The 72,089-nt window shown below is 40.2% G+C and overlaps 1 protein-coding gene across 6 annotated transcripts; it reads right to left on the reverse strand.

Moving 5' to 3' along the window:
* Positions 1 to 11,997: 11,997 nt before the first annotated feature.
* On the reverse strand, positions 11,998 to 30,331 carry NR4A2 (nuclear receptor subfamily 4 group A member 2). Of its 6 annotated transcripts, XM_074336560.1 has the most exons (9): positions 20,058 to 20,448; positions 18,226 to 18,349; positions 16,879 to 17,744; positions 15,936 to 16,065; positions 15,378 to 15,541; positions 14,266 to 14,468; positions 13,871 to 13,887; positions 13,709 to 13,766; positions 13,346 to 13,566 (listed from the first exon to the last, which is right to left on the reverse strand). In XM_074336560.1, the coding sequence occupies exons 3-9, from the start codon at positions 17,740 to 17,742 to the stop codon at positions 13,479 to 13,481; spliced, it is 1,524 nt and encodes a 507-aa protein (XP_074192661.1). In that variant the 5' UTR covers positions 17,743 to 17,744; positions 18,226 to 18,349; positions 20,058 to 20,448; the 3' UTR covers positions 13,346 to 13,478. The 6 variants fall into 6 exon arrangements, 5 of the variants coding, with proteins under 5 accessions (XP_019582731.1, XP_074192646.1, XP_019582732.1 ...); XM_019727172.2 differs by lacking the exon at positions 20,058 to 20,448 and adding an exon at positions 29,885 to 30,331 and having other exon boundaries at positions 11,998 to 13,566; positions 13,709 to 13,887; XM_074336545.1 differs by having other exon boundaries at positions 11,998 to 13,566; positions 13,709 to 13,887; positions 15,453 to 15,541; positions 20,058 to 20,378.
* Positions 30,332 to 72,089: the final 41,758 nt, after the last annotated feature.

Consider the following 72,089-nt stretch of genomic DNA (forward strand, 5'->3'; position numbering starts at 1 on the left):
AAGTGGCCACTTCATTCCATTTGTACTTTTCCTTTCCAAGCTGAGCCAAGTTTCAGAGGGGCATGCCAGAAAAAATACTAATAAAAGACAAATGAGAACACTTCTTACTCCTTTTATCAATTTGATACTGGGCTGAGTTCCATCAATATCTCTTTCATTATGAGAACAATTCCATGAGCAGAATATTTTATTAAATCAAATATATGGTGATGGAAGGAGAACTGACTCTGGGTGGTGAACACACATGATATATAGATGATGTATTACAGAATTGTACACCTGAAACCTATGTAACTTTACTAACCATTGTCACCTCAATAAACTTTAATTTAAAAAAAATTAAGTAGCCAACAACAATAAAAAGAATATTTTATTAAAAGAAAACATTAAAATCCTCTTATTACATTGACCAAGGTAAGATTACCCTACTATAGAATAAATAGTCAAGAGTAGGTCTAGTGTCATCACTATGCTGTACACCTGAAACTTATATAATACTGTACATCAAATGTAATTGAAAAATAAAAGTATTTTTTTAAAAACAAAAGACTAGATTAATGCTCAGAAGACCCATGAAACTAGGAATGGTTCTATTTTTAGAATAGCATCATTTAAGATTCACTTTGACCTTTATTTAAAAGTGTCATATTTAATTTAAACTACATATAAAGTTCTTCACATTCTAAATTGAAGTAAACTATTGGTTTTTCTTCTTTTTCTTCCTTCTCATCTAAAAGTTTTCCTAGTAGTGAATAAGCAGGTCTTTTTGCATTAAAAAGAAATAAAGCAATACAGTTTGCTAATTCTTCAAAATTGCTGCTATTATTTTGCAAATAACATCACTGCACACGATTTTTATGATAATCTACCAAATTCCTCTTTATTTTTCTTCCTCTTAGTTATTGTCACCTGGTACCAATTTAAGCAGTTCATCTCCTACCTTGGTATTTGCATACATGGTTTTCTTGTCTCTCTTCCCCACTCTACTGCTTGTTTGTTTGGGTATGCAATACATAATTGGTTCTTTTAATCTTTCCTCATGAGTCAATTGCTCCAGCCCTTAATCATTTTTGTTGTGCTTCTCTGAAATCTGTCCAATTTGTCAACATCCCTCTGGTGCTGGGAAGTTCAGGACAGAACGCAGGATTCTGGCACTGTCTGGGTAATGCTTTCTACAGGAAAAGATTAGCACAGCACCTCTCATATATTCTGATGGTTAGCAGTCCCTGGGCATGCAGCTTTAAAAGCACATAAGATTTTTTTTGCTCTAATTTTACACAGAATATTTCTAACTAATTTTTTTTATATAGCCTTCACTCTGAGCATTAGCATTTTACAAATATTTCTCTTGTACTCATACTCCGCATTTCAAATTTGTTATGCTGAGACATGTATTGGATATATTTGCTTTCATCTTTCTCAGCTAAGAAGTGCTGTATTTTCTCCATGTATGCCTGACCTCTCTTTGTGCCACCGTATGTCTCGTCTCACCAAGTTCTCCATTCAGTACCATTTGTGAGTGTAATTAATATGATCTTTGCCCATCATAAGGATTGTTAATAATAAGGTTAAATAAAAACCTTATAACAGCACCCCCCCTGAATCACTCCAGGTAAGTCAGCTTATTGCCAGATAACAGTTCATTTTATTTATTGTCTTTCAACCAATTTTCAACACATGTAATAGTGCTCATGTTAATCTGAATTAGATTTCAAATAAGATTGGGTGAAACTGTATCACAGGTTTCATGTTCCTTTTAGTCACCAGTTTTGTAATTTGATCAAAGTGTTGTTAAGTTTGACTGCTGTGTTTCAGTCTTCAAATTTGGAAGCTACCGTTATTAGCAGGAGGGAAAAGAAATGATTAGGCTATTCATAGTACTAGGAGATTGATTTCTCTAAGTGAAAGCCATAGGAACATAGACTTTTAAAAATAATAAGTATTCATTGCAAAATCATATACATTTAATAATATGCCTAGTTTCCATATTTATGGTCCTGTTCCACTAAGTTATCACTAAAATTTATGAATATGTCTACATAATGCAAGTATTTGTATTCTAGTTACAGAAAGGCAAAAAAAATGTTTATTTACAGCTTCCTGTTTATAGGAACTTGCCTTTTCTATATCAGACATTGCTACTTGCAATCTAATGAATGATGCATTTTTCACCCACACTAAGTTTCCTATAATCATCAAATTTCATAACTGCTTCATATTATGCTGTATTGGAAAGCTTATTTTGAATACATGTTAAAGGAAATTAACTCAAGGAAAGACAAGCTCTTGATTTTCTTTTTTTTTTTGCTTTTTTTTTTGCTTTTCAGTTAAGTACACACAAGAAATGTAATGAATGAATCAACAGTACATATTTTGATAAAAGCAATGTTAAGCATACAAAACACTGTACATTCAAGAAGAAAAAAAAAAACCTTGTATCTTTTCCTAACTCATAACATTGGAAATGAGATTCACAGTCTTGTTAGAGTCAGACTATAATCATTCACATTGCTCTACTAATCAAAATCATATTTTTAAAAGAACAGCACTGAACCTTCGATGTTAAAGTTTTCTTTTGTTTTGTGTTTTATAAATGAAATTTTGCTCAGGAAGATCCTCAAAGGATGTGAAAGACCTAAGGCTTTGTTAGTCAAGAAGGTAAACTGGGGAGACACTTGTAGGTACTGTACGCAAGTTGGTCTCTTGATACCATTTGAATTGCAAGATACGACATTAAATACTTACACTAACTGAAAGTAAACTTACGGCATTCTTGTCAAACCCCAGGCAACAATTGCTGTGTGTGTCATGGAGGTGATGTGTTAGTCTCCAGGGAGAAGGTGCAAAGGAAAATGCACATAAAACTTCCACTCCAGAGGAAAAGCAGCCCTGACACCCTAGACAGAGAAACTTGCCCCTTTGTCCTCCCACCTGGAGGTACAGTTCTGTCCTGGCACGTGACAACAGGTGGAGATTAAAAACAGGAGAAATATCTGGGACATAAAAATGTCAAAGCCTTAGAGTCAGTTACAGTCTTAAAGAGAATAACATTTAAAGGGAAGCCACGTGACTAGCAACATCAGCTTTAAAGAGGGAAACAGTCATTAGCAACTTATTAGTTCTGAATTACAAAACTTTCAGCTAAATCTCTCCCTTAGACAAGTGTGAATAGACATTAGAACAGACTTTATGTAGCACTCATGTTTATCCCACAAAAAGTGGAAGCAAGCGCTTTTCAATCAAAGTTGTTGCCTTTTCTAACATTCAAAAAACAAATGGTAGTTCTTTTAGCAATATGATACTCGTAAATTTGAAAACTGACTCACCAAAGATAAGCTAAATCTTTTGATCTCATTTACTGAGTTTTATCTGGAGAACTGACATAGAAGATGGTATAAAGGGAAGATGACCGCAGTATCTAACCTCTATCTTATTCAGAGAACGCTGTTGTAATCTCTGATTCTATATATATTTAGGTATACGTTTTCATACAGTATACTTACCTCAAGGCCGCGTAGATAACTCAGTTCAACTGGCAATTCCCTACTAGGGACCCTTTCACTCCTTTCAAAAATAAACGAAAAGCGGACAATTTTAAAGGCTACTCAACTGATTTTAAAACCTCTATTCATTACGTCAGATTCTGGTACACAAATTCCTCAGCTTCTGAGAGCATAATAATTCCACAGAATTGTTATTCCTTATTTGCCAATCCAGGACTGTAGCAAATTTGAGATATTTGACACATATCAAATGTATTTTATCACATGTTTTTCTTTAAAAACTAAAAATCAAGTTATCTCATTTTTAATACAGCCCTCTTCTTAGGGACATAGCATATATAAAAACAGTAATAGACTAATTCATTATATTCTTTGCATAAATAACAACAAGTCATTCATCCCATAAGCAAACTTATAGACCCCAAATATAAACACCAAAAGGTGCATTTTAGTAAGGAAACATGCACTATTGGGGAAAAAAATGCAAGGCAGACAGAGCAGTACACCATACATAAAATGTCAAACATGTCAAAACACTCATGAATACCAACATCTCCCACCACACCATGGCCAATTTTAAAGGTTATTTAGGGCTAACACATCTGCAAGTGCAGATTTTACAGCAGCAGGCTTTCTTTTTCTCAGATATATTAAAAATAAGTCACTGGTGTGTCTAATGTTTTTGATGGCGTTTCCACACACGTGGCCCATGCACATTCTCCCCAGTGCTGCGTAGAGCAGGACGATTACACAGAACACAGATGCTTAGCATCAAATAGACTTATTATGGAAGCTTGTTTTTAGCTGTATCAATTCAATATGCAGGGAAGATAATTAAGGAAAAGACCAAGAAAGCAAATGTAGCTATCTACATTCCTCAAAAATGAAAACCCCTGTTAGGGTCTCCATAATTCAACTTCCAGAACTTCAATTCAGAAAGGCACTTTCAGAACATTTCACAAGGCTTCCTTGTCCCTAAGTCACTGATTGTGAATTATTTCCGGATAGCTGCAGACAAGTAAGTTTTATAAAACAAGAAGCATAACACATGCAGAACACACTTATCCTATTCCCAGCCCTCAGATAAGAGAAGCTTAAATTAAATGTCAAAGACGAACAAAATCTATTGTATAAGCAAACAGCTGACCTAAATCCACCATATTTTGTTTGTCAAGTGTGTATATTCTAATAAATTTTGTAATATAATAAGACTATTTTTGCAACCCTTTGACCGTGCCAAGTTAGATGCAGATAGTCTTCTGAAGAAATATTACTCTTGGTTTGACACTCCAAGCAAAATCTATTTATGCCATTTGGTAGACTGTGAGAGTAGCTTTTAAGAAAATGTTAATAACAGTTAAACATTGTAGACCACAAATACAAGAGAAGTAGAAAGAAAGAGTAAATGGCTCGTGTACAGCTGGTTTTTACAAAGTGGTCTGCTCGGGGCTGTGACTAAAGTGAACTTACTGATGTGCAATTTGGTTTTCCTGATAGGAAACCTAGAAACTGGCTAAAAATCAAATGATTAATATAAGGTAACTCAAACAGCTTGAGGAGGAAAAGCATTTTTCTTCTTTACTACCTTTAATGTGACTTTCTCAGTGACAAAAAACACATGCAGCAATCACTCCCATTTTTTTCTTGGGCAGTCAGCAAGTGACTCAAAACTCCACGCATTTTACTACAAAAAGTGATCTAAGACAAGTGCTCTTCTCTTTAAAAAGAGAGACGAGCACCATACTATGATCACAACCCCACTACGATTTCATGAGTCTGAACACACCTGAAACAACAACCTCAATTCTCAGCAGAAATCCATAGCCAGTTTCTGCAGAAATGGTGGAGGTACAGTCTGTCTGGGCCAAGTAGCTTAAAAGCAAGGCAGTTGGAATTGCCTGCCCTGGTTCTGAGTTCAAATCCCGTTATCCCATCTACTCACAGGCCAAGACATTTAACAATACCTTTGATCCTCATCTCCTTTATAAAATGGAAGTAAATATTTGAACCTCACAAATTGAAGTTAAGAGGATTACATCAGATGAGATCTAGCCTTGCAACCTATGGTAGGTAGGTAGAGTTATTGCAATGGAGGAACCTCAGAAGCTGTGAAAGTTGGCCTTATATGCCACCTAAACCAAATCTTATGAGCCTACATCCTCCCTGTGTGGAGAATACAGCACTCCTTAGGAAACAAGCCTGCTTTCAAAGCCCGTCAGCTGGAATGGGATGACAAGGCATGCACACTTCCATGCCGATGGTTTTGTTCCTTTTAATTCTTTTATGACATAACTTGAAATTTCTGTGCGGTCCCCATTAGCCCAAAGCTTTCCACACCTAAAGCCATCATCTCCTTACATAATCCTTCTACTACGGTGGCCTCCGCCATTCAACTTTCATCTCATACCTGCCCACCCACCCACTCCCAACATCTTTTATGTGCCCTTTTTATTTGCTCTCGTTTATCTCTTCTTTTTTCTTTAAACCCATCCACATTATTATTGGTGCCCTGGCATCCTGAATGTCTAGGGCATTTTATTCCTCTCTCCTTCCCATGCCCTCAGTTCTAGCACTCTGATTAAATAAATCCTCAAGTTCTCCCTCTTCTTTCATCTTCTCAGTCCCCGATCATCTGATCATTGACAGTATGGCCCATTATCTTTATCCATCCCTATCTCTTCCTATTTCCCTCAAAAGCTTTATGCGTCTTTCCTTGTGTTGGGCAATAGCATATAAATGAGAAGGCCTGGCATGTGGGGAGTAGACAATTGACATTCACTCCCCTCCCTTCTTTTTAGCTTCTCCAATGAATATCATCACTGTTCACTCTCTTTCCAGGTGCTAGGTTGCCAGAGGAAAGGGAAAGGGGGGTGGCTTTAGGAGCTGTCCCCTGGCTGGTACTCAGGCCTAGCAAGGGTCCAACCACATTAACAGGCCTGAGGATAAAGAGATGTAGAACCCAATGGGAGTTGGGAAGGTAGAGGAAGGAGATGGGGGGGAGAAAGAAAACAAACATGGAAAAGAGGGGACTGATCACAAAACCACAATGTTGAAATTCCCTTCCCTTATCATTGTTTCTCAGTACAGGCAGGCCCTCCCTCTCCTTCACTTCAGGCACAGACTGGTCCGTCAGCAGTGGCTCTCAAACTGTTTGACTGAGACCCACTCTCATAAATACATTTTATATTGTGGCCCAAGAAAAGTTTTAGCAAACAATGCTTAGATTTTTATACTTTTGCTACTCTGTGCAAAGCACTCATGATTTCCATTCTGTTATTCGTTCATTTCTTTGACAAATTTCCGATCGCAACCCATTGTATTGATTTTACAAACCACTAATGGGTCAGAACCCTCAGTTTGAAAAACACTGGCCAACTTGCAGCCTACTGATGGAGAGTCTTCCCTCTCACTATCCCGTACCCTTTTCAAAAGTTCAATTTCGCTTGAGAAAGTCAACACAATCCTCTCCTGCAAGCTTCCAGAGGCATAAAATCTTAGTAGACTCAGTCCCTCCGGAAGTCCCTCTAGTACCAGATGGAGGACAGGCACTTCAGCCCCGCAACCAACCTCTACTGCCCCAGAGATGTCTCTAGAAGAAACTCAGGCACTGTATCTATTACGACAGGTGGCGCATATCCTGGAAATCCTAGTTTCTCTAAACATAACTTTCGAGAGAAATAAAGATATAGGAGTGAGAGAGATTAAATGGGGTTAGAAGAAACCCGAGGCAACGCGTGGAAGATGATTTCTCCAAGGAGCCGGGTCCCTGCTCGGCGCTTTGTCCAGTGCGCTGAGCACGACAGACAGAGCTGGGCTAAGCCGAGAAGAGGGCAGCCAGGCGCCTGCAGTTGGCGTCTTCACCCGAGGAAAGAGCGCTCGCGGCGCAGCAGGATTAGAGGACTGGCGGCCCCTTGGCGTCACCCGGTGCAGCACTCATCTGGTCACACGACGAGTAGCTAGCCACATCTGGCGCACGGGACTAGGGCTCCTAACACGTGTGGCAAGGAGACCTGAAAGCGAGGCCGGGATGCGCACCTTCTCTCCTCGGAGCTTCGGAGTAGAGCACGTGGCAGGCATGGGTGTGTGGGCCCCTCTCCCGGCCCTTCCCACTGTGCCGACGTGCCTCCAAATCCCGCCCTAGTGCTTCTACTCCTCCCCTTTGTGTGCCCCCACAGCTAGAAAATGCATTTTCCCCAGTGTGGTGTGGATGGACACTCCCCGCTCACAACTTGGGGAGACCCAAGACTGACCACTGATCGGTGGATGCAGGAGAAGGCAGTGGGGGCGCACGGGCGCACGTGCTAGCGCCCTGAGCGCCTGATGTGACCAAGCGCGAAGGGAACCTGTTGCGGCCTCTGGCCCTGTGAGATATAGAACAGCTGGGAAAGAAACGGAGCAGGTGGGGTGGGCAGGGCAGGAAACGGAGGAAACACAGTTAATCCGGGCGAGTTCGTCCTAGGCTCCCTTGGCAAAGTCTCCGGGTGCAACCTGAAGAGTAAAACTCTAAAGTCTCCAAGACGCAGTGAGCAGAGCACCAGCGCTTGCGTCTCCACATTCGCCGCAGCCGAACCACAAGGAGACACACATCCTCTCCAGCAATCCTGGGGCCTCGAAAATCAGACCCTGCAGAGAGGAGGGCATAGTGCGAAGGCGCGGGAAGAGGAGTAAGCGGCTAGAGCCATGTTCTCCGGAGTTTTCCGCCACAGTCGGTTGGGCCCGCAGCGCACTTCGCGGTCGGTGACTAGAAGTGCGGTTCTCCTTACGCCTCCGGCGCGGGGTGGAACCCTGCGTACCTGCTCCTGGACCGCTCCAGGAGGCGCCCTCGACCGAAGCGGGACTTTCTCTAAGGAAACACAGAATCAAAGTCGGAGGAAAGACCTTTCGGGCCCCAGCGGTCGTTTCCAGTCATGCTCAGGAAACATAATAAGGGAAAATGGCCTTAAATGACAGCCTCGCCATCCTAAATGGTTGTGTGTAATATCCAATTTGGGGTTTCCAGTGAAATTAAAAAGTAAAAATGAAAATCGGATTTTTTGTGTTGATTTTATTAAGAACGAATTACTAAAAAATGATGGCCCTGTTTAGAATTCATATCTTGCTTTACCAGTGAAGTCATCCAGTATCAACTAAACCTAAAAAAAATGTAGCTGTGCGAAACGCGACGGCTCTGGTTGGAGTGCTGTCAGATAGATGCACGGATCTACGCAGACTGTTGCAACCGGGTGCGCTCATTTCTTTAGTCCTGGCTGAGACCTACGTGGAGGAAGGGCTGTCTGGATCCCCAACCCCATCCCTCCTTGTGGGACTCTACAACTGAGTCAAGTGCCGGCTCGCACGGTGTCCGGGTCGCCTAAATCACCGAGCAATTTCCAGGTGCGCCCACAAAGCGACGGTCCCTGTTCCTGAATAGTGGGGTCCGGTGGGAGGCATAAAAGCCTTAAAACCCTTTTGGAGGAGGATGTCTTGGAGATACTCCAAGATCTCTCTTCAGCTGTCAAAATAATACTTGGGGGGGGGGAGTTTTTTTAAATCCGCAGGACTAGATACCCTCCTTTACCCTTCTGCCTTGGTAGAACCTGGTCTCCAATTTTGAGGTGGCTGCAGGCACACACTGCTTGGAGACAGGTGCCTTTCACTGAGAGAGACGAGGCAAGTCTGGGAGACCCCAGCCCTTACTCGCCGCAGCCACCTCCGCTCTGCCGCGCCGCGGATAAAAAAGGAAACGGACGTGTGTGCGGAGCTGGGCAGGATGCTGGCGGCGCGTAGATGCGCAACACGCGCTCTGACTAGAAGTGCCCTGGCGTCGGCACTGTGTACAGGGCCTGGCGGGTTGGAAATGGATCCTGTACTGGACAACTCTATGATCAAAATATGACAATGAAAGAAAACTTTTCCCTCACAGACCTGTTTGTATCTTAGAAGTATTCACCGCCAACGCCTTGGTTTAAGATAGTTAGATAATTGGGTCTACGTATTGACGCACTGACACCCGCAAAGCCAAGAGATTCTCAAGGCAAAGTGAAATTGAACCTTCAACTGACATTCTTAAGTTGACAAGAATGTTTCTCTTCGTCGGGCTCCTTACACGCTGCTAACCCGTGTCGCCGAAGACAGGATCCGTACTTTTAGTGGAGGGAGCACCCAAACTCTTTAGGGATGGAATAAAGCACCAAAAAGAAACACACAAGATAAGGTCATTGGGTGCGGCTGTCGTTTCAGGGTGCTATCAGCTCCCTGATCCACCGTCTTTCTCATTAAAATCAGGACCAGAGATTCAATCTCTCTCTCTCTCTCTCTCTCTCTCTCTCTCTCTCTCTCTCTCTCTGTCTCTCTCTCCCCACTCCCCCTCCTCCCCCAAAAAAGCGGAAGGTCAGAGAGAGGGCCGCCAGGGCACCTAGAGAGACCAGCGGTCACCTGCACATTGGAGAAGCGGAACCCAACAAGTAGCAGGCGATAGCTCAATTCACCAATGCTTTGAATTAAGGGCATCTCTCCATAAAGTCACGGTGTTCTAAACCATTCAAAGTGAGTCCAGACACCGTCAAGGCACCGTTGAAGACTTAAAATTAGACCTCTCAGAGCTGAGAAATGTATGGTCATGTATTCAGAACAATGATCATGTATTTTCAAAGGCTGGAACGATACATATTAACTGAAATTCTCACGAGGACTTGGGGAGAGGACTGAGATATGAAGCCCCCATTATAAAGTTTTAATCTCTTTCTGAAGTTCCATACAACGTCTGGCTTTTGCAATACAGTGTGTCTGTTGCTTTTCCTGGGCTTTGCTCGTAGAAAGACTAGGACAGGAAAAGTCCTCAGCTGCGCGGATCTCGGAAGATCCAGAGAGATGCATGCGAGGTTCTTTTCCTTCACAATCGGGATGAGCTGTTGGGAGTTGGAAAGCGACTCGGTAACTGTGAAGCAGAAAGAGCACTAACCACTTTGCAACTTAGGTATTACAATTTAATGTACGTGAAGGCGGTGCAGTCTGCACATGGGCATCCCTCCCTCCTTTCACCCCAAATTCTCGGGAGGCGCACTCCCGGACACCCCATTGGCCTCGGGTGATGAGCTGCAGCTTCCTTAAGGGAGAACCCGCAACAGAGTTCGTTTCTGGGTTCAACTCTCGGGGATTCTGAGTTGGAATGTAATTGTCTCGGGGCTGCAGACACCTGGGAGACGAGAGCTGACGGCTTTGCAGACTTCCAGCATTTCTAAAGAGCTTTCTCTTTCTCTCTGCTTATTGGTGTGCAGCTTTAGTTGGGCAGAAGTTGTGAAAATAAAAAAGGCAAGCCTCATCTTTTCGAAAAAGCCAGGGCATTGATCATTGCGCTTATTATTTAATCGTTTTTTATAGCCACTCACTTTCACCCCTCAAGGTTACCTGCAGAGAAACGCATCTCGTAAAAATAACCTAGATTACCACCGAGACCTGCCTTCTCTCCTTTTCCCCCGGATTCGCAAAACATGCCTTTTTTTTAAATGAGGGGGAAAGGCAAAGTAAAAAGAACCCCAGAACTCTCATGGCAATTTACTGTTCTAACTCTGCATTTTAAAAACAATAACACTGTAAATTTCAGTGACGGGAGGCGGTCGGTAATTCACCAGGGTCAGCGAAGACACGGTCCCCATATTCCGCTCCCTGTGAATTCATAGCTGTTCTGAGGCGAAATTCACTGGACCTCCACCGCCCAAGCACCAGGGCGCTGCGCGCAGCTCAGACCTTAAGCGGTTTCTACAGCGTTATGTTACTTTCTTGCTAAAAGTTGGTGCTGGGTGGAATCCTAGCAGCTGTAGTATAACTTATTTATACCAGATCCAGGACCTGACAAATGGATATTTTACTGTTTATCTGAGGAACTTTTAAAGCAAAATATTATTCTAAAACTACAAATTGAACCTCATCACTATCCACCAAAGGAAGAAAAAAGTTGTAAGAAATGCGACTGAGTCCTGCTCCATACCAAAGAGCACCAACTCAAGGCCCAAAGGGCCTGAAAAGCTTGGGCCTTTCTTCAAGGCCCTTTACAACAGTATTAAATAGAGGAATTGGAAAATTCTGAGATTAAGTACAACACACTTCACAGTCCTGTTGACTTCCTGAGTCATAAAAAGGTGCTTCCTAAATATTAGGCAAGACAAAAAATTGACAGGACTTTGGACCTTGCAAAAGTTCAGAAGCTTTTAGTCTCCTGAATTTCTCTTCTGAAAGCAGCACATACTAGCAAAGTTAACAGAAAAGTCAAGATATTTTCAAATGATTATGATAAATATAGGTTGCTACACTGGAAAATTCTGGTTAAGAAAAAATATCGTACTGAATTCTCTGTAAATTAGTTCAATTCCCCAGTTCCTTTTGTCAAAATAGATCTAGGCTGTCAGTTTGAAATTCAGACGTTGAATGAGTGACTTTTCCCAAATCCATCTTCATCTCTGTCTATTGCTGTTTGGTCATCATTTTTTCCTGACCCAGAAAGAAGACAAAATTCTGTTTATTTACATAGTTTATTGTTGTAAACATTAAAATTGTCTTTCTCAAAGAAAGAATTTATCAGAAAAAAAAATCAGCGTCTCTAACTGTCATACACCATAGAAAAAAAGGCAGTGACTCATATCATGTGCCATACTGGAAATATACAAAGAAAAATACTACAGAATATGGCAATATTAAAATTCTTACTCAAACATAAAATAATATATTAACTGACAATTATAGACATTAAAAAAATTCAAAGTGCTCAGTAATTTCCAGGGAGTTATGTATATTATAAGCACTCTGGAAACAGTCAAAAGCTGCTGCATGCAAGTTTTGTTTAGCTTTAGACAACAAAATAATCAAGATATAAACTTTCTTTTATCAACATCAACGGTACATACAACACTTACAAACAAGGAATGTTGGACGGTGTTACAAACACTATGTGTCCCTTTTGTCAGGATTTTCTGATGTGTAATACTTGTGCCCACCTATATTACAATTGAGAAAATGTTTAAGCTCAGATAACTACCAATCTTTATAAAATCTAACAGACTACATAGTGTCTGAAATACTATTTATATAATATAGACATTACTGAAGTAGCAAGTGCCTATAACATTTTCAACCTAGAATCAACATGCTGGTCCCTTTATTGTGTAGTTATTATTATTACTTTTTTTTGCAAACACACTTATCTTTTAGAATTTGTAATATTTATTCATAAATAGGCACAAAATAATTTAAAAAGCCAAACTGCATTGGGTAAATTTACAAGCCTTTGCCTTCTTCAACTCATGCCACCCACGCAACATTTAGTTTTACTATATATTACAGCTTTCTTTACAGCAGAAAACTTTGAAGTCTTTTAAAGGGCAATACTTGTGGGTCCCTTACGATGTATGTGCGCGTGTTGTGTGTGTGTGTGTGTGTGTGTGTGTATTACATTTGTCTTAACTGCAACAACCAAACGTGGCCAAACATTTCCCATACATTAGGAATCTTTCTTCTGAATATTAAACTGATTTTTAAACTGATAATAAAAAGTTTATACCACTGTATTGTGTGTAGTCCGTGTTCTAAATCCAGGATCCCCCGAGCCAAAATGCCCTTTCAGGTTCTGCCTGCAGGTTAGGAAATAGCAACAGTTTTTTGTTTTGTTTTGTTTTGTTTTTCTTTAGGGATCAAGGGGCTAGGGGGTTTATCGAAGGGGTGGGGGCCAGCTAGAGCTCAGGCAGCTCAGGGGGATATCTCTGCCCTTGTGACTTGCCCCCTTTGGATAGTTTTAAGTTTCTTTCCAGTTCCTTTGAAGTGCATGGGAGGAGATCTTAGAAAGGTAAAGTGTCCAAAAAAAGTTTGTCAATTATTGCTGGCGGTGGTACCAAGTCTTCCAGTTTCAGGTAGAAAATGCGCTGTAGCCCCTGTGTGCAAAGGGTACGGAGTTCTGGGAGCTTCCCCAACAGTTTGGACAAATAGTTGGGGCGGTTCAACCCCCCATTATTGAAAGTCACGTGGTCTTTGAGACAATTTACAATCTTGTTTTGCAGTTCTTCCACTCTCTTGGGTTCCTTGAGCCCGTGTCTCTCTGCAGAAAACAATCAGAAACAAAAGAGGAATACAGAGGCAGTTAGCTAGCTGACAAGACCAACGAGGATCGATGGCAAGGGAAAACCGGGATAATCTTGCTGGGTAGTTCTGGAGAAGTGCCCTGCACCTGTGGTACTGACCTGTGACCATGGCCAGGGCAGCAATGCAGGAGAAGGCAGATATGTCGATGTTCATATTCTGCAAGTTGGAGGAGAATTCAACAATGGAATCAATCCATTCCCCAAAGCCACGAACGCATTGCAACCTGTGCAAGACCACCCCATTGCAAAAGATGAGTTTACCCTCCACTGGGTTGGACCTGCAATTAATACCAAAGAGAGAGAGGGAGAAAAAGAGAGAGAGAAAGCTAAACAACTAATTACTTGAAGAGCAATAAATGAGGGATTTAAGAGGCACCTAATTACCGAAGAGTTAATAAAATGTAGACCAGTGGACCTTGAATGGGTTTAATTTCATATCAAGAACGCCCCCTACCCCACCTCCATTCCATTCATCCAAGACTTCTGGGCTCACTCCTTCCCTTCTCTTCCTTTGGTCTACTCTCCTTTCCCTCCTTTTAACCTCTTTCATTTCCTATTCTGTTCTCTTCCTCCCCCCCCCTTTGTTTCCTTTTTTCTCTTTCTTTTCTTTTGTTGATTCCTCCTTTCCCAACCTCCCTGATTGCCTCTTCAGTTACCTGTATGCTAATCGCAGCACAAACAGTTCTAAGAAAGCCGATTCAAAAAGAAGGTCCTGGTCGGCTTTGGGCAGATCAGCGAAGCCGGGTATCTTCTCCGCCCAGCCCCTGATGATTTCCATGGAGCCAGTCAGAAGATCATAGAATTGTTGGATATGCTGGGTGTCATCTCCACTCATCTGATAGTCAGGGTTCGCCTGGAACTGGAATTTCATTTTTAAAAGCACTTAATGAGGTTCTCTAAAATATATAACCCGTGAAATTGCTAACCCCAATTCTAGTAGGGGAGCCAGGTTTTTATAACAATTAAATCTCTCTCTGACCAGTACGGAAATTAGATGTTCTGGGGCAATTAATTCAATTAGGGATGGTGCTATGAGGTCGCTGCTTTAAATATGTAAATTACCATTTCCATACAGACTAAATACAGTGTCATCCAGCCCTGGGAAATGTTCATTCTTATCTCCACAAAACAATTGACACGTTAGTATTCATGCCAGTCCCAGAGTGGGTCTCGAGCAGAGACGCCCTTTGCAAATCTTAATAAAATTGCAGTGACTTCTAGGTTTGCCTGACATACTTCCAATTAAAGCCCACACAGTTCTCACAGCTGGGGTAAAAGAGAACTCTACTTGATCCTCCACCCCACTGCCATTCCTCACACCCTCTCTCTTCCCCTTCCCAGACCCCCACGCAAGCCCCCACTCTGACAGTGCCAGACAGGATGAGGATTAAAGCGTCTCAGTGTAAGATTAGGGATAAAATCCAAGGGGGGCCTTTTGCACCACCTCTGGTTTGGGCATCAGAGGCATTAGTGTGTGAGTATGTGTGTGTGTGTGTGCGCAGTGGCAGTGGGAAGGGGGCTAGCAGGGATTTTGACCCCTGTGGCCTAATTTCTTCTCTTCCTTCCTCTGTCCTGTCTTCATGTCCATAACCCCCATCAACAGAGTTTGAGTGTCGGTCTGTCTCCTGTGTCTCTGCCCAGAGCAGTGAAACCACAGCCTTGCTTGTCTCCTTTATCCCTTGAGTCTGGGGGGTTACTGATGGGTGTGGGGAGGGGGTTCCTGCCCATCCGTCGGTTTGTCCACATGATATCCCCGCCAGCTTCTTACCCTGGAATAGTCCAGGCTGGTCATAGCCGGGTTGGAGTCGACATGGGCCCTGACGAGGGCACTGATCAGACTCACCGGGGGCGAGGGGGGAGAGGGCTCCTGTGGGCTCTTCGGTTTCGAGGGTAAACGACCTCTCCGGCCTTTTAAACTGTCCGTGCGAACCACTGCGAAGAAAGAGCCGGGTTAGCACCGCTTTTGCAAGCGGGACCCAGCTGCTACCGCAGCCCCTCCCCGGGGAAGGCCGCAGCCGCGGGGCGCCCGGCCCGGCGGCGCAGGGCCCCACTGCTTGTAAAACCTTTACTGTCGAGAAGCATAAAAAATGCGGGGTTGTTTTATGTCTTCTTTCAGATGGGTCGTATAGTTAAAGAGGAGAAGAGCCTGGCGGCTTTCTCTAGTGCTGGCTGGGCAAGCAGGCAGCTAGCTGCTGGGTCGTGGAGGCCGGACATGGATTGGGGGAACCGGGAAACCTCCGGCTCTGGTAGTGGAAAGTAGGGTTGGAGTAGAAACCGCGGTTTCACAGGGCACAGACTGAGGGGTCGGCTGCTTGCAGGAACCTACCTTCTTTGACCATCCCAACAGCCAGGCACTTCTGAAATCGGCAGTACTGACAGCGATTCCGGCGCCGCTTGTCCACTGGGCAGTTTTTATTTGCTAAACATACATATTTTGCGTTTTTTTGCACTGTGCGCTGCAAAAGGAGACAATAGAGGCCTAAAATTATTTTTCTCGTTAAAATCCAGCAACCCAGGGAATCCAGAGACAATTTCTAAAGGCTGAGGTCTACACTCCCTCCCCACAAACAAACACATACACACAACTCCTTTTATTTTTTTTTCCTTTTCCTCTTCCTTCTCTTTTTCTTTTTCCTCCCCCCCCCCCGCCTCCAACCCCAGGGCATTTTACAGAAGAAAATTGATAGCGTTAACATTTGAGCTAACCTTGCCGCTCCTTGCTGTGTTTTATATGCCAAGAGAAGGAGAAGGAAACGCTCAGTAAATACAAATCCGTGGGCATTCATATTATTTACATTCCTTGGAGACCTTCTCTATTTAAAATGATAAGATTATTCAATCAGGATGGCGAAATAAAGAGATCACTTAATTTGACCATAGGGAATTCTGTTCCACTTGGTTAGCTCAGACACGGTTCTCTGTCCTAACCAATTTCAATCTGAGCAGAGAAGACAGCTCCGAGCACATGCAAATGACCCTTTTCCAACTCCCGCTGCAGCAACTTGGGGCGGAGGCCTGCCGGGTCGGCTACGTGCGGGGGATGCGACCCCGAGTTTCCCAGTCTTCCTACTTCCCTTTATCAGGCACCCGGATGCCCCCGCCTCAGCCCGTGGGTGGCTGCAGGGCAAACTGTGCGGACCCCGGGAGTTGGACACGCGGGAACCAGCTGGGGCTGGACTGTTTGGACCCAGGCAGAGCGCGCTCGCTGAGGCTCCGGACACTAGGGGGCCCCTACCTGTCTCCTCTGCTTCTGTCCTGTCCTTGCTCACCTTAAAGAAACCTTTGCAGCCCTCACAGGTGCGCACGCCGTAGTGCTGGCAGGCCGCGTTGTCGCCGCACACGGCGCATAGCCCCTCGTTAGAGGGAGAGCCCCGCGACGGCGGTGAGGGCACCTGCGTGTCGAGCAGCTGCGACGCGTGGCCGATCTGCAGGCCAGGGAAGCCCATGGACGCGGGCTTTCGGATGGGGTTGGGCACAGCGAAGGTCTGCCCGTCCACCACGTGGTGGCTACCCGCCGGCTCCGGGTTCATGGGAACATGCAGGGGCCCGTCGAAGCGCATCTGGCAGCTAGACACCGGGGTGCCAGGGGGCGACTGCTTAAAGGAGAAGAGGGAGAGGCGGGAGACCGGCGTTTTCCTCTGCTCGATCATGTGCGTAGTGGCCACGTAGTTCTGGTGGAAGTTGTGGAGGGAGCCTGGGTCGTCCCACATGGGGCCGTGCTGCACCTGGAAGCCCGGGGTAGTGGGCGTCGGGGGCGAGGAGGGCTTGTAGTAAACCGACCCGGAGTGCGGCATCATCTCCTCGGACTGGGGGGGCAGGTGGCTGTGTTGCTGGTAGTTGTGCATCTGAATGTCTTCTACCTTAATGGAGGACTGCTGTCCGGACAGGGGCATTTGGTACAAGCAAGGTGGCTTGACGTCGTAGCCTGTGCTGTAGTTGTCCATAAAGGTACTGAAGCTGGGGAGAGAAGTGGTGGCAGTGATTTCAGTGTTGGTGAGGTCCATGCTAAACTTGACAAACTCTGGAGTTAAGAAATCGGAGCTGTATTCTCCCGAAGAGTGGTAACTGTAGTTCTGAGAAGCGGGGCTGGCTCCTTGAGGCGAGGACCCATACTGCGCCTGAACACAAGGCATGGCTGGAAATGAAACAGGGTAATATACACTCAGCCTGGTCAACTGAACACTTTCTCCCGGGCTCGGGCACACCTGGAGCTACACCAGCAGCTTGCGGCGATCAGAGAGCGTGTAGGGGCGCGAGAGGAAGGGTGGCGAGCGAATGCTGCGGAGCAAAACAGTGCAGGGCATCGAAAGGCTGATCAAATAAAGACCCAGAGCTAGAAAACTACTGAGGGTCTCCATTCCCGCATATTTCCAAATGCCTCCCCCTCCCCCCTTTTATGGACAATCCCGCTAAAATGAACCTTTCGTCTGAAGCACGGGTTCAGCAAGCTCATTCTAGAAATGAAGTTGAATTGCCCAACGAGAAAGTTGTTCCAAAAGGCGATGGGTCGGGGAAAACCTTAAGTTACAGGGTTTGCTGAGGAAGATCGTGTAGCCCTGTGTCTTGATACTTAGGGAACTCCCGGGAGGGAAAGAAAGAAATCAAGTTGCACTAACCTTCAGCCGAGTTACTGGCGTTTTCGAGGAAATTAAAGGTGGACAGTGTCGTAATTCAATGAAGGGCAAAGTTTCCAAGATTTTTAGAAAAGCAGTGGGAACTCCAGCCTGTCAGATCTCCTCCCTGAAATACAGACACAGAAAGCTTCAGGGTGATTTTCCGGACAGATTCCGCCAGGCATCTGTGGACTCACCAGGCAGGCCCTTCTATGCCTTCTGTGATTGTTTCATTGGAAATTTGTGTGCAGCCTTCACCAAACTTGGCAGTAGAAATGAATGTGTAAAAGAGGTGGCGGGAAACAACAGAAAATGCCACCCATTGCCCTATGTAAATCTTTCAGAGAGAGAATTCTGAAGGAGCAAAGGTATTCCATGTACTTACTTAATACTTATGATGTAATAAATTAGCCCCTTTGCTAGGGTGTATGGGGGTGGTGGAAGAGGAAGGTCTTTTCCATTTTAGTTTAATTCAGACCCGAATAAGAAGAAACTAGAGTTTAATAAAATATAGCATTGGAACCTTCTCAATTTCTTTTTCTTTGGTGAACTTGGTTTTTCTTTGGGGAGAAGGGAAGAAAGTAGAAGTCAAGAATATAAAATTTCCCCCTCCACACGAGTTCCAAAATGTTAGCAAGGCCTAGGCAGCCCCAAAGGCAATCTGAATGGAAGCGGCTGGCTTTCCTAAGTACTTTTGACAGGACACTAGGATTAGGGATACAGGTGAACTGGCATTCACTTCTCCAGGAAACTTATCTTTCAACATCTTTAATAGCCAAGGGGTGGGAACACAGGACCCTACTTTTCCAGGAGCATCTTAGGTCAATTGCAGAGGGTGGGCAATGCTACTTATCTAGTGTTGGCACCAAAGTTAGAAGCGCTTCCAACCATAGCAAGCTGAACACCTTCCCTGTACAGCCTTCCACAGTCTGCCTACTTGCTGGAACAAGGCATTCTTGTATCCTAGTCATTTTCAGATGTTCGCACTTGGAAGGCATTCTAAAGCATAGACAATCTTACTACTAGTGAAAAAGAAAGCCAAACATCCACTCCTTCTGTTCTCCTTATGCCCCCTCCAGAATCTTTCTTCATGGGGGAGGGAGGTTAACCAGAAAAAGTATTAAGAAAGAAGACTCTTGACCGCGCCCCTCCCCCCCTCCCCCAGCCCTTGAGAGATATGCCTGTGATAGATATTAACCCCCTGGTAACTTCACAGCTTCATAACTGTAGTCTTTACATATTCTCTGTTTCTCTCCGACATATTCACATACACAAGCGCGGCATAAGTCAAAACCAGAAATTTCAGGCAACTTAGTAACAGGACACCCTACGCCCCGCTCCCCCCTTACTCAACAATAGCCAGGAAACGCTGGCACGCTGGCCAGTCGTGGTGACACCGTTCCCAAGCAACACGTAAAGTGAAGAACTTTCTCTCTCCCTCTTACTTTGTGGGCAGCGTTCAGGCCCCTCTTACACACAGGACTTGGAGTCCTTGTATCCAAAGGCCACAATCAATTCCGCACTAAGAGCAAACTTTGCGCACATTTCCGCGGGCAGGTCCGCAGCTCACCGAACTATGCAAGTCTCCTTTCCACGTCCACCAATGAGGAGCGTGGAAGCCTATGTTGGGAGCCAACTCTCCGCTAGAGCCACAGCTGGGATACGGACAAATGCCCTCCGTAGCTGCGAGCACCTACTCCCCATTCTCCGGCCCCACTCGCGCTCCGCGCCCCTGGCGCCCACTTCCAGAGAACGTGTACCACACATATGGAAAGAAGAGACGTGCAAAACAAGGATAAAAAAAGAACGCGAGCTGCACAGGCTGCACTACTCACTTAGGAGTTCACCGCGTCTCTCTTCATTCATTCAACTCCGCCGAAGTGTAGTTCCCTCTGGGAGTCCGGGTGCAGGGTCGGGGAGGGGTGGGCGAGAGGGGCGAAGGGACCCGAGACGCCGAGAGCTGGGAGGGAGCAGGGGAAGGCGGCCAGCTGGGCTGGCGTGCGGGACCGCGGAGCCTTGCGCTAGCCGCCGGGAGGACTGGCCCTGGCCGCCAATGTGCCTTTGTTTATGTGGCTCGCACTGCTGCTGCCAACATGCACCTAAAGTCTCCGCGCGTCAGCGCGCGTCAGCAGCCTGTCGCCCAATCGCCGCGCCGCGGCTCTCCCCAGACTCCTGGCCAGCGCTCGCTTTGGTATATTTCCGACCTGACGTCACGAGCAGGGCCGATTTTAAGGTGGGAACCGCTCTGGGTTCACCTTGGTAGCTAGCTTGGTTTTTCTTTTTCTTTTCTCTCTCTTTTTTTTTTCCGAAAGAGGTGTGACCTCTCCACTCAGGTCCGCGCAGCCCACAGAGGCGCATCATCTCACCCACCTCCCGAAACCCGTGCGCCACCTTTGCCGCCCCGCCGCTCACACGTGGGGGAGGGTGCAACAAAAGCCGGGCGGAAGGGAAGCCTGGCGTGAGCCAGGTAACCAGCACCTGGAATCGCATGGGATGGGGTACGCCTGGCAGCGCCCTAACCTCACCCACCCACAATCGTCACCACCATTAGTGGAATCGCGTACACATGTCCGATGACACGAGACACTCAGAGGGCTCAGGCAATTGGGGTGGGATTTCCCTAGCCCGGTGCATCTCCCTCTTCTCCCTTTTCCTGTCCCTGGCCGCCTTCTCATCTGGTCTCTCTCTCTCTCTCTCTCTCTCTCTCTCTCTCTCTCTCTCTCTCTCTCTCACACACACACACACACAAGGTGGAAGGGACTAGGTAGGGGCTATTTCTGTTCCTTTCTTTCCTTTCATTGCCCACGTGAGAATGAGGACAAGTGCGTGGGAAAAAGAGTAGAGGGGAAGGGAGGCGGTAGGCAGTGATCCAGCACTTCAAGGACCCCAAAAGTCAGAGTGAGGCGTCGTCCACTTTCAATTTTGCACACAATGCAGCTGAGCAGCGGGCAACAGGTGCGCCTTCTGCAGAAAGATGCTCCAATCTCACCTTTTGCCAACTCTAATACTTTAGACACTCCTCGGTGCCCTCCAACTCCAACCCTTCCACAAGTTTAAGGTAAATAAATCGACCCTCCTCTAAAGCACCAGGGCTCTCACGGTTTCCACCTGAGAGCCAAAAGGGAAAGACAAAACATGGGAAGAGAGGGTAGAGTAGCTCCGCTAAGCCCTCCCAGTAGAGGGTCCTTGGCAGGCTGTGGGAGCGTGTCGCACCCCCACAGCCCTCCGAGTCGCCGCCAACTCCGTTTAGCAAGTCAATCCACCCGCCACGCTGAGGGCGCAAGACGCTCTCTAGCAAAGAAAACGACGCTTCTCCCAGGAGCGAACCCCCTTGCGGGTCCCTCGGCCGTAGCTGGGCGGGCCTTTGAGGGCTTCTCCCGCGGGGCTGAAAGAGGCAGGGATGAGGGGAGGGAGGGTTCGGGGGCGTCTTCCCTCTCTGCAGGCACGGTTCCAGCCGCCCCGCCTCCCTCGTCGGGGCTCGTTTCCAAGCTGCTGGGGCGCTTTTGTAACTCCCCTCCCCCATCCTGGTATTCCTGGTATGGGCCGAAAGCGCCATGGAACTATCCGCGCTGCTGAGCTGCTCAGCTCTAATCTGCACCTCCGCCTTTGCGGGTTCTCCGCCGCCTCCTGTTCCCCTGAGGCTGGAGAAGCTTAGCCATTAGGTGCCCTGCGACCGCCCTGGGAAGCCGCAAGCTCTTCTGCACAGCAATTTCGGGAAAACCTACGTGACCACCTTAAGTTTCCCCCAGATGTTGCGACTGCCGCTACTGCTACCACCGCCGCCGCGGCTCAGCGGTGCCCTAGCGGGCGCGAGAAAAAATTAGACCAGGAAGTGTGTGTGTGTGTGTGTGTGTGTGTGTGTGTCGCGGGTGAGGCAGTGTGAGTAGGGAGGTTAGGGGAGGAAGGCGAAGAATAGCTTATTAGCATGAGCTCGGTAGCGTCAGAGACCCGTGGGCAGAAGCGATTCCACGCGAACGAAAGGGAAAAAGTGAGAGTTTGGAGAGCAGGGGAGAAGGAAAGGGGTGGGGGTGGCGGTGACGCAGGGGCGCAGGCATTGACGCACCCGCTCGGCTGGGCCCAAAATAGAAGCAGCTCTAGCTCGGTGGCGCCCTCCCGGGTTCCCTTCCCCTTCCGCCAGGGAGCAAGCGGGCCACGGCCAGGGGAAGCTTTCCTTGATCCCAGCGGAGGGTCAGGCTCCCGGTAGCTATTTTCAGGCAAACTCAAGCGCAGCCACGCTGGGGTGGCAGTTATTATTTTTTAATATATTCCTAGGAAAGCGGAGGCCAGGAGAACTTTAAGGTTGTGACTGTTACCCTCTATACACAAATAGGCACCATCTAAGTAGATACATTTCCTCCTCATTGCCCCCTCCCTTAATGCTATTAGAAAAACAAACAACAAAAAAGCACTTGGCTTTTAGCGTGGGTTGAGTCTGGGGACAACTTGAGAATTTTCTCCGAGAGTGGAAAAGTGTTCTGGAGTTCTTAAAATGAGCTCCAAGGAAGACATACTGTGATGTCTGTGATACTCTGTAACAGCAACCTGTCGAGAAACTGGTTTCTTGATAACAGAGCCTTTGCTCAAGTCTTAATGCACTCAAGATGGAGAAGCAGTTTCCACAGCAGCTTATTATAATAATTATTTTTAACTGGGAATGAAGTGATTAAATATAACATTAAAATAAGAGAAAAGGTGAACTTTTTCCTTCTATCCTACAATCCGTAAAAGAGTTCTCTGTTCTCTTCCAAGTCCTATTCTAGTTCCTAGGAAGAGTTACTTCTTAGGAAGACACACCGGATGCAAGACTAAAAAACTCACTTAAACCAATTATTGGATAAGCTACTTCTTAGGTTGGCGTTTTTGGTAGGACTCGGGTGTGCTCGAGGTGATAAGGATCTAGCACAGGAATCAGAAACTGTAAAGACGGACCTCGCCAAAACTACATAGTCTTGTTTCCCCACCAGATTCTGATGGAACGAAGTTTCAGTAGAACCGCCCATGTCTGTAATTGATAGATCCTGTCAGTAGGGGGCCCGACTCCACAACGTTCCGGAGGATCACACACACACACCCAGCTATGGGAGGATCACACACACACACACACACCCAGCTATTTACTACTTAGGCCAAGCCAGAGGAGAGCATGATGCAGGCCCAAATATTCATATTGTGGTGGAATTCATAAATAACTACAAATCTTTGATTCTCTTCTTTTTTTTCTGGGAAATGGAAACAGTTTAATACACAGAATCAGGTTCACAATAGATTTTCTTTATTTCCTCCTGCTCATGTTTCACTTACTGTTAGGTCACAGGGGAAAAAAATCAAAATGGTAATAAAATCTCTCATTTTATCACCAAGCAGTTCAAACTGGCATACAGTTTGGAAAAATGAAAGCATGTTTTAAACTCCTATGATTACATGTTTAAATAAATTATAGTTTAGAAGAGGATTCCTGTGGGTGTATTTGCTAGTACATAAGAGAATGCTTTTGTGCATAGACATTTAATTACACACATAATGGAATCAAAATGTAGAATTGAACAACCTTTTAGAAAATGTTAAAATGATGCTTTAGGCTAAAAGAAACTGAAATTCTGTATTTATATGACTGCAAGCCTTCAAGATTCTTGAACATAAATAGATTCCTGAATATAAACTATTTTATAACTCAATTAAAATGACAATAATGTTTTTGGAGGACCCAGAATCTAATTTTAAATTACTGCCATGTATGAATGTGTAAAGTTACCCCAAAATGATGGTTTATTTCCTTAATAATTTAAAATAAATGAGAGTAAAAATTCACCCTATCTGTAAGTAGCTCCTTTTTTTGAAACCAACTAAAATAAATTTAAAATTATTATTACTGTCAATATATACTACTATTACATAACCTCAGAAAAGCATTTAGGAAAGTAATGCTACTATATTATCTTTTATCATAGTAACCAATATTAAGCAGAACATATTGGCACATGTATGGAAAAATATTTTTATAAAAAAATCAATATAATGAATACATACACTCACATATAAAGCAAAGCATTTTATTTTGCACGTCTAGGCAGATTATACTTAATAAAATTGAGCTTTTGGTATAATTTAAAAAGCAAACATGGATGTAATCCCATAGGATTTTCTACCTTAATGCATGGAAAAGGGGCCTTCAGGGAGTTATTTCACTAGTCTCCCAAAATGAACTCAGAGTAGCCCTTAGAATTCAGATATAGTGAATATACAGTACATACATGTTATGAAGTAAGAGGCAAGGTAACTTTAGGACATTCCAAAATAAAATTACTTAATAGAACCTATTTTAACATAAAAATGAGATATATGTTTTAAGTTACATTTGGACAAACTGACACTGATGGCATTCGTTGCCATTTGGCAGGAAGTTTTACTTTAGTCATAGAAGAAAAACATTTTTACTCTGAAAAAACTCAGTTTCTGAAAATACAAAATCCTTTTTCTATATTGAGGGTTTTGGGTTTTTTGCTTTTGCCATTTCATTTGCATTAACAAAAAATTAACTAACCAATAATTTGTTCTGTTCTTATAGGATGTTTAGAGAACAAGTTAATTGCTAAGCTGATATTCACATTTTGGGTAGTTGTGGCTTTTATTTATCTCATTTTTCACCAAAAAACCACTTAATGCAAAGACTTTAAAAATTCTTTCTTCCTTCTAATCAGAACTCAGTTCTAGAAATGTGTAAAGATGTGCAGAAGAAAGCTGGACTTTTTCTCTAGAAGCATCTACTTGTAAATTAAAATTATAAAACCGAACATATGGTAAAACCTCATGCCACTCAAAAAGTATTTTGCATAATAAAAATTTTTCACTTTTTTCTCTACTGCTTGACTATCAGAAACCATCTCTTACATACTTGCTTTTAAATTAAGCACTTAATATTTTCTTTTTTATTGTGGCAAAATACACATAACATAAAATTTAACCATCTTAACCATTTTTAAGTGTACAGTTCAGTGGTGTTAAATACATTCACACTGTTGTGCACCGATCACCACTATCCATCTCCAGAACTCTCATCTTACAAGATTGAAACTCTATAGCCATTAAACAATAACTCTCCATTTTGCACCCTTCTCAGACCCTGGCAATTACCAGTATTTTCTTCTGTAACAATTAATTTTGATTAAGCAAGTTTTGGGTTTAGATTTCATTGCTACTTTCAATAAACATGGGAGTCATTACAATGTATGAAGTCCTAAAAGGCATTTTAAAAATTGTGAAAAATAAGTTGCTATATGCTAAAAAAAAATATCTGGGACACTTGAAATTTTAAAAATAGCTATTAACATTAGTAACCATTACAGTGTTATATAGCATTTTCTTTAAGTAGATAAAACAACATACACTTTGCAACAGTTTTTATGTCTGTATCTTAGCTGGCTAGTTGTTGTTTTATTTTTAATGATAAAATAACTACTTTATGATTCTTTCCTCAAACAAACTGGTGGATAGGAACTTCTCAGTTTAATAAAAAATAAAGATATGATATTGATATATTACAACAAAGACATATATGCCTGTTTTCTCATCATAATTCTGTAATTATCAAGCCTACAATTTTAACACTACAAAAGTAACTTATAGCAAGGACCCTTGTGGTGATAAGTAATAAATCTAATTACCATTTCCTTTGAATAGATGTAATACAAATTTCATTGCTCTCTTAAAAGTTCTAAAGTTAACAGCATAAACTTGAAGTTGAGTAATTAAGTAATCCTTATATAGACACTTATTAAAGTATTTATACATATTATCTTAAATCTACATCTATCATTTTGCCAATTAAAATTAGGACTTTAATTGCAATTAAGTAATTTAATTGCCAATTGAACAGCAAAATTGCTAAGTGACTAATTTTAATGCCTATTTTAATTACCAATCATGACTGGGGAGGGAGCTAATCAAGTTACATCAAGCAGTACCAGAGTAATGATGTGAAGAAAAAAAAAATGTAGAACAAACATTCAAGGCTACATGCTTTAAAAAAAGAAGCATAAATTAAATAAATGCAAACACAATCTTATAAATGTATAAAAATACTGTATTTCAATATCTGAATACAGAACATGAAAGAGAGAACAAGGTTAATTAAAGAAGTCCCTGTCAATCTTCAAAGTAAGGAAAACAAGGTCAAATTTGTATGTGGTATTTACATGGCACTCACACTAACCAAGATAAAAACAAAACTGCATATAGCTGAGAAGAAAAGACTGTTTCCTGCTTGACTAGTTAAATATTTACAGATTGACAGTTTTAAAAAAAATTCTTTAAAAAATGAAATGCTATAAAAGAGAGAAATAAGTTTGCAATGCAGCAATGTGGGGTTTAAATCTGAAAAGCAAACAGGGCCAGTGCAGTGGGACTATACACTCTTTTCCTGCTGGCTGTCCTCCCCACACCCTTTAATTTAAATGAAGAGTTCTATTAAAGGCCTAATGCCTATCCATAACTTGTCCCATGTCACCTTGAGAAATGCAGAAATCTGCCCTATTTTAAATGTTTTAAAATATTCATGAGTAAAAACCATAAGAAAGCAACTAAGGTTATATCACAATTCAAATTACTTAGAGCATGGGGGATATACCTTGTCCTAATAGTATTTCTTCATTTTTCAGTTAAAACAAACATGCCAGCTAAAGGCAGTAAACCACCAGCAGGCAACCAGAAATACTAGTGAAAATCTTTTTGGCCAATACAAACACATTTTCAAAAGTTTTCATATCCAAACTAATTCTCAGATTAGCAACATGGAAGGGCAATATTGAAAGAGAGAGGTGGAGTTGAAAATTCAAAAAAATAGAAAGCGATTCCCTGATAGACAATAACAATGCTAATATTTTCCAGCTATGGGGATCGCCTTGCAGACAGTCACCTCATTTAGAGTAACAATAGAAATCCATCAAATCTTCATACAAAATAAAAGCCAAGATGCAAGGTACGTATCTTGGTTTTGTTACTGTATATGTACACCAAAAATACACATAGTTTATGTCTACAAAAGGGCCGGAAATTATTCATAAAGTAAATGTAATGTTATAACTTGAGAAAAAGCAAATAGTGCTGGTTAGGATTTTATTTACTAATGGACTTGAATTCTGAAATGAAGCACAGCAGGACTTTCGGCCTGGCTTTTGAAGGAGGAACACATTAACAATCATAAGGCCTAACAAAAGGCTGTAATATCTGCTCATGACAATAACAGCTTTATAAGGTGAGTTCTGTGTGGCTGGTTGGAGCACACAGTCACTGTCTATTCAGAAGTCATGGAGATGGAGTCATTATTGAGAAGATCACTACTGATCAAGGCTAAAATTCATTGAGTGCTGATGTTACAGAGAGAAATAAAATCTCAGCCATTGAAAGATTACCAAAAATAGCCCCCAGAAAAGGTTGCCATAACTCGGATATATCTTAATTTGTTCTGTATAAGATTTTCAGCTATACACAAAAGATCTTATATTATTTGATAATAATTATCAAAATTATTGCTCAAGCACTATTAGGTTGGTGCAAAGGAAATTGCGGTTTAAAAGGTTAAAAATAATTGCAAATACCGCAATTACTTTTGCACCAACCTACTAAATTACCAACCATTACAAAAGGAGAAACATCTTGTAATTTCAAAATGATTCTGAAAGGACATGACAAACTTTCAAAATGTTAACTTTCTGAAGCTTGATATGACTGAGAATATATACTTTTTCAGACGGTTTATGTCTATTTTGTGTATTTTGCTAGTGTATCAGTTCACATGAATTAATCTGGTTTACATATTGTTGGAAGCACAATCTTTTAAAAGTTACCATGTCTATAGCTTTCGGATATCCCATAATGGGTAAAAGTAAAAAATGTTGCAGTGGGTTATTTTACTTTTTTTACCCTTAAGTTTCATGTTTTTCAGTGTTGCCTCTGCATTAGTGAAGGGAAAAGGGAGTATACAGTAAAAGACACCATGTCTATAATCTGAAATTAGACAATAAATTAAACATATTGTTAATCACCAGGATATTTAAAAATAAGACCTGTGAAATATTACAGAATCATTTCACTAGGCTCTAAACAATGACCTCAGTATGCTGTCACAGACATGGGGGGAGGAGTAGTGGTGGTGGAAAAAAATGACCAGTACCACCACATACATGATTCAAGTTGAAGTAGACACACTGCATGTGGGGGTGTGTGTACAGAAAAGGGTTTGCTGAGGAGATCCTCCTCATATTTCCTATTTCTAAGCACTGTTTTCTGTAAGTTACTTTCCAAAGTTTGAGAATGAGGTTTTGTTTTAAACATAATTTCAAATAGTTTCATGAAATGGATTTAGGAGTTATATTGAAAGGACCCGCAGAATACCTATTTTTCCTAGGAGTCCTTTAATTTTCTGGGTTCCAAAAGTATGGTGCTCCTAAAAATTGCTAACTCTTAAGTAACTAACTCTGGGAATCATATTTTCCATGTCTTCACACCCTCATAGATTACTAGTTGGTGGTCTGATGGGCCATTTCCAAGACAACAGTTTTGCTAAACTTTATAAACTTTGTATCATCCAGAGGTGGGAGGGGGAAAGGCAATACAGAAACAGATTTCACACCAGAATGATTTGACAGATCCCCTCAAACTACAAATAGATGTAGAATTTGAAATGTGGCTCTGTAGCTCAATTTATATCACAGAAACTGTGAGATGCTATCTTCATGTTGTTACAACGTATCAGGTCAAGGGATATAAATTGTACCAGGTAATTCATTTTGCCGTTCAGAGAGCCATTAAGTTCCTCCCAGAATATATGTGATTGATATCCCTGGAGGTGAAAGGCTAAAAGAACCATATGGCAACATGTTGCATTCCGTATGCTATCTGCCCATCCGTGCTTAAGCTGCCATTAGCAACATCTGTACTTTACGGAAATCCAGCTGCGCCGACGCCGGCTGACGGAATTGTACTTGGGAGGGAAATCTAGTTTAGCGCCATTAACTTGAGACTTAGAGTCTATCTACCAGGACGGATGGAAGCTTTCACAATTAGACGAGACGACACAAATGCTTTATTAAACTTTAATTTTGAACTCCCAATTAGCGAAACTGCGTTACAAATCGATTGCAATTTCCTAGAAGGCAGAGCAAGTTCTCTGCCTGCCTGCCACGTGCGAGAAGCTCCAGAGTAAGCTTTCCCAGCTCCCGGCAGCTGAAAGGGGAGGGTTCAGAGCTGGTCGCCGCATCCCAGGATGTCCCTAAAATCCTTGCCAGCCCCTCCTTCCGCAGTACGGGGGCGTAAAAGAACAAATCCCGCAGTGGGGGTGGGGGGGCGAGAGGGAAGGACTCCAAAGTCCCAGGCTACCGGTGGGAGGCAATGGGTGAGAGTGGGTGGGGGAGGGGCGGCTGGAGGCTGCGGGGGGTTGGGATGTTCTCTAGCATGTTGGCCTTTCGGGAGGAGCCTCATCTAGTCACGCAGAAGTTTCTCTTTCGCTCTTCGCGCTACACACCCACATTGGCTTCCTGCGCTGAGGCCAGAAGGACGAAGGAGTTCGGCGATAGGAGTCCCGGAAGGATTGTTGGGCGTTCACACCCACCCCAGCTACCCTCCCCCACTCCAAACAAAGCCCCGTTCTGGGTCCAGGATACGTTACCTGCCCGGCGCTCCCGGCCCCTCGGTCACCGCATCCCCCGCTGGGCGCGCCTTGTGTGGATCCCGCTCCCCGGGACGCAAAAAGTGGTTGCCCCCGGCTGGTTAACCCCCCTCACTCACCGTGTTAGTGGGGAATGGGGGAAACGGGGTAAGTGCAAGCGGAGGCTGGGACAAAGGGAACTTACTGATAAAATAAAAAATAAATGAATAAATAAGAGCAGCTGGCGGGGTTCAGTCCCGGCCTGGGGCAGAAAAGGCAGGTCACCTTTCGGGGGGTCGCAGGCGGGAGGGAGGGGTGTCGGGGAGCGGCCACCAGCCCCCCTCCCCCAGCCCCCAGCGGCGGCGGCAGCTGCACACACAGGAGCCCATTGTCGAGGGAGCCCAGCGCGCAGTCCCGTGGACTCGGCCCCGCGGCCAAGCGCGTCAGCGGCCCCGTCAGCCCGGCCGGGCTCCGTGACGCGCGCGCAGCCCTCTCTATAAATAACCCGCCGCCGGGAGGCTCGGGCTGCTTTCCAGTGACGCCGGGGGCGAGGCGCGGGAGGAGGAGGGCGAAGGAAACAATAAAACCGCCGGCCGACCTCCCCAGCCTCCCTCCGCCCTCCTGCGGCCTCCCCCCAGCCTCCCCGCCGGGCTCCCCAGGCCCCGCACGGAGAAGTCGCTCGCGAGCGGGAAAGACCGAGCCGAGCCAGCGTCCTCCCATCCCGGTGGGACAACCGAGGGTCGGGACTTAACGAGGATTACTTCCTCGCGGGGGAACGGGAGGCAGGAGGGAACTTGGCCACGAGTTAAGAAAAGGGGTCGAAGTACTTACTCCCAGATTGATTTAGAACACTTGAAGCTTTTTCTCTGCTCTCCCACACGCATTCTAGTACGGATAGGCTGTGTGTGTGTGTGGGGGGGGTGGGGGGGGTAGTAAATCCTCGATTCAAAACAACAAAAAACTTGCATCCTAAATGTCCTGATCTAGCATATTTTAAAGTATATCCGTGTGTTTGCATCTCATGGGGTGCCTCCTACATCGCGTTCTATATCTGGACCATATCCTTTCTTTCCTCAAACTCCACTTGAATTATTTATCTAGGTTTTTGTGGGGCCAGGCCCACGTTACCCTGTTAATTTGGGGAGTTTTCTAAAGGGTGCCCAGTAGAAGCAGCGTGGGCATGCATTCCAGGACTCATGCTCTCTGTCCCAGAGCATTTTGCATGTCTTTTTGGTCTTGAACATAGCATAGGCCTTGAACATAGAACATTTGAATTTTCCAAAGATCTATAATCTTTCAACGTTCTGGAATTTCATCAAAGCTGACACTTAAAGGGGGCTTTCTCTATAGGTAAAATTTGGGGGAGAATTTCTGTTCTAGCTTCCATACTTAGGCAGCTCTATCCCACACCCTGACACTTTTGCCTATTAAGGTGCCCATATACAACTGGAGGTAGTCTATTTTCTTGGGACTATCAGTTAATGGACTAGTAAGACAATATCTCCTGATGAGCAAAATGTCTCAGACAGATGAACTCCAAATTTTCTAGGATGCTGATATATAATTGCAAGCAAAATTTTGAAGTGAGCTGGCATGGATAGAGTTAAAAGGATTGGGGAAATGATTCACAATGGAGACAAAATGGTATCATGAAGGGTTCACCGGGCTGAGAGGTGGAAGACTAGGGAATTCTGGTTTTAATTATGTCTTCATTGTATCTCTCTGTGCTGCCTTGCAGAAGTCACAGCCTTTCTCTGCCTCAGTTTTTCTCAATTTCAAAATGAAGGACTGATGTTTTCTAAGCCCCATTTCAACACTAACATTCTAGGACACTAAAGGATATAATTGTGTGCAGGTATGAAATTACTAATATGAGCACCCAGTGTCTCATGGAAATATAATAACCAAATGTAGAATAATTCAGCGCCTGACAACTTATTATTTTGTACATTTTACAAAAATAAGATCTATTAGGGTCACATCAGAAAAAGAATGAATTCAACTATACCATTAAAACTATTTTAAGAGGAAAAAATAGTTGTCACTATGTGCTTCCTCATTTGCATGACAGCAGATATAATTATTGATGTCTTAGGCTCTTTTCAACACTTTTTTTCATGCGAGTGGATGAATTATAGGTACCAAAATATAATAGGGTCACTTTCTCCAATTTTGCCCCCAAATCTGGCATGTGTGGTCATTAAGATGAAGTGTTCAACTGAAAAACACTAAAGTGTTTATCAATGAGTGGTATTTGTGGGACAGCCAAAAATCTTCTGATTGACCCTCATGAGAGAGTCAGAATCTGCGTTATTCTCCTGTCTCCAGGTTGGTGAAGGCAGAAAACATAAAAGCTACAGAAACACATTTAAAGCCAAAACATTTGCTTCACATAGACACCACCAAAGTGTGATCACAACTAAAAGTTAACCAGTATTTTCCCGGTTCCAAAAGCACATCTGTCTTCCTTTCCCATAAAATGTTTGGTATCTCTAATTTAATTTTGTCTTAAAGTTCTTTTTTCCGCAGCATAGAAGGAGGTATTTTTTCTTTCACTGCTACTTTCCTGACACTCCCAGCTTCTCACGTAGTTTTAAATCAAAATTCTTTCGCTTACTTCTTATCTCTTTTTAATGTGATCAGTTCCATTCACCATTGTCCTTACCCTTAAAAACTTAAAAGAGGGAGAATTAAAGTACACATGCTAAAATTGAAACATGCCCAGTTTTATAGGTGGGAAACAAAGCTTGGATCTAGGACCAGTAGAAATACAGTGAAGAAACCAGTTTCTTCAAAACAAAAGAAAAAACAAAATAATCACACTGAAATTTATGAAATCGGAGACTGAAAATATGGAAAATCTTTTATTTGGAGCTCCTTGATAGCATAAAGCTTATTACAATTTTTCAAACATAGTGAAGGTTTTAGAATGTGGACATTTCTCAATATTTCCAAAGTTTCTGTCTACCTGAGGTTAAATCCTTTGAAAAGACTTCTCTACAGTAACAGTATTGAAAAATTTATTAAAGAAACTACTGTGCACTCTGCCTTATTACTCAGTTAATCCTGATCTATATTTAGAGAGTGGTGCCAGCCAGGTTGAGGCTTCAAAGGAATGAACACAAATATTTGCCATGTCCTGTGCAGTATAGTTTTGGTGATAGAAAATTCATTTTGGAAAATATCATTGAAGTTAGAGTATAAGCAAATCTCAGCAACCTTCAAATGGATAAATAGAAGGTTAACAAGAAAATCAATAAGGGATTCTCAGTATCCCAAATGAAAAGAACAACAGAGGTTATAGAGGTAGGGGCTTTCTGCATTTAAAAAAAGCAAGAAATTAAGGCAAGTTGTGTTCTTATAAAAATTTAAAAGAAATTCAGCAAAATTAACAGGGCTCCCAACATCAGTTCAAAATATGGACATAGGTACATCACCATCCCTTCTAATAAAGTCCTGATTTTAATGGCTCATCCCCCAAACTGCACAGACTTTGGTAACTCAATGAAGGAATCCATTGCAAATAACTTTGATCTTCTAGTGTAAATTATAACATCAAACCAAGATTTGTTAACAGTGAATTTTAAAAAAATAAATAAAATTATGAGGGTTCAGAGTCCTAGGCCTGTTTGCCCTCTGATCCATTCCTGGCTCTTCTTTCCCCTTCTTTGGTCAGTATTGTGGGGAGCTGATCCTGCAAGCAGCTTTCCCTGCCTTCCTTAGGAGTCAGCTGCCAGCCAGGTGTGACCAATGGGAAGAAAGAGTGGGAAAGTATAGAGCTAGAGGATGAGAAATGCAAGGTATTCCCCACCCTGCCCCATGCTCTAGCTCTTGCCAAATGCCCCGTAACTCCTGACCCGACCCTCCAATGACATTCCCTTTCCCTTTATTCTTCTAGTTTAAGGATTGTAGTGGCTTTATCCTGTTGAAAATCACTGCCTCTCTTTGGTTTCTCAACCCTTCTATCACCTGTTTTAAAAATGACATGAATTAAATTCTCCCTGTGTTGAATACTTATAGCTGTTGCTGTTTTCCTAGTTGGAGCTTGACTCCATGCATCCTATTAAAAGGCATTACTGTATTCCTTGATGTGGGGACAGAGTCCCAGAGAGAAGTTTCCAGGCTCTCGGCCTCACATGGAAAAGTGCTGGCTCTGGTAGTAGATGGCCATCAGCTGTAACCAGTTAGACATTAGCCACTGATATAACTGCCATGGCTGAGCTAGCAAGCGTGGATTGCAGTCAGCAAGAAGGGGTTGGCTGGTTGGTTGGCTGAGAAGCGGACAGCAGGCTGTGGATCATGTGGATCCTGCTTCCTGTGTCTCCAACCCAGCCACCACCAAGACTATAGTGGTATGAACCCCTCATTCGTGGCTCCGTTGATGTTCCTTTTTGGCCTCACCATATCCTGTGTTTTTATGCGGGGAGCTGGACCAGAGACCACACATGACACCCTGCGTGACACTTGATTTCCTTTTGCTAGACATTTCTTTTTAAAATGTGCTATTTTGAAGTATTAATAAAAGATTCAGTCCTCAGAAAAGCAGAAAGAAACTCAATGCATTTTTAAAAATCAATTTTCCATGGACACAATATTCAAAACTATAAACCAAAAGTATTATAAACTGTACTGTTTATTAACCAGAACAGAGCTAATAATTAACTGAAACTGATACATGCATTCCTTGCTAAAAGGAAGGGTGGCATATGATACCTGTCAAGGCTTAATTTCTATTACACATCTTCTGTAAGGCCCACTCATTCACCAGCCTATTTGCCAGTGGTCTCTCTGCCCTTTAATATCTTAAAAAAAGACGAAAAGAAAACAAAAATTTTTTGTATTACTAATTTGAAATATCACGTATGTGAATCCTTGGGGTAATATTTTGAAATCTAAATTATGTTTACACTTTTTTTTCTCCTTGTATTTGCTGCTATTGATTCTCTCTTCCGTCCCCACTCCTGTAAGCAAGTCTCCTGCGAGATGTTCATTGTCTCAATAAAAGGCAAAAAAAAAAAAAAAAAGTAAACAAAAGTGGTCTATGGGTATTTCTGGCTTTGTTTTATAAAATCCTATATTCTCAGGGAAAAGGGTTGCAGGACTCAGCCTAAGTACCTTGAAAAAACTTCAGAGGGTAAAGGGCTTCCCTGAAACTAGAAAGAGGATCCCCATGAGCACACAGAAGTGGAAAGAGAAACAGAACACTCAGTGTGTCCTGAGGGAGAAACAAGGAGCTGGGACCTGATACTGGAGGAATTGCCCAGGGTAGACTTGGCAAAGAAGTCCCGTGAGGTGATGGTTCTAGCATCCAGATGTGTCATGGGAGATGAATCATCACATAAATACTACCTCGACCTCACTTATCTGTACCAGGGATTACACAAATTCTTCCTTCCATTCATCAGTCAGCACTCCAGATAGCCACAGTGACTGGTCAGGACTTGTGTGGGAGCTACCAGGAAGCATCTCTCCCATATTTTTTGTTCTCTGTACTCGAGCATGGAAAGATGTAAACCGCCACCACAGGCAAGAGTCTGCTAGAGAATACAGCCAACACAGAAAGTGGATCCAAGACATGGAGAAGGAGAAATTGGGTGTTGAAGGCATTTGAATCTGGATCAAGCTGTTACCGGAGCTAGACCAATCATCACCTGGCTCTCAAGGTATGTGAGTAAAGCAGTTCTCTTAGCTAAAGTCAATTGGAATTGAATTTTGTGTTACTATCGTTAAAAAGAATTCTAATTGATACACTGTCCCTGTAATACCTATTCAAGGCCTTTGTGTTGGGGCATAGTAAGTACAGAATTTTTCTGATGACTAATATTAATGCATACACATAGGATATCTATTTATTATGCTCCTGGGCAGGGAGGGGGGGGATTTAACATTATCACATAGGGAGTCACATGTAAAAATCAAATGGGAATGCCTATTTTTGGTTGAACCTCCAGGGAGGATGAGACTTCTTGCCACAGAGACATTAAACCCTTCTACCACCGCTACGGAAAACTTAGTAGTCGGGATATGAGACAGCAGCCGTTGGTGCCTGTGTATCTCCCACCTCTTTATTTATTGCTGCACCCGGCCTCCAGCTTCCAGTCCTAGTCAACTAATAGGAGTTTCCCAAATTGCCCATGTGGCTTCATGTATTAATATCTTTGCATTAGCTCTTTCCTCAGGCTAGAATGAGCTTCCCATACTATCAACCCTTCAATACTGAGCTCACGTGCTCCAGCTTCTATGAATTTTTTACCTGACACCAGCACTGCCCTCCTCCTCATACCTTCTATCCACATACTTTAAAACGGATCACTTACTTGTCATTCTGTACATCCCTCTATTGCGAACTATATGCAATATTTAAATTTCTCTATCTCCCCTACTAGACACGAGGGTAGGAATTCCCTGCAGTTCTTGGAATTTTTAGGAATCTGGCCACTCGGCTATCTACGATTATTTGTGAATAGTAAAAATAATTGAATACGTGAAATTAATGAATGGTGAAGCAGAAAGAATCATATATTTTTATAGCTGCAACCTTGAAGTTAACCCAATCTTTGTGAATCAAATATTTACCACAACAACAAGAATAACAAACCTATAACTTCTAAGAGAGGGGGATGTTAAATTTCATCAGAACTCATCATATGACAGCATTCTTTATTTTATTCTGGCACAGATATAGCAATATATTACAAAGTTTAAGAATTCTCATTTTTAAAATTTGGCTACCTTCCTTCTCTCTTTCAAATTTAAGACTTTTTTCTATTCCCTTTAAGTATTTTATTTCCTATGCATGTCTGTTTGCTCCTCAGACCTATATAATATGTAAAACATTATGTGTACTGTTATGTATGGTATTTTATTATATAGACAAGAACCAAAACATTTCTTCAAATAGCAATTCAGAAAAGAACCAAGCTAATTATAACTGGAAAAATGACCCTCCACCCACTTCACACACACACACACACACACACACACACACACACACACACACACTCATATCCATACTCTTTAATAATTCCATGATTTCAACATCTTTGTGTAGGAAGGGAATTGCTGTCACTTGAAAAGGTTACTGTAATGCATCCTGTTTCTTATAGACCTATAGGAATCTGGGCATGGTTAGAAGCAGGAGAACCAACTAAGTGGAAATCGACATAGCTCTGCATAAAAATGTAGCCAGTTATCTCTATTTAGGGGAGACTCAGTGCAGATTATGTTATATTTGGGGAAACGTTGCTCTTCCTTAATGTGAATTGCCTCTGATAATTATTATTTGCCCTTGGGAGATATGTATGTGTAGAATCTGATAGATGATAAAGAAGAATGAGGTAGTAAATCGTCACTGTTACTGATCGGCAAACTCTACAGGGACTGTGCTGTTAGAGACCATCTGTAGTGTTATTCTAGGCTGCCTAACTAAGGCTTTTGGAAAGACATTACTACAAATAAGATCCTATGGGTTGCAATGGTTGGGAAAGGGGAATAGACCCTCCATGAGACCAAACTACGGTGAGTAGGGTGTAAGATACTGAGGATGTGGATTGAAGAGATATAAACAAAAGTGCTTTCTAAGAGCAAAGTAATCAATGGTGGACCTTGAGACAGGGAACTGGAGACAAGGAAGCAAGGCGAGGAATCAGGGTCGGCTCGTAAGGGATCCCTGTGAAAATATTACATTTTTTTAATTGTTCTTTTCCTTTTAACTATTGGGAAAGTTTCACTTAGTGAACAGTTTTTCATCTTTCCTCTATGTTGTGATTCCCTTCATTTGTTTCTAATCTTCAGTTGTTATTAATACCTGCACAGACTTATGTGGTGGGGGTATGGGACAATCAAAGAAAATAAAAACATGAAGTATAACCTTTTGTCAGTGTTGCAGTCTCAACTTCTGGCAAATAGCAGGGAAATGAGTGGTGGCCTGAGAAGGAGCATGGAGAAGAACAAGGCCCCTGAAAGGGCTGTGGACAAGCAGATAACTCAAGAGTACGAAGGTGTGTCAAATGAATGGTGTCAGCCAGTTTGATGGAGACGCAGATACTGTGGCCACCTGTGTCTGCATGCAGGGAAGGGGAAGGGTTCAACAAAGAAATAATGGCTTCTGCCAACTCCTTCGTCTGGGAGAATGCTGCCTCTAGAGCCCTCATCCTGAAACCAGACAACTCAATTCCCCTCTGTATGTCCCTGTTGCCTCTCCAACTGCTGCCCCAGCACTAGAGCTCAGAGCCAGTGATTCTGTTGGTGAGTAAGTACATGTGTGGTGCCTTTACAAGGAGTGTCTGGGACTGCAGCTGCCCTCTATCTCACTCACCCACAATCTCTGCTTGTTTTCACAAACAGAAGTTATGGGGACTTCAATCCCTGGCACTGAGACCCCTTGCTCCTTCTGGGGGGTACCTCTGCAGCTGAGATATCCCTCCGGATTTTTAATAGTCACACACAGGTGTGGGACCAACCCGTTCTGCATCTCTGCCCTTCTACCAGTCTCAAAGTAGCTTCTTCTGTATGTCCTTAGTTGCAGGACTTTGGTTCAGCAAGACTTCAGGTGACTCTCAATAATGGCTGCTCTGCAATTTAGTTGTAATTTTGATGTGGTCATGAGAGAAAGTAAGCACAGTATTTACCTACTCTGCCGTCTTGACCGACTCATCTGTGGCTTTCTTACTCTGGTCTGGTTCTACTCCGCACCATTACCATGGTTGTCTTTCTAAAGAGCACTGGCCCATGACCTTCCCTGGTGCTCTGCTAATAACTCTGGTAAAAGCCTTCTTTCTGCCTATTTATTGTCTTCAGGATATCTACTGAAAGTTGCACCTTTCATTTGGAGACTTAGGCATTCAAAGAAACACCATTAACATTATTTGTTATGCTATGAGGATTCCACTTAAAAATTTACCCATTTAAAGATTACCCAAGTTTTCAGTATTGAGACAGATGGCACCACAGTAGAAGCAGCAATGTCTTAAAAAATCTGTTGAATTTGTTTGGGAAAATAAATGTTCACACAGTGATCAAAAGTCTTGTGGAATATGCTTGTTTAATAATTCTATAATTCCATCAAATATTTATGGTCTTGGATGAATTTGGTCGGGGAGAGATGATAATATGGGATATTTATAGAGAGTGTGGTGGAGCCTGTGGATTTAAATTTTAGATGCAAATGGACTAATTTGGGGGCAAGGCTCTTCACCTCTGCACGTCATCTTTATCATGTTACTTCTGGGCCTTATGACACAGAGCCCACTGAATTTCCTGAAATTAAGTTATATATAGCGTTTTCAAAAGTCTTCTATGAAGTTAAGTTCATGCCCACATTTCTAATATGCATAATGGTTTATAAACGCATAGAAGAAAAAGGAAGACCAGAAAACATGCTCCTCTATCCATCCCAGTAAGTTATGCCATTGAAAAGGGACTCAGGCATAGCTTTGAAATTCAGTCTGGAGTTCCCATTAACCCTCTCTTGTCATATCTCTGGTCTACCTTGATTGAATGGAAAGCATAAAACTGATATATAGTCTTGTTCTCATGTGTGTTAGAAAAGGACATCACTGACAATGTCTTCATAAACGTCAGTAATATAAGATTTCTCAGATATCAACAATAATGTTATAATACATTCAACTTTGGTATTTAGTTTATATGCCTTAAATTCAAAAGCTCTTCACCCACTGCTGCCCACATATGCTGACAACTGTTCTGATCCCAGCAGGAGTAACAGATTTTATTTCTTAAGTATTTCAGAACTACAACCAGAGTGTTATTATTAGATGAAAAATCTCATACTGACTTTGCAATAGAGAAAAAAGAAAGAATCAAGATGAAAATAATCTAGGCTATTAAAAAATGCCCTACATTTTCAAATATTGTAATTCAATTTGGTGTTCAAAGGTAACATATTCAAATGGCTCAAAATTCGAAAGATACGACATTGTATGTGGAGAATAATTTCTGTTATTTTCTTGTTCTCATTCAGTTCTTTCCAGGCTAACCCATTGTTATAAAATGTTTGTATTTTCTCCGAGATAGTCTATATACATACAAGCAGATATGAGCACACTTATATGTTTAACAAGGTGTCTTTTCTATTTTCCCTTAACAACTTACTTTAGAGATAGTTTTGTATCAATACACAAAGGGATTTTAAATTATGTTTCTGGTTGCATACCATTCCATTGTAGGGATATAGATAATTTATTTCACCAGTACCAAGTGAATGAGCATTTGAGTTGTTCCCAATCTTTTGTTAACATATAGCTATCCCCACACCTATATCATTTCACTTAGAGACAGAAATATGTCCATATATATATATATATATATATATATATATATATGATAAATTTGTTTACTTCTCAGAATTCAGCTTTCTCCTTGATATTCTTGGATAGATATTTATTTAGTATACACTCCTAGAAGTTGAATTTCTTGGTTAAAACTGTGTGTTATAATTTTTTAAGGACTGTAATTTAATCATTTTTAAATTGTGATAAAAAATTTCAAAAGGATACATTTTGAGAAGTCTTCCTCAAACCCTCTTTGCTCAACCACACACTTCCTTTTCCCAGAAGCAAATATGTCTCCAGCTTCTTGTATATCCTTTCAGAGATGTTTATACACGCACACACACGTACGCACAAGAATGTGCATATAGGAGAATTTAATTTATTTAGGTGGATTTGAATTTTCTTCTGCATTGTAGTTTACAGGACTCAGAAGCCTGTTGCAAAAATGGCTGATTCAGTGTCACCATTTAATTTAGGAACATAGCTTTTCTATTGCCTCATACAAACTATCATCATTTAAAGTGATAATTCCACCAATTTTCTCTATGCACATCTGTTCTGTGTGGAAGGACGAGAGGCTATAGATAAAGAGCCCTGCACTATCCTCAGCCAAAAATTGTCTAATGAGATGAGAACCAGGCTGGCGTGGGCCCTGCATGCCTAGTGAACAGCAGTTACCCTGTAATCCTATCCTTCTTATCTAGCGGTACTCTTCCCCTTTCTCTTATGTTGGATCCTCTGTTTCTTCTGGACCATGTAATCCTTCTTTTCTTAGTGTTTCCTACATCCACCCCTCCACACACACATTCTCTCTCTCTCTCTCTCTCTCTCTCTCTCTCTCTCTCTCTCTCTCTCTCGTCTCAGAATATATCTTTCAGTAGCTTCAGAAGAAGAATGACTAGAAGGTAAATGTTTTGAGACCTTGCATTTCTGAAAATTTCTTTATTCTTCCCTCTCATCTGATTAATTGTTTGGCTGGTAATACAGTTTCACATGGAAAATACGTTTTTCCCCAGAAATTTATAGGCATTGCTCCAATCTCACTATTAAGAAATACAATGCCATTGTGATTTCTGACACAAATTTTCCCTCTCTGGAAACTTCCGTGATCTTCTCTTTGCCACTAATGTCCTAAAATTTTCCAGTGATATGCTTTGATGTGATTTTATTTCTATCCATTATATTCAGCACTGGATATGATTTTCAGTCTAGATATTAATGTCTTATAGCTGTGGGGAATTTTCTTGAATTATTTCACTAATGATTTCCTCTTATATGCTTTCTCTTTTTCTCTTTCTGAAAATTATATTTATATAACTCCTGGATTTGTCCTCCATTTTTTTCCATGATTTTTCTACTCTTTTTCATTTCATTTTGTTTCTCCTATTTTTGAGAAAATTCCTCAATTTTATTTTTCAACTGATATTCTCATGTACTTTTATTTTTTGTTTATTTTTATGGTGACAAAATATATATAACATAAAATTTACCATTTTGATCAATTTTAGGCATACAGTTCAGTGACATTAAGTATATTCACATTGTTGTGCAACCACTACCACCATCCATCTCCAGAATTCTATCATCCACCGAAACTGAAACCCATTACATTAAATAATAGCTTGCCATTCTTCCTCCCAACAACCCCCCCGACAACCACCATTTTATTTTCTTTCTTTATGACTTTGATAGAATATATGTCTCATATAAGTAGAATCACACAATATTTGTCTTTTTGTGTCTATCGTCAATTTTATTTCCCTTAGTATAATGTCTTCAAGCATCATCTATGTTACAGTATGTGTTAGAACTTCATTCATTTTTAAGGCTGAATAATATTCCATTGTATGTATATACCACATTTTGTTTATCTGTTCTTCTGTCAGTGGATCTTTGGTGTATTTCCATATTTTAGCTATTGTGAATAATGCTGCTATAAATACTGGTGTATCATATTTTAAATTTATACTATTACATATGTTTTTATTTTTCAAGAGTTCTCTGAATGTTCTATTTGTGTTCTTTTTTCAAGGCTATAAAATAATATCTTAGTTTTCTGAGGATATAAATGGTAATACAGAGGGTGCCAAAAAAATGTACACATATTTTAAGAAAGTAAAAATAAAAACTGTATCAAAATTGTAATACTCAATATATACTGATAAAAAAACATGAATACAAGTCTTGTGTATACATTTTTTGGCACCCCAAGTATCTATATCTATGTATCTATATACCTATGTATAGATATCTGTATCTATATCTATCTATCTATCCATCTATCTATCTATATCTATTTACATATATATGTGTATGAATTTCTCCCTGGGTGAGGCTATCCATTTCCTTCAAGGTGCATTTGATTGCTTGTTGATTTTAGTCTTTTTTTTCCATGTTGGAGGTTTTCTTGGATGTCTTATAATCATTGACTTTCTGCTCTTGATTAAGAATGAAAGGCTAAAGCTTATTTAGATCTCTGAATACATATATACACATGGGGCTCACTGACTTTGAGATTTATAGCAGACTAATCTGGGAAGGCTGTTTGCTTGACATCCTTCCTTGTTGGCAGTATATTTAGGTCTTTCCAATTGTGATGGTCAGGTTGCCAGAGAAAAGTCCACCTATCTCCTTCCTGGAAGGTTGAGATGTGGCTGCCAGTGTCCTTGGAATGAGTACAGGAAAGAGTTCAAGGGGATGTGTTTAATAGAATATCCAGGTCTTCAACTGTGCCTGGCCTCCCTCCGTCCAAAATAAAACCACAGACTTATTCCAAGGTGGGGAGAATCAATTTCCTAGTGGTGTGGAGTTGGGAAGGAGATCAGAGTAGATAATTGCTTCTCCTTTTAGCTTTCACCCAATCCTCCCTTAACACTGTCCTTCCCTCCTTCACTTTCAGTTCCAGAATTACCTACGGTTATCATTTCTTGAACCTTTTGAGGACTCAGTTGTACTAATGGGGATGTTTCTCAGCTTTCCCCATGAACAGTTTCAGTTTGCATTATCTGGGGTATGCTAAGTCAGTCAGGTTTCATCCACCTATTTTCCCATTTTCAAAAGTATGTTGAAAAGTATTTCTTCTCTTCCTCCCCATCTTTTCATGTTTTTTAAAAAAGTGTCTTTAAGATTGTTTTCACCAGATTTCCAGAAGTGTGTTAATGTGCCAGATTTCAGTTAATGTGTGTGTGTGTGTGTGTGTGTGTGTGTGTGTGTGTGCAATTCTTACTCTAACCCTATATTGGCACAGCATATTTAGTTTTATCCGGAAAAGAAGATAAGGATCTCCCGATTCACCAAACTTCTAATAGATTTAGGGATTTAGAATTTAGTTTAATGCCATTAACTTAATGTTGCCTTGTTGAAAATTCTCTCACTTCCTCATTTTGAGGTGATATTTAGAAATTGGTTTATTTCTCCACAACTAAGGCATTAAAATTGGGCCTAAATCATATCACGTGCCCATTCTGAAAAGGTAGTTGACATGTCAGCAAATAAATCTTTTCTTTTTTTCAGAGGTGCAATTTGCCTATAGACACTTTATTAAAAGGAATAATCATTGAGAAAATTATATGTACTTATGATGGATTTTAAATTATAAATGATTTGTGTTATTTGGTCCCCATTTATAAAAAAAGGGGCTCTTTTAGGTGGTCTTTTGAAGAAGTTTCATATATTTTCTTTAAGGTCATTGCAATTGGTCAAATTCAAGTAGTGCTGCAGCAATCAAAGTGAATCTGTGAAAAAAAAAAAAAAAAACTTAAAAATAAAAATGGCACCTGTTTATTACCCAGATATATCTGTTCCCTCTGCTTCACTTTAGTCATAGCTATTTAATTTCCTGAAACAAGAAACAAACAGATTTTCACTAATGTCAGTACTGCAGAGCTAGCATAGGACAGAAGAGCCAGCTGTACTCCATTTCATCTTATGCATCATCAACAAAATTGGCATAGAAGTTCTGATTTCAGAGCCTTTATGGTTAATGATGATGTACAAGCTGTGCTTGATTTTCAGATACAAGACTGATCTTTGCTGACAGAAAAATCTATTTTTGATTCGTAAATTGAGCAAATTTGATGCAAAATTATTGATGTAGGATAAACGCAGATCATGAAGATATCATTTTTAGACTCACATTTCTAACCCTAAAACAACTTCAGTTTATTATTATTATTATCATCATCATCCTTATAATTATTAGCATTATAAGGATGGTAACTAAGGATTTAACTAAAATTGCAATTAAGTTTTGTGAATGAGTCATGTATCGACAAGTCTTATATTAACTTAAGAATGTGACTGCAATGAAAAAGAGCAACAATCCTAATTAGCAATCAGTTTTATTAAATATCCTTATGAAACATATTGTTTGGAAAACCAATGTTCTGGGTGTAGGGCTAATTTAGAATCATATGTTGCAAGTGATCATGGGTACAAATCTTCTGATGTTATATAAAGAATGGTGGAGCAAACAGATTTCAAAGGGTTAAAAAACCACTTCCTTGATTATAAGCTTTTTGACAACAGAAATTATATCTCAGTCATTGCTTAGAGCAGCTACTATTTTTTTAATTCATGCAAATCAATTTTATCATACTTGCTAATTGTGTACCATTGACTTTTTTTTTAGAAGCAGCAATAATGGCCTTGTGCAAAATTATGTAGCTATAAAGTATCATCTTAGATGTTCATTCATTTTGTCCCCATTTAGGAGCCCCCACCACACATTCCCAGTTCTTTCATGCTGCCTGCTTTCTGGAGGTAGTACTCCCTACCCCTTACCCCCTATTCTGGCTTGCCCCTTCCTTATTCCATACCTGTCACTCATTAACCTTCTCAAAACTTATCTGTCCTTTGTCCCATTCCTTTAAGATTTTGCAAAGATATACATGTTAAGAGCTTGAAAGTGTTTATTTTTAAAATATGTTACCCTTCTAAGAGTATTAATTTTCATTTTTAAGAGGAACTCTTGAAGACCCATTGCCAGCAGTTGAAATGTCACATCTTTCTGTCAAGAGTGGCAAAAATTCATAACTTACAATAACCAACCTTTACTTACTGGTTCTACCCATCTTACAATGTGTGTTTCTGAAGCATAATGAGAAAGAGATTAAGATCAAGGGCTTTGCAGTCAAATGGATCTGGTTTTGAAATTCAACTCTAGTACTCAACCCTTTCAAATCTGTTTGCTCCACCATTCTTTATCCAACATCAGAAGATTTCTACCCATGATCACTTACAACATATGATTCTGAATTAGTCTTGTAGAGAATGGGGATGCTAATAGAATTGATTATTAATTAATCACAATTTGCTTATTTTTAAGATGGGATATGGGTACCCACCTCATAGGGTTGTTGTAAGAAGTAAATGAACGAATGCATGTAAAATGATTACTATAATGTTGAGCAATAGTAGGGCTTCAGTAAGTGTGAACTACTATTATTATTGGTGTGATTGATGTTGTATAATTCAAGTATTCTTTCTGAATTGTTCATTTTTTTGGTGTCAAAGATGGGTCATATATACATATATATAGAGAGAGATATATAGATATATACAAACAAATATACATATATATTTTTATCCTGTATGAAGGATATATAAACTTTAATAAACCAAGGCATCAAGGCTTGTTCAACTTTGTTTCCCCAAGATTGCATGTAATAATTGCTAAATGAATATCGAATTTTATTCCATCCACCAGGAAATGTCTTTGATTACAGTATATATTTCCAATGAAGAAGAAATGGTTTAAATAAAGAAAAATGATAGGTTTTCACACTAATGTACTTTAATTGAATCAAACCATTTTCTTGTGTTTCTTCAATAAGATCAAATGAAGCATTCTCTTAAAAGATAGGCCCATCTCTTTTGCCATCAGTATAACAGAAACCTCACATGTTATGAGCAATAAACCAGTATCCCAGGGCTTAATTAACTATCAAGAAGCACATTAGATACCTTTATATTACTAGCAAACTATGCCAAATTATACTCCAGGGGTCTTAAAGAGTTAATATCTCCCTGTAAAGTGCTACATGGTTTATTTTCAAGGAATAATTTAAACATTTGGAGAATGTTTTAATAATATCAACAAAACAACAACAGCATCGATGATGTTGGGTCCAATTCTGTAGGGTATACTTGGGGCTGGGAGTTAAAAATCTTTTAGAAACAAGGGTGAAAACCTGTTGTTCAAGAATCATTAAAGATGAGCATCTAAGAGACCATCTCCGGGTACAGAGTTTACTTAGAATTTGCAGTGAACTCAATCCAGGGATCTTTTTTTATTGTTTCTACATATTGAGTTCAAGATGCTGTTATAATGAGTGACTCTAAATGAATGTGATGCAAAATATCAGGCCCTCAAATAGACAATTTGATGCCTAACAATATCTGAAAGCTTGCTTGGCTGGAAGCTGTTGAATCACTTTTAAACATTGGAGAAACCCAATGTGACTGAGTGACTTAGTGACTGAGTTTTGAATATAGATATCAATGGAGTAAGAAAACTTTGCCCATTCCAGTGCTTGCATCTTTTTTCTTTAGAAACTCAGTCAATCTGTTCCCACCTATATGAAGGCTTGCCTTGACCTTTCCCCTTGAATTGGAGTCAACTCACCAAAGTCAACTCAACCTAGTAAGCCAATGGTGTAAGTTCTAGTCTGAGTCCAAACCTGAAGGCAGGAAAAGACTGATGGTCCAAGATAATCAGGCAGAGTGAGGGAATTTTCTTTTCTTCAGTCTTTTTCTTCTATTCAGGCCTTCAGTGGATTGGACGAGGCTGACCTGCACTGGGGAGGACAATCTGCTTTACTCAGTCTACAGATTCAAATGTTAATCTCATCCTGAAACACCCTCACAAACACACCCAGAATAATGTTTAACCAAATATCTAAGCACCTCATGGCCCAGTCAGATTGACATAAAATCAACAATGGCAGTAGTCAAGAACAAGCATTTTACTTCCATAGGACTTTTGCATTCCCACTTTCCAAAATGATATTTCACATCTTTTCTTTACCCCTTATATCTCCTAACCCCTTTTACTCTCTGCTTATAACATAGTTTCATAAGTCATTGAGAAAATGGAAGTAATTCAATAAGAATTCCTCACCTTTCCAATCTAAAATGTTCTACCCACCTCACTCTATACCTGTTCTCTGCCTGCCTTGTTTTATTATTGAGCAACTGTCTCTGTTTCCTCACCTTCTCAATGGCTTCGTTTGTCAATTATCATCTTATCCTCTCCTAAATCATCATTTCTTTACTCAGTTACTCCCATTGTCATAAACCATCTCTAGTAACTCCTTTCTTAAACACACACACACACACACACACACACACACACACACACCACCAACAACAACTGCAACAGTAATAGCAACAACAGTAGCAGAAAGACCCTCACTTCACCTTACATTGTCTTCCAATGGTCTCTTGGTTCTCCACTAAAATGTTTTTTCAGGGGAGTCTTCCCTGTCTACCCATTTAAAAGTAGTCACACAGTTACTCCTTATTATATCTTCCTATTTGAAGTCTCTACGTTGCATTTATCACACATATATCTATGTATCTATATCTATATCTATATCTAAATCTATATAGATGGTTTCAGTTTACTGTTTTTCTCCCCCCAATATTACATAAGCTCTATAAAAGCAAGTAACTTCTCCGTCTTTCCACGTCTGTATTATCAGCACATATGACAGAGGTAGAGGGCTCTCAATAATGATTTTTTGACTGATTGAATGAATGGACTATTTCTTGTTTTTTTCTGTCTGCTATGAGACCCTAGGATTCTCAAGGGAAAGGACTTTGTGTCTTATCTGTCTTTGTAGTTGGTTTCATAAAGACTTGTTGAATGAGTGAATGAATCATTGACATAAATGAGCAATAATCTAAAGATAAAAGTTATTAACTAACATGATATTCTACTTTTAAAATTTGCATTGGCATTTTTACTTAAAAAAATCAGAATGATTTCTTTTAGGGTTGTACTAATTCCTCTTAAACTAGTGCTAATTTGTATGACTTATGCATATGCATCTAAATTAATTTTTCTAACTTTAACTAAGGCTTATAAATAAATAAGTACACATATATGTATGTAGATGGATGGCTATATATACACCTACCCACACATATATAAAACATATGTTAGTCCTGTTCTAAGAATCTGCCAAAGTTTCTTGGTAAGACTTGCCAATTGCAATCATGTGACAAGATGACAGTTCTCTTCTCTGGGAGAAGTCCAGACTTCCAGTGTCTGGGATAGAAATAATGCAGACCAAGAAACATATATAGCTGATGATGGGTGATTTTTGGCTCCTGTAATGTGAGGTTTGGTCTTCTTATTGCGAGACTTTGAAAATTATTAGACCAGAAATTATTTTTATTTCTACTCAGCTGAAAATTTTCCTTCTTTTGTTTCTGTATTCAGACACACTGTGAAGACAATTTGCCTGGTCACTATGGGTTTATATTAAACTGCCACCCAATGATAGCATGAGATCTTTCTGCCAGTGTAGCTGTCATATTTTTATCAGCATAGTAAGTATGTATCCAAATATACCCAATTATAGATGCCTTCCTGTTGTCAATAATAAAGTACTGCTTAAGAGTGAAGATGTTTTCACTCTCAAGCAGAATTAATTCTGAGAAGATGATAGGGACAGTTCAGTGATTGCATTTATTCACACAGAGGAGGTAATAGTTAGGAATACTTTCAGCTGCAAGCAACAGAAGAATCAACTAGCAATGGCTTCAACAAAGTTGAGTTCAGCAGCTCAATGTCAGTAAGGCTGCCATCGCTGTAATTCTACTGGCCTTCTCCTCAAAGTCAAATAATGGCTGGCACACAATAGTCCTAGAAAAAAAGTGCTCAAATGTATCAAGAAAGAGGTGGTTGGAAAGTGAGTTTCTTCTCGTACACTGTCCTCTTATGAAGGAGAGAAAAACTCTTACTTGAAACCCTTCAACAGAGTCCTCGTTACACCTTATTGGCTACCAATTGGTCCCAAGACAGTGCTTAGACCAGTTGCTGGAGCCACCTTTGCAGAGAACTAGGAGTTGTTGTCTGATTCATGAACAAATTTAGGGATCTATTTGAAAAAATAAAAAGAAGAATGAATTTTCTGTTGGCAAGGAATAGTGCCTCCCATAGAAGGCCACCAAGAACACTCATGAGGCTTCATGGCTGAGATCATGAGTTCGAGTAGAAGCTGGCTTGGAGAACAAAATCTGGAAAGACTAAAAGGCAGAGAGAGCTGCTTCTGCAAGTCTACAGAACAATCAGAAAGCTACAAATAATTAGCTAGAGCTGAACATTCTGTATCTGTGGGATAGTAAAAGAAGACACTGCAGAGATTGACAGGAGTCATGTCATGAAGACAGTGTGGAAACAGGAAATCAAGTTCTCATACCTTCAGGCATTCGTTCTGCGGTTGTTCAAGTTTCAAGTAAATATCTGACTGGGCTTTTCCTCCATGTGGGGCTGAGGAAATCTAGACATTTCAAGGACAATATTGTCATCTATTTTAAGAAAGAAAGGTGAGAGCAGTCATTACTTAGGATCTCTCTCTCTCTCCCCTTTTGCTCCTCCCCCCAGTTAAATCTTACTTGGGGCTCCATCAGCTGTTTGCTAAACCAGATTGTACTCTGGTTTATGGATTATGGAGCCTCAGAACACTTGCCAGCTACACTTCCTCTACTAAAACCTTTGAAGAACCGAAGCTGAGTGCTTGGAGTGATACCAGTTCTGCTACCTTCATCATTATTTGTTGGATCAAGGGATCAATACCTGAGCCTAAAGCTGCCTAATAGGAATTCACCTTATTGGGTAATCACAGATCAACAAAATCAGATTTTGTCACTTTGGAAAGGTTAGCAGAGTGAGGGATGGATGAACGCCAGAAATGTAGTAGTAGAGACAAGGGGCAGCGGAGGAATGAGGTAGGGAAGAGAGAAACAACTAGAGAGAGACTAAGAGAAAGAGGGAGAGTGAACAATATCTGAGCTCTAGCAATTAACACAGCAAGTCTTTCATCTTGGAAACTGGAGTGGCGGAGAACATAGAAAGTACCAACCATCGAACAGTTCTTCAGTGACCTGCATCATCATCATCGTTATCATCAGACCATAGGAATCATCGAATGTCTTGTCAACATGTGATCTAATCCTATTCCCCTAAAGAATACAATAGAGTCAGATAAAATTATTGATAAAGGTTGCAATCATAAATTACTTTGAATCAGGTTGAATTACTGCTTACCTTCTAGGGTCAGTATGTGAGGTGTGAGGCGTTTGGGAACAGTCATGTTAATATTTCCTTTCTATCAGCTTGTGGTTAACGGCTCACAGAGAAGCCTTTCCTTCTTCTCTGAGTAGTTCTGAATAAGAAAACAAAAGTCAATTTGGAACCAAATAATCACTGGGGCAACAAGAGAAAGAGAAATAATGTTTAGTTTTTAGAAACGGAGGGCCAGAAGAGACATAATTAGTGGAACTGCCAGCAGGAAAGGTGAACAGAAGCAGGTTGGAAAACAGGAAAGTAATTTCCAGGGAAAGCAGGCAACAGGGAAGTATACCCATATCTCCCAGAGCAGTAGTTCTCCATCGTAGCTATTTACCTGGAGTACTCTTGAAAAACCCCATTTCCAGACCTTATTCAAGTCCTGCTGAATCAGAATATGACTTTTAGTGCAACTGGGCCAGCACCCACCCACGATGGAGCTTTCACCTGTCCACTTGAAAATATTTGTGTAATGGTGGCAATGGTCCTTTCTTCTGAAGGAGTGTCTTTTGTTCTCAGACCACGGCTATCCTAATTTTTTATTGGAATGTTCTTCCTTTTTATGAAATTGTTGTGATAAAACATGGTACTTTTAAAAAATGATGGTAGCAAAATAAAAATCCGCAAAACTATTGCTCAGTTTGACTTTGGGAAATTGACCAACATCACTATCACTTAGTTTGCTGACTTTGAAATGAGAGTAATAAAATGTAACAGCATTGTTTTGTGTAAATTAAATGAGGTAATATGTATAATATGCCTAGCACATAAGAAACACTCAAAATCTTCTCTTCCTATGTTATCAGGTAAAATATGTTCATTTGCAGTGTTTGACTCCTTCTGCTAAAACAATAAAGATGCTTTATTGTTTCATTAAGTGAGAAGACTAGATCTATGGTGGGCAATAGGTATTGTTCAACTGGGACTCTGGCCCTGTTTTCCTATGATTCTTTCTGTTCTACCCTCCTTTGAGTTTTTTGGGGTTTGCCTCTAGGTTAGCTTCTCAAGGTGCCTTCCAGGATCCACATAGTGAGAGAGAGTACTGTTCCTGAAACCAAGCACAAAATGCCATCCCTAAGGCAATTGGACCACCCCTGAGCCAATGGCTGTAGCCAGAGAATGCCAGGTGTCAGCTGGCTCAGCCCTGAGTTAGTGTGTGCTTGAACCAATGCTGGAGCTAAGGGAAATGGGATTACCCTAATCAAGTTAACACACCAGGAGCAGCCCCTGAACTGGAGATGCTGTAAATCCCATCAAAAACAGAAGGCTGTTGTAGGAATTACCACAATTGAAAAATGAAAAGGAAAGGGAAAGAAAGAAGGAAGAAAAGGAGGAAGGGAGGAAGAAAGGAAAAATATAAATTCATTGAGATACCATTTCTATTTTTCAGTATACATCAAATATTTTTCTGTAGTTGAGGCAAAGCTATTTATACTTGTGTTTTAAGCATAATTAACAAAGGAATGCTAATTTGTCTTAGATGACAGATAATATTTACCACTGGATGGTTTATTAGTCCTTCCCAATTAAAAAAAAATGACTCAGGTAATCAATATGAGTTTTAAAGATGTGGAAAATCATAACTCAAGCTTCCTAACAATTAAAAATGACCACGATTTCTATATGTAGCTCTATTTTATGGAAGGGAGAAAAGGGGCTTACATATAATTCTTTCAGTATGGCTCACAACTTAGTAAAGAGTTTACCCATTTTTTATTTTAATTTTTTAAATCAAAGTAGTACGTGCATATAATTTTAAAAGACAAATGCAAACACAGAAGTCCTCTGCTCTACCTCTTCTAGCTAGTGGAGCCACGCCTCCTAGTCCATCTTCCCAGAGATGACCACTTTCAATTATTTCAGCTTTGTCTTATAGATGTGAGTATCATGTTTCTTAATGCTTTTAGTGTCATTTATAATTATTGATTTAAGATATTACTTACTACCTCCCAACTCTCAAAGATGAGAATTTAGCACTCTTCCACTGCCCCTCCCACCCTCCAAATATTATTATATCACAATTTTTGGTGAAATCAACCTCAATTGTTTATATTGCTGTGTCCATATAAATATTGTTTATAGATGAATATGTAATTTATTATGATTGCATTTTCTTTGTTCCATAACTTTGCTTTCCAACATTACTTATTATCTGGTTTTGTTATTACACATTTTCTTTATTTTCTGTACACTTAACATTACACCCCCCAAATCTTAATATTAATTTTCAAACTATCTACTGAAGTGAAAACCATATCAATAGAATCAAACATATCAAGTTCCTCTTCCTGGCTTGCTTTTTTTGTGTGTGCTACCTCCATCACCCCATCTGTCCTCCTGCTCCAATGACACAGACTGACTTACTTTCTAGGTCCCCTCGCCATTCCCTTGTGTTGAGTATTTTCTGAACCTAAGGCTTCCCTTTTTTCAGTGTATTCCTTCATTTTTGCAGAGCAAATCATATGACAGAAGGCTATTTTTTTGAGAACTTGTTTGATAAATTTTTATGCATTTACACTCAATTGATAGCTTGGGTGGATAAATAATTCAAGGCTAAACATTTTCTCTTGGAGCAATAATGGCATTTCTCCACTCTTTTGTCACCTTGGGTTTGCAGTTACCCTTCCCGAAGGGCATCTCTGCTTTCTCTCTGGAAGCACTTCTATCACAGGTGTTCTGAAATCTTCTCATTATGTGCTTTGATATCTGTGTGGGGACAGAGTCCTAAAGAGCAGTTTCCAGGCTCTTGGCCTCACATGGAAAGGTGCTGGCTCGGGTAGTAGATGGCCATCAGCTGTAACTAGTTGGCCATCAGCTGTTACCAGTTAGCCATTGGCCACTGTTATAACTGGCATGGCTGAGCTAGCAAGCACGATTGCAGCTAGCAAGTGGGGTAGGTTGGCAGAGAAGCCAATGGCAGATTGCGGATAGTGTGGCTCCTGCTTCCTGTGTCTCCAACCCAGCCACCAGCGTGAATATAGTGGTGAATGACTCCTCTATCTGTGGCTCCGTGGGTGTTCCTTTTTGGCCTCACCATGTCCTGCGTTCTTGTGTGGGGAGCGGGACAAGATACCCCACATGATGCCCTGCATGACAGTATGTCTCTTCATTCATTGCACCAAGAGCTCACTGGAAAACTTTTCTTCAGTAACAGGATATTTTCTTATATTATTTCTTTGATCATTTACTCTTATCAGTTCTCTCTCTCTCTCTCTCTCTCTCTCTCTCTCTCTCTCTCTGTTTCCCACCTGCCCCCACCTCGCTCCCTCCTTCTGGAATTCCTACTGTTCTGATTTTAGACCTCCTGTTTTGGCATGCTTTATTTTCTTATTTCTCCCTCTTCTGTAGTTCGTCTTTTTGTCTTTTACACTTTTCTTTTTTTTTTTCTGGGTGATTTCCCCAACTTTATGCTCTAAACATTCTGTTAATGTAAAAGTTTTCTGCTGACATTTTAAAAAATTTATATGAACTTTCATTCTTTTCTTTCTTCCTTTCCAGTTCTTTTTCTTTAATAACACACTCTTCTTGACTTATGGATATAATACTTCTCTTAGCTTTCTGGTTGTATTAATTATATAGACTCTTAAATAATTTTTCTGTTCTCCCCATTTCTGTTTCTCCTGCATTCAATTTTATCTTTAAAAAAATATTTGTTTCCATTTTCTGTTTTGGAGATTGCACTCACATTCCTGAGGATAGTGGGCTGTCTGTTCAGATTCAAGATAGAAACTCTAAATGCTCATTAGAGGCTCAGTGCATGAGTGTGTGTGGAGGGAAGTTTGAAGTGAGGGGGACAGTTGTTGATTTAGAGCTTTCCTACTGCAGGCTGAAAGGAGAGGGACCTAGCTATCCAAATCTCTGTATTTGTTGATCTTTTATTTTGGCCAGACTCTTTGTATTAGTTTCCTTTGTCTGCTGTCACAAATTGCCACAAACTTAGTGATTTAAACCAACACAAATATATCTAATATTCAGAAGTCTAAAATGGGTCTTATTGGGCTGAAATAAAGTTATGGTTAGGGCTATGTTTCTGGAGGGTCTACAGGAGAATCAATTTTCTTGCCTTTTCCACTGTCCAGTGATTGACCACAATTCTTTGCTTGTGGCCCCCTTCTGTTTTCAAAATTAGCAAAGGCTGGTCTTTCACACATCTCATCACTTGACACTGACTTTTCTGTCTCCCTCTTCTATATTTAAAAAACCCTATAACTGCTTTGGGCCACTCAGATAATCCAGGATAATCTTTTTACTTTAAAGTCAACTGATTAGCAACCTTAATTCCATCTGTAACCTTAATACCCCTTAACCATGTAACATAATGTATTCACTGGTTTGGGGGATTAGGACTTGGACATCCTTAGGGGGTCACTATTCTGTCTGCCACACATTTCAATTTCCTGTCTGAAGATCACTTCTCCAAGCAGAGAGGGAAAAGGGCTGAGATGTCTTGAAATATTATAGGAATTTCATACATCCCCCCTGTTTTCTGCAGGGGCTCACTTTCCATTCTCCTACGTGTGTTGTGTTCCTCTAAGTGTGGATTACCTATGGTTTAATTTATCTGGGAAACAAATCTCTGGTTCTTGCCAAAGATAAAAAGAAATTTATCCAGAAGTCTGAAACCTGCTTGAAGAGGTCCTAATTCCTGAGATAAGGTGGTGGTGGACTTCGTGTGTGGGTAGCTGTGCAGCTAGGTAGTGTGGGTTGAGGAGATGTGGGAGGCTAATGATTGATTCTTCAGACCTTTAGTAATCTTTCCATTTTGAATTCCAGCTACTACTCCCTCCTTTTTAGATACTTGGTGTATTTCTGAGCCTTCCCAGGATTCATCCATCTGCTTTCCTTCTAACAAATTTATTGACCTCGTCTCTTTAATAATTTGTTCTCACATTATTTTTCTCCCTGTGGGTTTATACCATATTTTATTTCTTTATTTTTATTCTAGTGGGATTTTTGGAAAGATCAGAGATAAACAAATGCAATCATTAACCAGAAGTTGTTTATCATTTTTAAATAAGTGATCAAACTAAAGAACAACAGATATTATTTTATGTTGTCACTAAACATGGAGAGTTTCTGTACAAATTGAAAGGTACAGATATGCAAATAAACATCCATGTTCAGCTAAATGGGAAAGAGAAGTAAATAAAAAATAAGAGGAAAGAACAGATTAGGGAAGCATTGCAGGTTAAGATTATTTCAAAACTGCAGAATTCATCCAATAATCACATTTTCAACTGAATTAATGAAGAGTCCAGACTAAGTAAGAAAACTATGCAGGTTCTTTCACATCACTACTTCTACATTTTAAATCTTAATTTTGAATCATCTCCAAATTATCCATATTATAACTCCACGCTATGACATTTTCTGAGACAATGCATATCACAGAGTCTCTTCCTTTGCCCATGCCTGAAAGACAGCTTATGCAAGTATAAGTATATTTAGTTATTTTTTCTTTAAATCTCTTTCAATATTTTTCCATTGTCTTGAGAAGGTGGTTTGTGCAAGCGTGTGAAGGTGGCTTCATGTTCAGTTGTATACAGCCTGACTAGCTGCTACTGAGGCTTCTATTTTCTCAGTTCTTGAAGTCATAGATGTGGAGAACTTTGGTTTATATGCTATTGATAATCTAAAATAATAAACACTGAGTTGCTTAAACATACATATTGACATATTTCTGAGATTAGGGTAAAATATGGAACAATGTTATTAATTAAGGGTTCTTTGAATCAAATACAGATGGTCCTGCTTAATGATCTGTCCTAATTAAAAGCTATCTTAATTTTTAAATCAAATTTTCCATGGATTCACAAGTGGGGTTATAAATTAAAGGCCTGTAAAAAGCTGAATCACTTAATTATCTAGAAATTTCTTACTTTAAAATCTGTGTAAATCTGTATAACTACTTTCACCCTCCGTATTTCAGAATGTCAAAGCTATAAAGGCTAGCATTTACTCTTTTTGTAGGAGCTGATATATGTATGTGTATATATATATATACATAAACATATCACATTCCCGTGTGTGTGTGTGTGTGTGTGTGTGTGTGTGTGTGTGAAGCTTTAGCTTTTATTACAGAGAGTGGACTTTGTTACAATTCTACTTGGTCATTTTATAGGCAAAACAACTCTTTCATCTGATTTAATTATCATTTCAACTTTTCACCTTTTGTTTAAAATTTTTTTTATTAGTTTCAGGTGTACAAAGCAACGTGATAGTTAGACATTTAAACCCCTCATAAAGTGTTAACCCACCACCCAAGCTACTACCCCTCTAACATCTTATATAGCCGTTACAATACTATCGACTATCTTCCCTACATTGTACTCTATACCCCGTGACTATATATATCTATATATTTAGTTATAGTTGACATTCAATACAATTCTACTTCAGCTCTTCAGGTGTATAGCACATTGGTCAGGCATCTACACAGTCTATGAAGTGATCCTCCTGATAAGTCCAGTGCCCAACTGGCACCTTACATGATCTGTACAACATTGTCGATTATATTCCTCATACTGTATTAACTATCAATTTATATTTCTTAATGCCTTCATCTTTTTCACCCTGACCTCAACCTCATTCCTCTTTATCACCATGATAGGTCTAGTACCTATCTGGCACCATACCTAGTTAGTACAATATTGTTGATTATATTCCTTATTCTATCACCTACATTCCCATGACTGCTGTATAACACCCAATTTGTTCTTCTTAATCCCTTCCCCTTTCACCAGTCCTTAACCCCCCTCCAATCTTAAAGAAGTCCCCCTAAGAATTCTTGTAGTACTGTTTTGGTGGTGACGAACTCCTTCAGGTTTTTCTTGTCTGAGAAGCTCCTTACCTGTCCTTCAATTCTACATGACAAGCTTGCTGGGTAGATTCATCACTTGGAATATTTCCTGCCACTCTCTTCTTGCCTGCAAAGTTTCTGTTGAGAAATCAGTTGACAGTCTTATGGGAGCTCTCTTGTAGGTAACGGACTGCTTTTCTCTTGCTGCTTTTAAGATTCTTTGTTTTTAACCTTTGGCATTTTAATTATGATGTGTCTTAGTATGGGTCTCTTTGAATTTATCTTGTTTGGGACTCACTGTGCTGCCTGGGCTTGTATGTCCATTTCCTTCACCATGTTAGGGAAGTTTCCTGTCATTATTTCCTCAAATAGGTTTTCAATTCCATGCTTCCTTTTCTCCTTCTGGTACCCCTATAATACAAAAGTTGGCACGCTTGATATTGTCCTCGAGGCCCCTTAAACTCTCCTCAATTTTTTGGATTCTTAATGCTGTTCTGGTTGGGTGTTTTCTGCTACCTTATTTTCTACACAGCTGGTTGGATTCTCTGCTTCATCTAATCTACTATTGATGCCCTGTAATATATTCTTTATTTCCATTATTGTATCCTTTATTTCTGACTGCTTCTTTTTCATGGTTTCCATCTCCATTTTTATGAGATCATTGAGCACTCTTATAACCGGTGTTTGGAACTGTGCATCTGATATATTGCTTATCTCCATTTCGCTTAGTTCTTTTTCTGAAGCTTTGTTCTGTTCTTTCATTTGGGACATGTTTCTTTGTCTCCCCATTTTGGCTGTCTCCCTGTGTTTGTTTCTATGTATTAGATAGGGCTGCTATATCTTCCGGTCTTAGTAGAGTTGCCTTATGTAGTAGGTGTACTGTGGAGTTCAGAGGTGCAGTCTTTCTGGTCACCTGAGCCACGTACTCCTGGTGCATCCCTTGAGTGGGTTGTGTGTGCCCTCCTCTTGTAGTTGAGCCTTGGTTGATAATCACATCAGTGTGAGGGACTGACCCTTGGGCTCACTTGTTGTAAGGACTGGCTTGACTACATTGGAATGGTTGTTGTGCAGGGGCTGATCCTATAGAGCAGGATCTGCCTCAGCAGGACTCTGGTGCCTGCCAAATCCACCTGTTGGGTATGTTGCACTTGGAGGTGGCTGGGTGATGCTCCAGCTCATTTTGAAGCTGGCCACTGGGGGCACCAGCCCCAGGACCACCTTGGAGGGGATCCACTGTAGATCTACTTCTGCCACAGCCTGTGCCCCACCCGGGGCCACCTAGCAAGAGCCAGAAAGAAATCTGCAGAAGTCTGCCACCTGTGCTGTGCTTGGAAGTGCCTTTTAGAGGCCAAGCTATGAACCAAGGCTGGCTGCCACTAGTGCTGGCTTAGGGCTGTTCAGCCAGAGATGCAAGACATGCTCATGTCAGATGCTGCTTATCTGGGTTCCACAAACCTTTGAGAGACCCTAGGAAAATGCAGCTTGAGCCAAGGCAGGTGGTCTGCATGAGAAAGAAACTGAAAGCAGCCTGGGTATGCGGAAAAGTTGGGCGGGGCCAGATCTCAAATCACCAGGGTGGGGCAAACGAACAGGGGAGATTCAGAAATGACAGCCGCCTGTGTTCGTCTTCCAGGAAAGGGAAGGACTCAAGAAAGAAACAATGGCCTCTGCCATCTCCTCTATCCAGGAGAAAGCTGCATCTCCAGCCTCTGTCCCAAACCAAACAACTCAATTCCCTACCATTTGTCCCTGCTATCTTTCCAGCTGCTGTACCAGTGCTGGAGCTCAGAGCAAGGGATTTCATTGGTGGGTAAGTCCATGTGCAGTCCCTTTAATAGAAGTGCCTGTGAGTGCAGCTGCACTCAGTCTCATTCAGTTATAATTTCTGCTATTTTTCACAACCAAAAATTATGGCGACTTCTCTCCCCACCACTGGAACCCTGGGCTGGGTTGGGGCTGGTATCTCTTGCTCCTTTAGGGGATGGGGGGGGACCCCCACAGCCAAAATAGCCCTCCAGATCTTTAATGGTCACACATGGGTATGGGACCAGCTCGTTCCGTGTTTCTGACCTTCCTACCAGTCTGGAGGTAGCTTCTTCTGCATGTCCTTAGTTGAAAAGCTTCAGTTCAGCTTGATTTTAAGTGATTCTCAATAATGGTTGTTTTGTAGATTAGTTGTAATTTTGTAATTAGTAGCATTTACCTGCTGTGCTATCTTGGTTGTCTCAAAAACCTTTTTTGTTTTCCATTTAGAGAAGTCCTCTTTTCAAATTACAGTTACTGCTTTGTTTTTCCTCCTAACCCTGTTGAGTAAGAGTACCATTTTTATGGGCTATGCAGTCCTTAAAGAGTAGATCTGGCATCATCTATTTCTATATTTTCAGGGTCAGATCCAACAATTGGCAGAGTTTGGGTGAACTGTGGCTTGTGTAAATTTATACCAAAGAGTACATTTAAGCTAGGAATCTCAATGGCCTTCTTCCCATGACTGCATGCTCCTCTGGGCCTTCCAGAGCAGATGGTTTGACTTCTGGCTTTAGTTGTGAACATTCCAACTGGAAGCATCACCTGGAATTGAACAGACACAAGATATTTGCCCCTGGGAAGTCCATTGTCCACGCCACCCAGGGCACTGCCAACAGTATGTTTGACATCTTGAGATTTGAGGTCAAGGATAAGACACTTGTGAAGCTGTAATATAGTTGAATGAACAACCTGATAGAGTGCAAATGCTGAAGGAGATGAGAAGGAAATGCAAATCCTGAAACCTGCTCAGATAGTTGAGATTTACCTAGATGGCAGGACTAGAGCAATGAATTGCTAAATTCCTTGGTACAGAACATAAAAAATTGGAATTCATATAGCCCAAGAGAGTCTTCATCATTACTTAGGCACTACATTTTTAGGGACATCATTGTTTACTTCACACCCTCAGGACATACACCTGTATAGTGAACTGTACTATATTTTATCCCCATTGAAGACTGTAATCCATTTAATCTCCATTCTGCAATGGAGAATTTTTTAATCATGTTCTCTGACTATTTCTTTAATGAGCAAGTAAAGCCCTGTGAATAGCTTGAGTATTTCAACAACCGCCAAGCAGACGTGTAAGCACAAACTAGTAGTGTAATGACTGGGTCATTGCCTTTACCCAACCAAAACAAGGTAAATCAAGTTAAACATCCTAAATTATAATATACTCTAAATGTTGGTTTCACCCTCTGGCCTTACCATGAATCTGAAAGATCTGGTTAGGTTAGGAGCAGCCTTCCTGATGGGTGGGAGTAGCAGCCCTCCTGCCTTCTCTCGGATTGCCCTCCTGCAGACTTCTCCAGTGTTCTCTGATACTTTTGTCCAAGATCATGATGCTCAGATTAATCAAAGTCATTTGGAAAAAGTTTCATACAAATCCTAACCACATCATGAAATGAATATCAGCACTGAATAAAACCACAAATAACAGTCATGGAAGAGTCCTTAGAAACCTCCTACTATAGGATTATTCCTTTATGATGCAAGTTGAAATTCAAGGCAATAAATACAATTCTTCAAGACAATAAATAAAACAATAAAATAAGGAACTTTTCTCAAATCCCTCCCAGAATTATCCTGTTTATGTATCCCAGGGGTACAAAACTCTATGCCTCCAAACTCTATGGTATCTGTATTCCTGGTAACTGACCTATATATTTTATTCTATGTAATGCAGTGACATAGAAATAGCTAACATTTATTATTTCTATAATACAGTGTCAATGGCACAGTCTCAATTTCCATTTAGGTTCTGTTATTCCTATTTAGAAACTGAGGCACAGAAAAGACAGCAACTCTCTCAAGATTGCACAGGTAGGAAGTAGCAGAACTAAAATCCAATTCCAGGCAATCTGATTCCAGCATCAAAGTGCTTAGTCACACACAATAATGCCTCTTTAAAATCTTAATTTGCTATAGATATTTATCAAATCCTATGATTTGAAACAGTTTCCTGAGTGGAAGGAGGAAGCAAAAGAGAGCTGTTCAAAAATGTTAGGATCAAACATTATACTGCTGTGTTCATTTAAAAAAAAAAAAATCTTTCACTGCCCTCATGAGTACAAAGAAATGTGACCCCATCCAAATGCAACATCAAATAGAGTGTTCCAGAAATGGATATGAACTCAGAATCTTTGATAATTATAGACAAGAGACATGAGATAACCTAATCTAAACAAATTGATTTGAGCTATGCACGAAGCTCAAATTAGTGGTACCACCTAGAAATGCTCTCTGAAAGGCTAAATCTTTGGATTTTATACTATTTGGAAGAGGAGTGGGTTCTGTTAATAGGACAGACTTCGTGCAACATATGTTAAGAAAAAATTTGGAAGCACTTAAAAAATACAAGTTGGAAGCTTAATCTTGCAAAAAAAAAAAAAAGAAGAAGAAGAAGAAGAAGGGGAAAAAAAATCCTTCAACTGTTTTGGAGCTTTTATGAGAAAGTCAATAAGAAAATTAGTACGAACATAGAGAAAGGACTTTATGAGTTGAGTGACTGTTGTTTTTCTAAATGTCAGCATGGAAACCCAAACAGAAAGAGGTGAGTTGGGTCCCTGGAAAGAATGACTGGGAAAGCTGAGTGTTAAGTTTGTGACGTGTTTGATGGCAACCAAAAATTGTCAAGTGCACGATGACAAAGTATTTCCTGGAACTAGGGGCTGCTGCATGACATATAAACACGGGTAATGTTGTGGGGGGCCTATGCTTTAAACCAAGGTGGGATCTATATGTGGCAATATTACTAGCGGTTTGAAATGTATTCCCAGGCAGAGGTCTCTGGAATTTGGAAACAATTCATAGATAGTTTGAGCTGAGCTTTATACTGAATTGGCAATCTTTCCATACAGCAGAGGAAAATAACCAACTTTAAAACACAACTTGCTCTCTGCTTTTATTTTGACATCATGGAAAGTAACCAATTTTAAAACATAACTTACACTGTTTTCATTTTAATGACATGATCTTGAAAATATAGTACTTGGCTATTGACAAGAGACTAGGACTTACTTCATTAAAGCTTTTAGGGTTTCACCCTGAAAATCATTTTTAATTGTGTTCTTAAATTTAATTCAAGGTTACTTCTGCTAAAGGTGTAACCACCTACTCTAAGGAAAGTAAGAAAGTGTGTTCTAGTTCAAAGTTACCACATCTCTCTGACCCTTAGTTTTCTCATCTATAAAAAGGGAAGATTGGTCTAAACTCTCTCTGAGTTTATGTTGTTTTGTTTTGTTTTTTATCCTCATATTCAAACTCAGATGTTGTCCATATGACTTCCCTAGAATTCCAACAGAAAAGAAGGGAGGCCGGGGGTTTGTGCATGTGTTTATATCATGCATACATGTGTGTATATATATATATATGTGTGTATATATATATATATATATATATATATATATATATATATATATATATATATATATATGTAATACATATAATAATATATATAATACTCATAAGTGAAATTTACCACACTGTAAAATAAATAAGAAAACCTCTGCGAAAACCAGAAAAGAAACTTACCTAGCTTCCTCAATATGCTTCTCCAGAACATTTTTCTTCTCTTAAAATAAGAAAAGCACTTTGCAAAATATCTAAAGCATGAGCCTAGAGTTGTGACTTTTTCTAAAGTCTTGGGTGTTTCAGCCTCACAGCTTACCATTTATGTTACCATTTATGGGAACAATGAAGTGTTTTTGTTTAAAAGTCTTTCCCCTGTAATTAAACAGAGATGGAACTGAGTCAACAACTGAGTTCTGGAAGCTGACAAACTGAAAATGTCAATAAGCTATTAAAAACATGCTCTGTCTAAAGATATTAGGAAGTTGCATTGATCCTGAATTCTTAAGAAAAGAAAAAGACCTTTAGATCAGAAAGCAGGACTTAAGAGTAGAAGAGAAACTTGGCCTAATGGTGATTCTTTCCCCCTTACAATTTCTTTCTGGTCCACAGGCTGGGAAAAGAGACCAAGGCTTACAAATTTTCAAGGAGAGGGAAAAATCCCACATTCCTTTGGCCATACAACAATTGAATTATCTCTATTATCTCCTAACCCTTGTGTAAAATGGAGAAAATTCGTTTAGTAGAAAGCCCTCAGTGCTCAGAAGCAGACTAGTCTGGTGGTATACGATGATTTTGTCTTTCATCTATCTTTATACTTGGGGTTGAGATGGGATTCTATATGTATTAATCAACGAGCAGCCTCAACCTCCATAAAACTTTTCCCTAACCCAAGAGATCTCAAATTTTATGGTGATGGCTGCATAATTTTGTGAATGTACCATCGACTGATGGACTGTACACTTTAAATGGGTAAATTATATGGTATGTAAATTAGATAGAAACAAAGTTGTTATAAAAATTTTTAGCGTATGTCCGGAGCCAAATAAGATACACGTTCTCAAGTCTCAGATTAGAGGGTGGAGTCTCTAGGTGGCTTTTTTTTTTTTTTTTAGCAGATCATCTAAAAATATATTTATTGATTATTTTAAATAAAAAAACTTTCCCCTCTTTATTATGCCTAATGTTGAGTGAATAAGAGTATGCATCAGCTCACCATAATAACAGAGAAAGGAAGTTAGAACTGTGTGGGCTTGAAAACCAGAAAGCTGAGTTAGGATTTCAGATCCTCCATCTATAAAAGAGGATCTCAGCTGTGGCTGCATATTAGAATCATCTGAGGATTTTTTTTTTTAAATATCATTGCTTTATCCCATCCTAGATAAAATAAATCAGAATGGCAGAACATTACGTTTTTTAAAAACCCCTGGTGATTCATGCATATGTCTATTAGTTATGTGAATTTAGGCAATTTGTATATCAGGGATACTTTAATATCCCTGATATACAAAATGGAGTGTAGTAAACATCCAAGCAGTTGTATTTTAAACAAACATCTCAGATGATTCTGATAAGATGGCCCAAGGTTCAAGCTTCTAAGGAAATCTAAAAGAGATGATGTATTTTGGTATTTTCCCTAAAGAAGAAAAGAAATCACACAAACGTTCAGAATAATCAATAAATAAGTAGCCATCTTTCAGAAATCATAAATTTGATTGAATGTCTAATTCCCCATTATGAATGTGAATATTGTTAGTATTGTAAGAACCATGATAAATTTTTACTGAAACTAGTTCAGGGCCTCTCAGGTAACATGAGCCTTGAACAAACCACAAAGGAAATTCTTGTATATTTTCTTACTAAGTCCTCACAAAGATCCTGTTGAGTTGTAGGAACTGTAAAAGCCACCTGCTTCTAAAGATGGCAAGGTAGGTATTAAGCAAGGTTAAATGTGGTGCCCAAACACCTAACTGATAATTCACCAATATGCTTGGATACCAGGTCTTCTGACTCCTAGTTCAGCACTCTTTTCACCATAAAAATCTGTCTTTAAAAATGCTTCTTCAGCATGTATCAGCATGGCTTGCCCCTAACCTTTAGAAGCTATTGTTTGAGCACATTTATGAAGTTTCTATTGTTAATGATGCTAAGAAACTCTACATCTTTTTTCTACCTGCACCACAAAAAGAAAATGCACAATTTAATATATTTCCTCCCCATTCTCTGTAACAGTTTTTGTCTAAAAAACTGAATTAATGTATATCAGCCGTGGGAGCATACGTGAGTGTGTGTCTGTGTGTGTTGAAAGAGAGTGTGTCTCCATGTGTTCATGGAAAGAAGGACGGTATATTATTCTAATGTGAAATTACAAAATAGAATCTCTTATTGATTTGTATGTGAACTGTTAAAAGAAACTCACATTTATTGGATAATTACTATGCTCTAAACTGACTTCCCTCCTGGCACAACCCTCCCCATCCCCATTCCTTAAAGACAGGCATCTGGCTCACTGCCTGCTCCACCCAGACCCCACTGTCTTCCTGAGGTAAATGAATGTCCCTGTGAATATCTCAAGGCTTTCAGTTCCTTGATCATCTCATCTTTATTAACGTTCACCTCCGTTCTACTTTAGATACCCACCTCTAGGGTGATGTCATCACTGTGAACTTCCCCACCTTTGAAATATTTACCCCAAAGATCCCACTGATCATAGCTCTCTCATTTGACCTCAAGGAATTCATCAAGCATCTGGTCAACCCATTCCTCTCTAGTTTGTTTCAGGAAAATCTTAGATTCTATGTTCATCTCTTCAGTCATACCTTTGTCAATTTCTAAAAGTTCTGGACCCGTTATCTTTTTGCCACAGGCACCTGACAAAATTCAGGCAATCTGGCATCCGTCTTTCTGTGTCCCTACTGCTGGACCAGTGGTTCTCTACATTCCTCTCACCAATCTCATCCGGGTCTCAGTGCTGCCTGGAAATTTGTCCAGCTCCTTTCAAGTTCTTCCACTTTCATCAAATCTTTAAACATATTAACTTGGCATGAGACCAACTAGATGAGCTCTCCTCTTTGCAGAGAAAATAGAAGCTCTTTTTAAATGAGAAAGTCCTCAATTTATTATCACCAAATCTATAAAATTAACTGTATGCCAGAACCCATCCCTTCTTGCTTTTCTTTTGCTGCAATAATGTTAAATGTACTCCCTTGAGTACAAGGGAGAGACACTTAAGGAATTTTCACATATCTTTATTGTCTCTCTCTCTCTTCTGACTCCTTCATATTTTCATTCAAACATACTGAATCATCTAAAAATAAAAACAAAACAAAAATAAGCTCTTTTTACCCCTAGGAGCTCTTAGATCTAGCATTCTTTCACTTGGATGCTCAAGTCAGAAGCATCTATTATTCTTTCCTTTCCCTTATCCCTTACATCCAATTAACATGCCCATCCTGCCAAATCCATTTCCTCAGTATCTCTTTATTCATTCAGTTTTTTCCATTTCCAATGCAAAGGCTTTAAATCAGCGTTGTCCAATAAAAAAAAATGTGAGCCATATGTGTAATCACAAAAAAGTAAAAAGAAAAAATGAAATTAATTTTAACACTATTCTGTTTAATATATTTAAAAATGTGATTTCAATATGTAGTCATGATAAAAGTTATGAATGAGATATTGACCTTCTCAATTTGGATTAACCACACCTGAAGAGACACTTCCCTAGTGGCTACCATATTGGACAGTGCAGCCCTAGGTCACCATCTATTGCCTGATTCCATCAATTCTCGCTGGATGCCAGGAGGCAGCTTCCAGTGGTTTTCTTGTTTCCTGTTGGGGCCCCCTCCCATATGTTCTATATACTACAGCCAGAATGATTTTTCTAAAAATAAAATCTCATGTTGTTTTCTTCCGTAGAACTCTGTATGGTTTCTCACAGATCTGTAAGCTTTTATGATACTTATAAGGCTCTGCATAAACTGGACCGTGCCTACTTTCCAGCCTCAGCTCTTCCTTTTCATATTACACAGTACAGGGCACACGCCCCACTACATTTAGTTTTGGTCCTTACAGCCACTTTGATCTTCTTGGCTTCTAGTTCACTGCATATTCTCTTCCTTCTACGTAGAATGCTCTTCTTCATCCTCCTTGCCCCCATTCATCCTCAATAGGCTAACTGCTGCTCATATTTCAAGTCTCTGCAGAAACCTTCCCTGATGCCCTTGGCCTGGATTATGTGTTCCTTTTGTGTGCTCACATGGAGCTCTTAGTTTCTTCTGCCATGGCCTTTATTGCACTGTTGACGCTTTCTTTATATTTAGTTACCTTCCCTCCTTTACCCAAAGTACAGAGCAGGAACTACCTTTGTCACTTTTTTATCCCCAGCTCGAAACAGAGTGCCTAGTATATGGTAGGTGATCAATAGACGTTCACTGAGTACATATATGAGTAAATTAATAAATGTAATCTTTTTGAGTATCAGAAAAGAAAGAAAAAAGAGAAACTTTACTATTTGCAAATTCTCCTGTGATTCAATGGTATTTTTTTCTTGTTTTTGTCTTGGTTTCCTTGGATCTCAGTAATTTCCAGATGAGTTTGTTTCAAAGAAAAAAAAATGTTGCTTTGATATAGGAATAAAAAAGGCAAAGAGCATGAAATAGCTTTTTCACTAGAAGAAACCTAGGAAAACTTCCAAGAGAGACTAACTGTGAGTTGTATAGCATATATAAGTATTAGAAGAATTAACATTTAATTTTGTAGTGAAATAACTTATTAAAGTTAAACAGTGACCTCCCTGTAACTAAATTTAATGGACATTTTAAACTGTAGCTATCTGACCTCATTTTTCAGATGCCAGTATATATATATTTTTAAATATAATTTTATTAGTTTCAGGTGCACAAGACAAAGCAAAACTTAGACGTTTATCATTTATATCCCTCATACCGTGTGAACCCCCCTCCCCCCATTCACTATCCCTCTGACATCGCACACAGCCATCACATCTCCACTCTCTCCATTCCTAATGCTGTACTCCGCTTCCTGCAACCATATACATACAAATATATACATATACATATATACATATATATATATATATATATAAAATTATAATTGGCATTCATTATTGTTCAGCCTCAGGTGTACCGTGCAGAGATCAGGCATCTACATCATCCCTGAGGTGGTCTCCCAAATGGGACACATTTCCATCGGATACCCTACAAAATCTTTACTTTATTGATTACGTCCCCCAAATTAATTTTCAAAACCCCGTGGCCATCTTGTGGTTACCGACTATTTTCTAAACCTCTCACCTTCCCCCTTACCCCCACCCCCCCGCCCCTCTAGCAACCCTCACTTTTTCCTCTATGTCTCCAAAACTGTTTCTGATTAGTTTATTCACTTATTCTTGTCTTTAGATTCCTCATATAAGTGAGATCATATGGTATTTGTCTTTCTCTGTCTGACTTATTTCACTTAACATAATGTTCTCTAGGTCCATCCATGTTGTTGCAAATGGTAATATTTCCTCTTCTTTATGGCTGTGTAATACTCCATTGTATAAATGTACCACAGTTTCTTAATCCAGTCATCTACCGATGGGCATTTCGGTTGTTTCCATGTCTTGGCTATTGTGTATAGTGATGCAATAAACATAGGAGTGCATAAAGATTTTTGAATTGGCGTTTTGGATTTCTCCGGATAGATACCTAGGAGTGGGATTGCTGGATCATAAGGTAATTCCATTTTCAGATTTTTGAGATACCTCCATACTGTTTTCCATAGTGGCTGCACCAATCTGCATTCCCACCAACAGTGCACAAGCGTTCCCTTTTCTCCACATCTGCGCCAGCTCTTGTTGTTTGTTGATTTATTGATGATAGCCATCTTGACTGGGGTCAGGTGGTATCTCATTGTGGTTTTTATTTGCATTTCTCTGATGGTTAGTGAGGTTGAGCATTTCTTTATATGTCTGTTGGCCATCTGTATGTCCTTTTTAGAAAAATGTCTCTTCATGTCCTCTGCCCATTTTTTAATTGGGTTGTTTGTTTTTTTGGAGTTGAGTTGAGTGAGTTTTTTTTATAAATTTGTGATATTAACCCCTTATCAGATATATCATTGGCAAATATCTTTTCCCATTCAGTAGGATCAGATGCCACTATTTTAAAACTCTTCTCCCCTTTGAAACATTCTTTTCCATTGGGATCCCTGAAACCTTATTCTTCTGATTTTCCTCCTGTCTCCTTGGCTGTTCCTTTTCATTCTCCTTTCTCAGTCTTTAAATGTTAGAGTTCTTCAAAGCTAGACTTTCAGTTCTTGTCTCATTCTCTGCTCTCTCCCTAAATAGTCCCATGCCTTTATTTTCTCTGCACCAATGTTTCTCAAGTATGTGTATTTATTTCAATGTGAAACCTCTCTTCTTGTCTCCAAATCTATCATCTAAGTATCTACTTAAGATCTCCCTTTGGAGAGATATAGCCACCCCAAATTGAAAAAAATAAAGATAGAATTAATGATCATCTACAAAGCTCACTCTCCTTCCAATGTTTTTTGCTTCATTAAATGACACCACACATAACTGTTCAAGCCAGAGCGCTGGGAATCACCTTAGACACCTCCTTCTCTCCTAATCTGTATTTCCTGTGTATCCATAAGTCAATCAATATTTAGTAAATTGATATTAGAAATTATTTATATTACTAAAGATGTAGAGTTTTTAACGCATGTATATATTATTATATATTATTATTATACATATGCAAATATGTACATATATATGCAAATATATACATATATATTTGGAGAGCTATAGTTTTTTTTCTGGGTTTCCGCACGTTTATCTAAATGCTCTTAAGTGTAGAGGCATTTTTATTATCGTCTGCCTTTTTGTACATCAGTGCAAAACTCTTAGTTTCCTGAGTGAGGATAAGAGTAATGTCGTAGCTGGCTCTTTTTTGTTAGTCAAGAGGGACAAGAAATGAGCATTTGGAATACCAGTTAACATTGATATCTGTTTCTCACTTTTTAAGGAGTTTGTAACATAATAACAAAAGCATATAATTGGAGGGGAGCCTCCTGAAGTACAATCTTTGGGAGATAAACCTCTAAATCCAAGGGAAAAGGTATGGCTGCCTATTTCCTCTTAATATGCCTCTAATCAGTTAAAGATAGTTAAAATACAGAGGAACGATTGAGACAGAGTATCTCCTTAGGGTGCAATTGCCTTTATCTCCTTTTCTGTTTTGGTGATAAACAAGCAAGAACATTCTATATCCTTTCTTTACCTAGAATTAGTGAAGAAAACCACTGGCTGCCATTCAACCTGTCTGAGCCTAACCTCATTGGCAGGGCCGAGAGAGCCTCAGCCTATTGTCATAAAACTGACAATAAAAGTATGTCTGTTTGGGCCGCACAAACAACATATGTCTATATGGTTCCCTGTGTCCTAGAAAGAACAATTCTTTTTATTAATTAGAATTTAGGTTATTTTGTGGGAGAGATCCCAAATGAAGTGGCTTAAACATGAAGAAAGTTTATTTCTCTCAGAAAATCCAGATGCAGACAGCTTAGGGCTGGTATGTGGCTGCACAGCTGCTTGGGACCCAAGCTGCTCCCACCTACCCAGGTGTGACCTTTCTCTTCAAGTGTCAACCCTGACTTTTCTTCAACCCTCCCTTAGTAGCTAGGTTTAGCCACGAGAGTAAGTTCTGGCCAACGGGATGTAAGAAGAAGGGATGTTCACTGCTCTTGCTCGTGTCCTTAAAGGAAGATGTCCTTTTCCTTCACACTGCTGTTTGGGAGGGTAGGAAATGTCACTGTTCCTGTGTCCAACGGAAAGTCAGAAGATATATTATCATAGAAGGGAGAACAGATATTGGGGACAAGCGACAGCATGCGGCACAGGTTTTAACAGCATTTCTTCAGACTTACATTAATCATACAGCCTAGGGGTTCAGATTTAAGGCCGAGATCAATTTGGTTTGACTTCTGCTTTCAACATCTCTACCTATATGAACTCGGGCAAGTTAAAATGTTCTTGAGTGTTGTTATCTTCCTTTAATACTCCATGCAATGCCCATTATAAAATGTACCAGGTTGTATTACAATTTATCTGTGTTCCCCTGTGCTTCGTTAAACACCCAACATACAGTTTGTACTCTCTACCCTTATAACAGTTATTAGATACAGTAGTTTCCCTAACAGCTGTTGTTTGCTTTTCTTCTACCTTCACAAACCATTGTCTTTCATCCTCCGCTCTCCCTCTTTCGTGTTATCATGTTTTTTCTTTTTCAGATCAGTTATGCTGTCCAGTCTGTATGTGTAAACTTTCACTGTCACATTAATTCCATTCCATTGTTAACACATTTTCTTCCCTTACATACCCCCTTTTAAAAACTTGAAGTATAATTTACATAGAAAATTCATCCACTTTAACTGTGTAATTAAATACTTTTTGATAATTTTACTGAGTTGTGAAAACATCACCATAATCCAGTTTTAGAATATCCTTTAGAATACTTCATCCCAATAGAATTCCTTATGCCCAGTTACCTTTTAAAAAGCTACTGGTTGTGCTCGCTTCGGCAGCACATATACTAAAAAAGCTACTGGTTTCATATTTTAAAACTAATTTCCCACTTGAAATTATAAACCACCATGCATTAATTATATGCCTATAGAGAACTCAGTGAGTGCTTAGTGCTATGCGGAATTCATATAGAATAACATGTAATACCTAATCTCAAGGGGGCTAGCTAGTTGGTAAAATAAGGCCTAGTTAGAGACCACCATAAGAAAATATGTATCCTATTTGCAGCTTTTGTGAATGGGTCAGAACTATAAGACTACAGAAACTCTTACCATTGAGCAGATCATCTAAATTTGGAAAAATCTTTCATAGCCCATACAGATGGATATTTTTTTCCTTCTTTTCTAAACTGACTGACCATTGGTAGTTTCCAGAAATATGGGATTTTGTATCATCTCTCTTAAATGACATCTTACATATGTATACCTTCTTCTGTTTCCATCTGTTTGTAACCAGAATCTAATGATAGAATTTGTATCTTTCCAAATAGGATGTAATTTACTCTTCAATAAATACTTCTAATTCTAAATGCAAATTATGATCACTATAATTTTTTACTTTAGGGTACTTATTGAGAAGAGTAATGTTTATTAACTTTCTCTGAGTTAAATGTAACCAGTAGCTTATTTGGCCCTCAGGTTGTTATTAATGATAATTAACTGTGATGATGAAGAATTACTAACAGTTATGACCCTGAGGAGTAAAATAATGTATTTCAAAGAACTGCCTGTTTCTTTAAGAGTTGAGTAAAGCAATCTAGTCCTTTTTCATCCAGGAAGCCACAAGCACTGGGCAATTGCAGGTACCAACTGCACATTGCTCTCCTCCCATCCCCTTCCTAGTCTCTTCTTGAGCCTTTCTAACAGTTTTATTGA

The sequence above is a fragment of the Rhinolophus sinicus genome, linkage group LG01, assembly GCF_036562045.2.
Source record: "Rhinolophus sinicus isolate RSC01 linkage group LG01, ASM3656204v1, whole genome shotgun sequence".
In the NCBI taxonomy this organism is placed as follows: Eukaryota; Metazoa; Chordata; class Mammalia; order Chiroptera; family Rhinolophidae; genus Rhinolophus; species Rhinolophus sinicus.

Bases quoted from the DNA above. Each gene is read 5' to 3' on its own strand.
- NR4A2 (XM_019727172.2), bottom strand. From the start codon at position 17,742: ATGCCTTGTGTTCAGGCGCAGTATGGGTCCTCGCCTCAAGGAGCCAGC. The intron at 16,066-16,878 runs GTGAGCAAGGAC...CTCCTTTTGCAG, and splicing joins GCTGCAAAGGTTTCTTTAAG to CGCACAGTGCAAAAAAACGC. The intron at 15,542-15,935 runs GTAGGTTCCTGC...CTTTCTTCGCAG, and splicing joins TGTTGGGATGGTCAAAGAAG to TGGTTCGCACGGACAGTTTA.